The sequence below is a fragment of the Ornithodoros turicata genome, chromosome 1, assembly GCF_037126465.1.
Source record: "Ornithodoros turicata isolate Travis chromosome 1, ASM3712646v1, whole genome shotgun sequence".
Taxonomy (NCBI): Eukaryota; Metazoa; Arthropoda; class Arachnida; order Ixodida; family Argasidae; genus Ornithodoros; species Ornithodoros turicata.
Window position 1 is genome coordinate 164,183,932 of NC_088201.1, and position 69,864 is coordinate 164,253,795.

Below are 69,864 nucleotides of genomic sequence, written 5' to 3' on the forward strand. Positions count from 1 at the left end.
ATCTGTGCCTGATGCGTCGGTCGTCCTCACAGATAGCAAGGTGTCTTTGGCACTCCTGTCAGCATACCACCCGAGCGTCGTGAATGATCTGCGTACCATGGTACTTCAGGAGTACGCCCACCCCTCGTCGATCGGCCACCGTATCTGCCTCCAGTGGGTACCCGGGCGTACAGGCTACACGGAAACACGTGTGCCGACGCGGCTCTGATGCGGCCACGCCGGTGCCCCTACTGCCCCTCCTGGTGTCTGCGTGTCGCCTGCTAATATGACTTTCCTGGGGCGACGGCACGCGCCAGTTTCTTGTAGACGCTATCCGACCTCATGCATTCCTGCAGTTCATCAGTGCAGCTACTCAAACAAGTTTTTTCTGCCAATAAATCCCCCCCCCCCGCCCCCGTCGGTATATAAGCCCCTGACATCTCTTTTACAAATTACTACTCGGATGACAAGTTACAAATGTCTTGGGGTGACTCTGTGCAGGGATTTTAGGTGGAACGACCACATGAAAAAAAAAATCGTTGTAAGAAAGGCTGCGGGAAAGCTATATTATTTAAAGCTCCGCCTTAAAGGTCAGCTATGCCGATATCCCAAATAGTCGAAACGGTTGTGATATTCTGAAAGCCCACATCCAGCTCTCCCAAAATGCACCTTCATTCTCTCAGTTCCTTACAGTACCATGTCAAAAAAATAGATAATTCATTCCGAAACACACATGGGCGCAGCCATTTTTATGACGTAGATGCAACCGAACGGGCATTATGACGTGTACGCGCCTTCGTACTTGTCAGTGGATTTCAGGTACGGCTTCTCGCGGCTTCACGTATCTGTGCTTGAAGATGGCGGACAGCCGGGTTCCACCGTTCTGCGCTAAGTAAACAGTGCAGCAGCTGCGAACTCATTCGCGAACCAACCTCTGTGCGATTTTGTGACTGGAATTCGTCGTTTGTGTTTTGTGAGCACGTACAATTTGTATCAAGTCGCGTCTGCGTTAGCCTCTTTACAGCACTTGCCCATTGCAGTGACTGACGTTTCGACAGCCGTGTTAGCAAAAAAATGCCGACAGCGTTTTATTCCTGCAGGAAAAAAAATGTGCTATGTATTTCAGAAACCGCATACAGCTATGGGACAAGTTTTACGTACGATTTATCAATGTGCAACAGCGTCGACGATGGTATGTAACGACGAGAGACGTAAAACGAAATACAAATCACATTTAAAACTTTTTGTGGGACTCTGTGCATTTTCCAGAAGCTTTCTTTGAATCACACACATGTCACGCTGCGTTGTGTGGCACGCTACAAACTACTGCATTTGATGTCTAACATCTGGATATTGTTTGTAATGAGCACCGTCGCACAAAAACATGCACACGAAAGGTCCAGTAGCCATGTGGTTGCATACTATGCAGACGCAAACGAAGTACCAGAGCACATATTGCCACTTAGAAATGGTGTTTTTAGAAATGTGGTGTCTGAAGAGTTAGGGCATAGCATAGATCCTAGAAATCAGGTGCACCTTATCCTTCTGTAGAGTGTTCTTTCAATTCACAACTCAGCCCATGGGGTGTAAGAGTGTTAGAGGCAATTATGTGACTTGTCGTCGTGGATGACATCACTGGCCAGCCTCGGAATTAATTCCGTCCTCAGGAATTATTGTACAAATCACCTTGTATGTATGACATGATAAGCAATATGTAAGTTGCAACCTTGTCTGCAGCATTCTCGATTGCGTCTTACCTTTAGAGTTAGAGACACGTTACCAAACCATTTGCAAAGGGCACTCTTACAGGGGCCGTGTAACTTGAGTTTTTAATTTATAAAATTTATAAAAATATAAGTATACAATATGTAATATGAGATTTATATCAAATAAAAAATAAATAAAAAGGCTTCATGGAAGCAATCTATTAGCATACCTATTGCACATGAAGCACAATTATATATGCTTGGACATCATCTAATTAATCTTCTGAACCATATGAGTGGCTGCATACGAAATTTTTATGCGCATGCTCTACCTTCCTATTCCTACATGTGCACACGAATAACAGTTAATATATGTGAAGTGGCTCAAAGCAACGCTAGACACTACCATCATTGTGCCCCTTTAACTTTTCCACATTTATGTGTGGTGAACAGGGAATATCTCACTAGAAAAAAAGACATTTGTGCATTGTTTGGCAAGCAAATAAATATATTTATTCACATTTTCCATCAATCAACAATGTTGTGACCTGGTGCAAATATTAATGTCAACTAGGAAAGTACTTACAAATTATTCCTATGTGCTCAAATGCAGATATGACAATTCTCTTTTTGTACCTCAGCACAGTACAGTTTCAAAATTAACAAACTGCACAGCATCAGCAATCTTAAAGTATCTCAAGAGGGGAATCACATAAAGCTCCAATAATAGACTGCGCAAACAGAGCTCCAAAAAACAAGGTACTTCAAGAAAAATCTGAATAATCGGTTGCCGTTGTGATATGTACTACTATGCACAGTTCATGAATGGAACATGTTACCTAATTGCATTGCCTCCATGTGAGCACTAGAACAGGCAGCTTTTTAGGTCGCCCTTTTCGTGTTTTTCTATTGTCTTTTTTTTTTTCTGTTTTTCCAATAGCAAGCATGGCCATAGTGAAACATAAGCAGCCAAGGACAGGATGAGACATCTACAATGCGACTGCTAGCTCTAAACTGATATATTTATTAGTAGACTTTGGAATATACACATATATGCTGCTAAGCAAATGATAATTTAACCAATAGAATAACATACAAGAAAAAGGGTTATATATCTTCCCCTCTCCTCATTCTATTTCATAGGCAGCCCTAGTATCATTGTGAGTGTGTCCGTGCGTTCCCTTTGAGATAACGTATCTCGGACAGAAGCAAATCCAACAGCGGACTGCTTACACATGCAACTGTCTTGGATTTCTCTAACCACTTGTTATTCAACCGCTGCCTTGAGCTGTGTGTTCTGGAAATTTAGGCAGCATCCAGAGTCCCTGCAATGTGTTGCCATGTTTCTCGAGGGCATCAAAAGTTTGTCCTTGGCTGCCTGTGTTTCACTATGGCTCTCAGATACAAACTACCCCATTTATACACAGTAGAAAAGGCAGATTTGTAAATAGCATCTGTTGATTGCACTGTACATACCCTCCATATAAAGGATCATAGTGGATACTACATCTTGTGCGATAATGTCAGGAACACAAAAACGCTAGATTTGAAACCACTCTTACGTAGTAGTAGTATTTGTGTGAAGCTACGCAATTCCTGTCCTGCAAATAATTTAAACCATATGTTTCATCTGCCAGCGTGATGATCCCCTGAAAAGCAATTCACACTTGGCCGGACCTACCGGTTCTGAAACCTATCCCTGACATCCCTTACAAAATTTTCAAGATGCTGGCAATTGACTCTCAATTGATATCGGTCACTAACAACCACTAAGAAGTCAATAGCCAACCAATTGCAATGGGATTGACTTTTGACTGGTTTTCTATTGGAATTTGGCCCGTGGTTTTCTATTGAATGGCTATTGACTTTTATACGTACTTTTAACTTCAGTTATATTGACTTTAGAGTGCTTTCTACTTATTCCTAGCTTCAATTGTATTGACTTCGAAGTGCTTTTTGTATTTACTTTTGGCTTCAATTTTATTGACTTTTGAAGGGAGCGTGTACCTTTCCCCATTATTAGACAAATTGTGGAGCTCGGTACTACACGGCCAAAATCTGTAAATCAAGCAAAAACTGTACACATGAACTAGAGGAACATGACATATTTATTGCCAACAACAACACATATGCTGTTCATACAATTTCTCCAGTTTCGTGAACTTGTCAGTCAGGGAATGCTTGACATGACCTCTTCCTGCATATATTACACGCCAGGTAAACCTCACACACAATAGCTGTATAGTAAGAGAGTGACTTTTTCAGGTTAATCCCGATTCCATCCAATGATTACCCCCTAAATTAACCACCGATGGATTCCGATTAAACCTGATTTCTCCTGGAATTTCATTTATGAAAGCCTCAAGTGACGTTTCCACGGAAGAGGAAGAAAGGTCACCACGTGAAACACGTGTAAGAATGATAAAACGGCGGCAAGCTGGGAAACATTCATACTTGGACATAAACCTTGAGCATGAGGACACGAAATGGACGACACGAACACACAGGCTCGAAACCAGCAACTAAGCATTTATTGGGGTCAACCGTCATCCAGGCGCAAAATGGGTCAAAGTCATCGGGCCACAGGACGGACAAAATCCCGAGGCGCCCTCGGAAGGGCGACAGAAGGTCTGCTGATGCATCTGCCATTATTGCCTATGGCCACAGCTTCGCGAAAGACGCGTTTCACGACACACAATAGACGTCTCAGACCAAAGAGGTTGGCATGAATTGCAGGTTGAAACGTGGTAGAAAACCTCGGAATTCTTACAACCATCCTTCAAATTGCGTTTGTGTTCCCTTAATCTGTCGTTGACACAGCGGGAAGTTTGACCAATGTACCATTCCCTTTTCCTGCAGTGCAGCTTACATTGGTCAAACTTCCCGCTGTATCAACGACAGATTAAGGGAACACAAACGCAATTTGAAGGATGGTTGTAAGAATTCCGAGGTTTTCTACCACGTTTCAACCCGCAATTCATGCCAACCTCTTTGGTCTGAGACGTCTATTGTGTGTCGTGAAACGCGCGAGAAGAAACGCGTCTTCCGCGGAGCTGTGGCCATAGGCAATGGCAGATGCATCAGCAGACCTTCTGTCTCCCTTCCGAGGGCGCTGCAGGATTTTGTCCATCCTGTGGCCCGATGACTTTGACCCATTTTGCGTCTGGATGACGGTTGACCCCAATAAATGCTCAGTTGCTGGTTTTGAGCCTGTGTGTTCGTGTCGTCCATTTCGTGTCCTCATGCTCAAGGTTTATATCCAAGTACGGACGTGTAAGAATGGGTTGCTTACGTTCGCAAAAATACACCCATGTGTGTCAAGAACTGTCTACACCTTCTGGGATTAGCGTGGCAGGTCATCCCCCACACACACAAAGAAAAAAAAAAGTGAATGAAGTAGTGGTCCCCAAGGCACTAAAATTGCCCGATTTCTCCCCGAATTACATATTCAAAAATAGCACCCGATTTTTACCCCCCGAATCTGAGAAAAGCATTTAACCTGAAAATGTTACTCCCCAAGTATAGGCTCATCAGTGTGAATGTCTACACGGTCTTCTACTTCGTTCTTGCTAGCAGCGTGGACGTCTGCAGAATAAGCAATTTACCCCACAGTTCACGGGGTAAGATGGTGCACTGAGTCCTTTGTAGTTTGATGACCCCACAGGCTAGTTTCCAACACGACTCACAAAGTACTGACCTGCAGGGTAAATGTATCAACTTTGAAAAAAGTGCGGAAGAAATATTACTCCACGAATTTCTCAGAACGAAGTTGCTCACTTGTGTTAATCTTCAATTAAGGGGGCTCCAAAAGACTGCATAAGTCCATACATGCAAGAGGAAAGATTTTTGGAAACTTTTTCACGGGTTAGTTATGCGCCAGCCTTGCCATTTTCAAATGCTACGATGTTAACATTATGCTGCATTAAGGGTGAAACAACTGAAATAAAGCGTAACTTGCTTTGTCCATAAAAAAGCTAGCAAATAAACCAGACTTAAACAACACAGTTTAAAGTACAGAATAAAATATTTTATTGCTAACGGGGCTTAGCTCAGAGAATACTTTTTTATCAGCATGTTGCTTAGATTATTTTTGATCGCACTCGGGGCGACGTCATACTTTGTACGTGTGTAGCCTGCAAGAAAAAAACAGCGATCGGTGCGTTCAGCGGTCATAGAGAGAGGTGCATGCAGTCTAAAGAATGCACACACAATGAAAGAATCACCATACCAATTACTGCATTCAGACGCAGTGGGTCGAGGGCTTCCTTGGCATCTTTGCCGGCATGAGCATTGGATTTCCTTCCTGTCAGAGACTTGCCGCGCAGCTCCTCTTCCGAGAAAACTGCGCGCAAAAGGTCCCTGGCAAACCGGCATCCGCTGTCATGTGCACCGAGACGTGCCAGCGTGCTGGTCTCCACTAGCACGCCCCCACCAATGTCGACCTGTAGAATATGAAGCATGTCACCAGTGAACCGCAAACAGATTTGCAAGGTACGAAGACCATAAGTAGGAACCTCATACTTGAGCACTGTCAATATAAATAAGGTACAGGATTTAAAACAGTTTTCACCTTAGATTCTTTTGCTTGTGGAGTCCCGACTTGCGACATAAGCTTCCGCAGACTTTTTGCCATCTGTGCAGCATCTATAGAGCAAATGGAAATAATTTTAACATCGACACAGCAGGACATAGAAGCTTTAACGGTCAGCAATGTCTCCATGCTCTGTGGCAGCTGCTTACGGATGAAAATAGTGTATCTGCAACAGGACAGATCGGGACAAAGAGCTGAATCGTAATCCAATGGAACTACAGTTCGAAGGAAAATGTCCAGTAATCTGGTACGAGCACTAGGACCTATTACCTAATAAAGAACGTGCTTCGGCCAGTTCTTTCTGTAGTTCAGAGGCCGTCTCTTCTTGTCGTTTCAGGTTCTTTCTCAGTTTTTTTCAACTCCTTGTCATGACCGCAGAGTGACGAGGCCTAGGTAGTAATGTACCACATGCATCAACAAAATGTGTGTTAGCTCCAAAAGCGCTGGCAGTTCAATACAAAACACGAGAGAATACACTCGTAATGTCGTTGGATTACGGCGTTGGATACGTCAGGGTCTCACAGCGCATGACCATGCAAACAGCGTGTGAATTCGTTACCACTCCTACCTTGCGATGATCAGAAACGAATTGCCATGCGAATAACGTGCGGAGGACAAAATGTGCAGCCACACGAAGGGCAAGAATACGACACCTACCGATCCAATCGAGCCCTCCTCCATGTGTCTTCGCACGATGCAATTCCTCTTTTTCTCTACCACCTTCTCCGCTCCTAAAATGCGTGCGTAAGCGAATTATTGCAAAAGCACAAAATCGTAACATGTGCTAAACATACCAACAGCAATGATGAACGCCTTGCCCGGTTTTTCCTCAGCGTCCCACTCCACGCGCACTACTTTCCCATGTAATAGATCCACAAATGACGGGTCCACCGACAGTTTTGCTGCAATGCTTTCATCCTTCAGTTTCCGGATGCCGTACACGTCCCATTTGTCTTCCGAGAGCCACTTCACAAGTATATGCGACATTGCTCGATCCACACGGAAACACGTCCACTTACGACAACGCCAGCAGAACAAAGAACAAGAAAGCAAACCAAACCAACCAAACTTAGCACCAAAAGCGCGCTCTCCGTCCAATGTTGCCCGCACACTTTTTATTCCGTCGCGGGCCACGCCTGGTGTTTTTTTTCTTCTTGTATATTGTGCACAGATCCACACAGTATTGAACATTGTCTGTTAACGAAACTTCAACTGGTGCAAGATTCGTCATTGTGCCGTGTGATGACCTGAAGTATTATAATACGTTACAAACAGACACTTTTATTCTGTGGTATTTGCTTCTCGCTGGAACGGAAAGGGGTTTCGGTCCCTGTATCTGTTCTTTCTTTTCTCTTTTTTTTTCTTCTTGTGGATTCAATTTATTTTTTCCTGCTGTCGTTGTGGAACAGTAAGCAGGTACCTTACGTCATGCTAATCCATAGGTGGTCACGGCTACAATTCTACAATGCAAACAGCAGGTTGTGCGGCTGAACTGTCATCGTCATTGACAGCATTTGTTTACATTTTCCTGCCGGCGTTATGGCGATGTACGCGATAACGGCGACAACTCTGACAACTTCATGTTGACTGCGTATTCAGCTTCACGGTTGAAAGGAGAATGCCGCTGACGAAAATTATCGCAGGACTTAGTCCATTGGCCACTTCCAGGCGTGCAGCGCGTTTTTAATTGATTGAAACTGTTTAGCACCGAACGTCAACAATCCCTTGAGGAGACTACGACCGTTTTCGCTGGGATTCAAACTGCACCGTGCCCAGACGAAGTCGCCACAGGGCTCAAAAGAAAGCGAGGATGGACCGGAACAGCTCTTCCGATGAGACATCCGGGGATGACCAGCAAATAGTCGGTCAAGTCTCCCACACCGGAGCGGTAAAATCCGACGACGTCGGTAGTACCGATAGTGAAGCGGACGAAAGATATCTTCACACGCATCGAAATGACGTAGAATCGGAAGCATGCCCGACAACAACTGAAAGTGAAAGCAGCGAAGAAGACAGCGACAGCGTACGTTTTGCAACACCTGCGCCATGTGGATTGCTCGATACTACATGTACAGACCTGGAGGGCTCACCACGGAGAGAGAACCAGTTACATGATGACATGGTAATTCACTTCTCACTGTACCTGTTCTGTTAATGCTAGCATTTTCTTCAAGAAAGGCGAGTGTTAACATACAATGTTGCAAATATGGTAATAAGAAACCATGTGTACTATGAGTTGCCAGCATGACCAGATAACAACATGTCTGTACTCCTTGTCTCAGGTTTTATTCTGCAATACTGGCTTGTCAGCACCATTTTGCTTTTGTCGAAATCAGCTGCCATACGTATTATTTCTGCCACGTATGTGGATGTATTTTCTGTGGTCGGTGTGATAGGCCAGATTGAAATGCCTCTTATAGTTTGACTGGTTGGAGTGAGTTATGCATCAGAAAATTTTGCTGTTTCTGCATGTTTTTCGCTCTGTTGATTTCAGGACGAGAAACTTTATCCGGGATGCAAGATCACACGTTCAGAAAGCCTTCTATTGATAATGGGTCACAGCTTGCGGCACCACGCTACGAAAGAGGCTACTGAAAGCCTCCTTAAGATTATCGAGGCTCACCTGCCCAAGAATACAGACTTCCCTCTTTCCAAATGTCCTTTTTCAAGGAGTTCTCTGGTGGCGGATGTGCCACAAGCTTTAATTTCTACTGCCCATCCTGTGTCGCTTACATTGGAAGCTCTTCCAGTGTCGACGCTGAATGCACCTTTCCAAACTGTGAAACAGAGCACTGCTCACAGGCCCTGATTAAGTGCGGGTGATACTTTGTAATGCTGGATATTGAGCAACAGCTGCGGCACCTACTCCAACAACCGACCTTAACCTTCAAATCTGGGCGACGTAGCATGTCACTTGACGTAAGCGACGTCACAGAGAGCAAAGCTACAACGAACTTCCTTTGGGGGACAATGATATTTCAGTGACGTGGAATACTCATGCGGCTCCAGTATTCAATTCTTCGAAGTTCGCCATCTGGCCACTCCAGTTAATGGTGAACGAGCTGCCACAGAAACAACGCAATGAACACATCGTTCTCGGTGGCCTATGGTTCGGCCCATCGAAACTAGAGATGAACTGCTTTCTTCGACCATTTGTTGACGAAATGAACCGACTTTCATCTGACGGAATGACGTGGGAAGACAGGAATGGTGTGGAGCACCATTCTCGTGTGTTTCCTGCAGCCTGTTGTGTGGATGCAGTTGCACGCTGTTCTCTCATGAACACTGTGCAATTTAATGGCGCATTCGGGTGTGCATGGTGTGAACATGAGGGCTGTGTTGTGGAGAAAGGCAGAGGGTCAGCTCGTGTGTACCCCTATCATGCCCCACCGGCAAAGTTGAGGACAGAGAAATATTTTTCCAAGTATGCTCGAAGGGCACAGCGGGATGGTGCACCGTATCGTGGCGTGAAAGGCTCTAGTGTACTCATGTTGATGTCTTTTTTCTGCTTTCCTGCATTTTTTGTAGTGGACTACATGCATGCTGTGTGTTCTGGTTTCGTAAAGTACACAGCATGCATGTGGTTCAAGCACAAAACATTCCCATACAGCATGGCCGACAGAGCGAATGATGTGGACACTCTCCTAATTGGTCTCCAACCTGTTTGGGAGATGTCAAGGCTGCCACGTTCTATTCACCAGAGAGAATACTGGAAAGCCTCCGAATGGCGAAATTGGCTCTTGTTCTTTTCACCCATCGTTCTCAAAGGGACTTTGGCAGAGAAATACTACAAAAACTGGTTAAAGTTTGTTAGACTGATGCACATGCTGTTGGGAACCTCTGTGCCTATAGATTTGTTGACCACAGTAAAGGAAAAAATGTCCTCATTTCTGATAGAGTATGAGAATTTGTATGGCCGAGAGCACATGACGTACAACGCCCACCTCCTCATCCACATTGTGGACTGTGTAAAAGAACGGGGCCCCCTGTGGAACTATTCTGCCTACCCATTTGAAAATGTCAACGGTCAGCTGTTGCGGTTAGTTAAGGGTACCAGATACGTGCACATGCAGATAGTGTTTAAGTATTTGCTTTTCTCGAGGCTACCTCATCTGTGGCATACGCACTCATCGTCCCTATCACCAGAGAGCCCGACAGCCAAGCATATGCTTACACTGTTGAGGGGGTACAAGCTTAAAGTTCATTCATGTCATCAAGGTTCAGGCATCGTAGTCCATGGTAAAGGAATCAATCGAGACGGCGCTACATTTGATAAGAAGGTAACTATTGCAGGGTTTACGTTCTGTGTGAACACATTGGACAAGTCAAAGCGTTTAAACTCATATGTACAGCTATCGTGTGCAGCATTTGGTCGAATAACGGCAATATTCACAAGGTGCAGCTCCCAATGCAATGTCGCACTTTGCCGCTGTCCTACAGCTTTGTTTCTTGATGTCGTGCTCCATGTGGTGAATTGCTCTGTTTTATGCAGTGTCGACCTGCCACAACTGGAAAACCGTTTTGTACATGTGGAGCCAATGGACAGTATCGTCTGTGTTCCTGCAATCAGTGTACAAAAGTGTTTGGCACTGCTTGTTGGTAACGAATTATACCTGTGCACATTACAGCTTGGCAGTGTGTTTGAGTGCTCATAGTGTTAATTGTCTAGCTGCTTGCCTTTTCTGTCGTTAAAGTGAACATGCTGCACCGTGCCTGCTCATTGATCAAAGCTTCTCTCTACTGGTACCATAGAAAATTTCTTGCACAAAATTATGTTTGAATTTGACTGACAAAATGGTGTAGAAGCATGCGAGCTGGTGGTTTCAAGGCTCCAGTGCACGAACCTTTTGTAAATATTGTTTTACTGTGGAACACGTTTACCAGCTGGATGTGACTTGACCTCATTGTTAAGTGTGTGTTTGATAAATACCGGAAAAGCCCAGCGATGGCTACATTAACGTGCCTTCCCACCAACTTGTGTCAATAAAAAATTTCAATAAAATTTACATACTCTCCCTTTCCTTAGTAAACAGGAGGTCATACACCTGCACCGGTTTCTTTCATCAAGCAAGCAATCTCATTCTTTCTCTGTCTCATAAAATCATTCCTTCCGTCACACTTACCGGCCGTGCCATATGAATGTGAAGAATTGTGTTCTGCATAACCCTCTGCACCCTGCACTAGCCTCTTTCGTCGAGCAAGTTATGTCGTTCTTTTTGTATCTCGTGAAATCCTTCAAATCATTCAAGAGAATGGAGTGCCGCAGGGATGCGTCCTCAGCGTCACTCTGTTTCTAGCGAAAATCAATTCAGTAGCTAGCATAATCCCACCTTCCATGTCGTATTCACTGTACGTTGATGACATTCAGGTTTCCTTCTCTTCCACGAATCTATGTGAACGACAGGTGCAGCTAACTTTAAATAAGCTTACGAAATGGTCCCACGAGAATGGATTCAGGTTCTCACATGAGAAAACCGTTTGTGTTCATTTTTCGAGGGTGAGAGGACTGTTTCCTCCACCTGCTCTTAAGCTGAACGGACAGGACCTCGCTATTAAGGGTGAACACAAATTTCTCGGGGTCATCCTTGAGAGAAAGCTCACCTTCTTACCTCACATCAAGAGCCTTAAAACAAAATGCATGAAATACCTAAACCTATTGAAAGTGCTGCCCCACAAATCTTGGGGAGCAGATCGTGACACTCTGCACAGGGTCTATGCGTCCACAGTGCTGTCCAGAATGGACTATGGATGTGTTGTCTTTGGGTTTGCTCGGAAATCTGTCCTGAAGATTTTAGACCCAGTACATCACCAGGGACTGCATTTGATAACTGGTGCTTTCCGCACATCGCCAGTGGAAAGCCTCTATGTTGAGAGTAACGAATCGTCACTGGAAAGAAGGAGATTTTACTTGTCTGTTTCGTACGCTTTGAGGGTAAGAGGCTATCCCAATAACCCAGTCATTTCCTGCGCTAAAGGGACACGCTTCAAGCAGCTCTTTCTTAATAAACCCAGCGTTACTCCCCCATTTAGCATGCGCGTTCTCCAGGGATGTGAGGATTACAATTTCCCACAAGATGATTTCACCATAGTACAGGCTAGCCCACGGGTCCCGCCGTGGCAATCACCTCCATGTTTCAATAGCTCCCTGACTATGTTTAAGAAACGGAACACACCACCTGTTGTGCTCCAGCAGGAGTTTGAGTCCCTTAAAGAAAGTCTTGGACACCACAGAGATTTTTACACTGACGGTTCCAAAACACGCACCTCAGTCTCATGTGCAATGGTAACCGATGGATTCACTCAGTCATATCGTCTACCTCACATGCTCTCAGTTTTTAATGCCGAAGTATACGGAATAATCCTCGCACTGAACTACATCTTAGAAAGTCACACCAAGTCATCAGTCATTTACACAGATTCTCTAAGCTCATTTCAAGCAATAGGCAACATGGTGATGTCCAAAAACCTCCTTGTGCAGAAGGCACAGTGCCTTGCTGGTAAGGTAATTAAAAAGGGTCTCTCTAACATTCTGCTGGGTACCCAGCCATGTGGGTATACCCGGGAATGAACTCGCTGATGCAGCTGCTACAGCTGCTCTTTCATCTGAGGTGAATCATTTTGATGTACCGTCCCAAGACCTCCGACCTACACTTATGCGGGCCATAAACAACAAATGACAACAGCACTGGGATACACCGCACAGCAACAAACTTCATATAGTTAAGCCCACCATTTCAAAACGGACAGAGTGTTTTAGTAGTCGTCTTCATGAAGTTGTTTCTGCCAGGCTGAGAATTGGGCACAAGCATTTCACCCAAAGCCATCTCCACTGCAATGAAGAGGCTCCGCATTGCATGAGATGTGACGAGACGAAATCAGTCCTTCACATGCTCATTACATGTCCATCATACGACACACAACGGCCTCACCAGTTTCACGAATTGTACACATACCATACACCTCTACATCCCTCCCTTTTGCTGGGGGATCAGGCTCTTTTAGCGTTTGAACGTGTTTTTAACTTCTTTCAAGATATTGGTATTTTACCTGCATTGTAGTTTTAGTTATTTCATTTTATGTCCTTTGATACTCTAACTCTAAAGTTTTGTTTTACTAAATCGCTATACTTTTAGCTTGTACTTTTCTTACCATTGTCTTGGCGCATTATGGCCTTCGTGGCTTATGCGCCATGAAAACCCGAATCATCATCATCATCATTATTTAGACGATTATGTGAGTCGTCAGCATCATCGCATGAATAAAGATTGGTTTGTATTGGGTGGTTCAATAATGCGCCGCGTGCATATATGAACTACACTGATTACCGTTTGGTTTTTCATTGTGATGTTCTACTCCCTCGTTTATGGTAGCTCAACAGTACTACACACGTGCCGCAGTCGGCTGTTTTTTTTCTGTATTACTTTTTATTTTTACAATTCTGTTGGTCGTCTGCATCATCGCAAGAAAGAAGATAGGCTTGTATTGGATGGTTCAATAATGCACCGCGTGTATATACGAGTCACACTGAAGACCGTTTGGTTTTTCATTGAGATGTTCTACTTCCTCGTTTATGGTAACTCAGTGGTAGTGCATACTCGCCGCAGACGGCGCTGTTTGTCGTCTATTAGTTCATTATTTAGACGATTATGTGAGTCGTCAGCATCATCGCATGAATAAAGATTGGTTTGTGGGTGTCGAACCGCAAAATATACGGGTTCGGTTCGGGTTCGGGTTCGCGTTGTTGTGATTTCGTTCCGGTTCAGTTCCGGTTCGGTCACGCCAAAACTCGAACCGGTTCGCAAACCGGTTTACAGCCCCGAACCGGTTCGCGAACCGGTTCAACACTTCCGTTTTATATGTTCCATAAAACTGATTTTATCAGGAAATGCGTGGCTAATAGCTTACAGCTGTTGTCTGCATTGACGTCTCTAGCGGTGATGTAGCCCTTTAGCGAGAGAAATGAGAAATGGATGAACACTTATTGCAAATAGAGTCCACGCTGTTGAAGCGATGTAGTCCTGCTACTTTCTGTTTCCAAAATCTCTTTTTTCACACGCACAGTGCCAGCAAGATACACTTAAAGGAAGCCTAATAAGATGGACAGCGTAACATAGACGACAGGAGAGAAACTGATGTTCTGAGGCTGAAACAACAGCTGGCGACTTTCATCTTTCATAGACGACAGTACTTGCCGGCACACTGCCTTCGCAGCGTGAATCGATCTGAAACCGCACTGAAGCATGTCGAAAATAAGCCTGCCAGCCTTATACCTAAGACACACGGCCGCTCCAAAGGCCTTTTCACAAAAGGAGTGGAAAAACGCTCGTTGCGCCTGTTATCGTCTAGCAAGCGAACCTTCTGATAACGGCAAAATGGAATGCTGTTTTCATGGTTCGCTTATCAAACGATAACTGGAGCCACGTGCGATTTTCAGCACCCCTTTTGCAGAAAGGCCCTTAGAGCGTGCCGTGTGTCTTAGGTATTACTCTGTCCGAGCTCACAGCAGTGTACTAGTTAATCCACAACACAAAGGCAATGTGTCACGACATAACTGCGCTACCAATAAGCTGAACTACACTTACTTTTCAAACCACGACCAATCAAACAGGCACCGTTCTGCGTACGCTCCTTCTCTACTTCTTATGTTTCTGACTTGTTTAATTTGTACTGCTCACATGTAAAGGGAAATCTTGGACGCTTATTTGATCACATATTCGTCCTGTAGAGCTACATAACTGGCCTACTTCATTCCTGTTTCATTCGTAGGCGTGGCACCTCGTCTCTGAAGAGACGCCGCAACGCGTGCGGGGCGCTAGCCGCGGCGCTCACAAGGACAACTGCGCTTCGACATGTTAAAAAGACGCTGAAAGTATACTTGCTATACGTCGTCGTCTGACTGCTAGGTGAAATTTTCGAAAATCCATGATATAGGCGCGTGATGATGATACCAATGTGTCTTCGTTCGGGGATAGAGAGGAACTCTTATGCTGACTTCTTTTATGTCCGAACCGTTTTGTTCCGAACCGGTTACCGCTATTATTTTTTACGGTTCTGCTCCGGTTCGGGTTCAACAGTGTCATGAAAATTTCGGTTCGGGTTTGGGTTCGGTTCCGGCAAAAATAACGGTTCGGGTACGGTTTTCGGTTCGGGTTCGGGTTCGGGTTCGGTTCGACACCCTGGTTTGTATTGGATGGTTCAATAATGCACCGCGTGCATATATGAGTCACACTGAAGACCGTCTGGTTTTTCATTGAGATGTTCTACTTCCTCGTTTATGGTAACTCAATAGTAGTGCATACTCGCCGCAGATGGCGCAGTTTGTCCTGTATTAACTCGTTATTTAGACGAATATGTGAGTCGTCAGCATCATCGCATGAATGAAGATTGGTTGTATTGGATGGTTCAATAATGCACCGCGTGTATATATGAACCACACTCAAGACTGTTTGCTTTTTCATTAAGATGTTCTACTTCCTCGTTTATGGTAACTCAATGGTAGTGCATATTCGCCGCAGACGGCGCAGTTTGTCCTGTATTAACTCGTTATTTAGACGAATATGTGAGTCGTCAGCATCATCGCATGAATGAAGATTGGTTGTATTGGATGGTTCAATAATGCACCGCGTGTATATATGAACCACACTCAAGACTGTTTGCTTTTTCATTAAGATGTTCTACTTCCTCGTTTATGGTAACTCAATGGTAGTGCATATTCGCCGCAGATGGCGCAGTTTGTCCTGTATTAACTCGTTATTTAGACGAATATGTGAGTCGTCAGCATCATCGCATGAATGAAGATTGGTTGTATTGGATGGTTCAATAATGCACCGCGTGTATATATGAACCACACTCAAGACTGTTTGCTTTTTCATTAAGATGTTCTACTTCCTCGTTTATGGTAACTCAATAGTAGTGCATACTCGCCGCAGATGGCGCAGTTTGTCCTGTATTAACTCGTTATTTAGACGAATATGTGAGTCGTCAGCATCATCGCATGAATGAAGATTGGTTGTATTGGATGGTTCAATAATGCACCGCGTGTATATATGAACCACACTCAAGACTGTTTGCTTTTTCATTAAGATGTTCTACTTCCTCGTTTATGGTAACTCAATAGTAGTGCATACTCGCCGCAGATGGCGCAGTTTGTCCTGTATTAACTCGTTATTTAGACGAATATGTGAGTCGTCAGCATCATCGCATGAATGAAGATTGGTTGTATTGGATGGTTCAATAATGCACCGCGTGTATATATGAACCACACTCAAGACTGTTTGCTTTTTCATTAAGATGTTCTACTTCCTCGTTTATGGTAACTCAATAGTAGTGCATACTCGCCGCAGATGGCGCAGTTTGTCCTGTATTAACTCGTTATTTAGACGAATATGTGAGTCGTCAGCATCATCGCATGAATGAAGATTGGTTGTATTGGATGGTTCAATAATGCACCGCGTGTATATATGAACCACACTCAAGACTGTTTGCTTTTTCATTAAGATGTTCTACTTCCTCGTTTATGGTAACTCAATAGTAGTGCATACTCGCCGCAGACGGCGCTGTTTGTCCTGTATTAATTCTTTATTTACACGACTATGTCAGTTGTCAGCATCATCGCATGAATGAAGATTGGTTGTATTGGATGGTTCAATAATGCACCGCGTGTATATATGAACCACACTCAAGACTGTTTGCTTTTTCATTAAGATGTTCTACTTCCTCGTTTATGGTAACTCAATAGTAGTGCATACTCGCCGCAGACGGCGCTGTTTGTCCTGTATTAATTCTTTATTTACACGACTATGTCAGTTGTCAGCATCATCGCATGAATGAAGATTGGTTGTATTGGATGGTTCAATAATGCACCGCGTGTATATATGAACCACACTCAAGACTGTTTGCTTTTTCATTAAGATGTTCTACTTCCTCGTTTATGGTAACTCAATAGTAGTGCATACTCGCCGCAGATGGCGCAGTTTGTCCTGTATTAACTCGTTATTTAGACGAATATGTGAGTCGTCAGCATCATCGCATGAATGAAGATTGGTTGTATTGGATGGTTCAATAATGCACCGCGTGTATATATGAACCACACTCAAGACTGTTTGCTTTTTCATTAAGATGTTCTACTTCCTCGTTTATGGTAACTCAATAGTAGTGCATACTCGCCGCAGACGGCGCTGTTTGTCCTGTATTAATTCTTTATTTACACGACTATGTCAGTTGTCAGCATCATCGCATGAATGAAGATTGGTTGTATTGGATGGTTCAATAATGCACCGCGTGTATATATGAACCACACTCAAGACTGTTTGCTTTTTCATTAAGATGTTCTACTTCCTCGTTTATGGTAACTCAATAGTAGTGCATACTCGCCGCAGATGGCGCAGTTTGTCCTGTATTAACTCGTTATTTAGACGAATATGTGAGTCGTCAGCATCATCGCATGAATGAAGATTGGTTGTATTGGATGGTTCAATAATGCACCGCGTGTATATATGAACCACACTCAAGACTGTTTGCTTTTTCATTAAGATGTTCTACTTCCTCGTTTATGGTAACTCAATAGTAGTGCATACTCGCCGCAGATGGCGCAGTTTGTCCTGTATTAACTCGTTATTTAGACGAATATGTGAGTCGTCAGCATCATCGCATGAATGAAGATTGGTTGTATTGGATGGTTCAATAATGCACCGCGTGTATATATGAACCACACTCAAGACTGTTTGCTTTTTCATTAAGATGTTCTACTTCCTCGTTTATGGTAACTCAATGGTAGTGCATATTCGCCGCAGACGGCGCTGTTTGTCCTGTATTAATTCTTTATTTACACGACTATGTCAGTTGTCAGCATCATCGCATGAAATCCGCGTATTGATATTTCGCCTTTTACTAAAGTTCACCGTGGAGGGGGACAGCAGAATGAGCTTCTAGACAATTTTTGGTAGGCCTAACCCGTTTGGGAAAGGCTATATTATTCAAATCAAAGAGAGAATATGGTGAGAAATCACTCGTCTCTACCCGTCCCCGAGGACAAAAAAAAAAAAAAAAAGACAGCGAGAGGGGGAGGTGTACTTGACGCCACCTCTTTGTTTCTCATATACGGGGTATATAGTGAGCTCGCGCCAAGAGAATGTAGGATATATGCTCTCGTCTCCCTTCAAATCCGCGTATTGATATTTCGCCTTTTACTAAAGTTCACCGTGGAGGGGGACAGCAGAATGAGCTTCTAGACAATTTTTGCTAGGCCTAACCCGTTTGCGAAAGGCTATATTATTCAAATCAAAGAGAGAATATGGTGAGAAATCACTCGTCTCTACCCGTCCCCGAGGACAAAAAAAAAAAAAAAAGACAGCGAGAGGGGGAGGTGTACTTGACGCCACCTCTTTGCTTCTCATATACAGGGTATATAGTGAGCTCGCGGAAAGAGAATGTAGGATATATGCTCTCGTCTCCCTTCAAATCCGCGTATTGATCTTTCGCCTTTTACTAAGGATCACCGTGGAGGGGGACAGCAGAATGAGCTTCTAGACAATTTTTGCTAGGCCTAACCCGTTTGGGTAAGGCTATATTATTCAAATCAAAGAGAGAACATGGTGAGAAACCACTCGTCTCTACCCCCACCCCCGCCCCCGAGGGGAAAAAAAAGACAGCGAGAGGGGGAGGAGTACGTGACACCACCTCTTTGCTTCTCATATACAGGGTATATAGTGAGCTCGCGGAAAGAGAATGTAGGATATATGCTCTCGTCTCCCTTCAAATCCGCGTATTGATCTTTCGCCTTTTACTAAGGATCACCGTGGAGGGGGACAGCAGAATGAGCTTCTAGACAATTTTTGCTAGGCCTAACCCGTTTGGGTAAGGCTATATTATTCAAATCAAAGAGAGAACATGGTGAGAAACCACTCGTCTCTACCCCCACCCCCGCCCCCGAGGGGAAAAAAAAGACAGCGAGAGGGGGAGGAGTACGTGACACCACCTCTTTGCTTCTCATATACAGGGTATATAGTGAGCTCGCGGAAAGAGAATGTAGGATATATGCTCTCGTCTCCCTTCAAATCCGCGTATTGATCTTTCGCCTTTTACTAAGGATCACCGTGGAGGGGGACAGCAGAATGAGCTTCTAGACAATTTTTGCTAGGCCTAACCCGTTTGGGTAAGGCTATATTATTCAAATCAAAGAGAGAACATGGTGAGAAACCACTCGTCTCTACCCCCCACCCCCGCCCCCGAGGGAAAAAAAAAAGACAGCGAGAGGGGGAGGAGTACGTGACACCACCTCTTTGCTTCTCATATACAGGGTATATAGTGAGCTCGCGGAAAGAAAATGTAGGATATATGCTCTCGTCTCCCTTCAAATCCGCGTATTGATCTTTCGCCTTTTACTAAGGATCACCGTGGAGGGGGACAGCAGAATGAGCTTCTAGACAATTTTTGCTAGGCCTAACCCGTTTGGGTAAGGCTATATTATTCAAATCAAAGAGAGAACATGGTGAGAAACCACTCGTCTCTACCCCCCACCCCCGCCCCCGAGGGAAAAAAAAAGACAGCGAGAGGGGGAGGAGTACGTGACACCACCTCTTTGCTTCTCATATACAGGGTATATAGTGAGCTCGCGGAAAGAGAATGTAGGATATATGCTCTCGTCTCCCTTCAAATCCGCGTATTGATCTTTCGCCTTTTACTAAGGATCACCGTGGAGGGGGACAGCAGAATGAGCTTCTAGACAATTTTTGCTAGGCCTAACCCGTTTGGGTAAGGCTATATTATTCAAATCAAAGAGAGAACATGGTGAGAAACCACTCGTCTCTACCCCCCACCCCCGCCCCCGAGGGAAAAAAAAAGACAGCGAGAGGGGGAGGAGTACGTGACACCACCTCTTTGCTTCTCATATACAGGGTATATAGTGAGCTCGCGGAAAGAAAATGTAGGATATATGCTCTCGTCTCCCTTCAAATCCGCGTATTGATCTTTCGCCTTTTACTAAGGATCACCGTGGAGGGGGACAGCAGAATGAGCTTCTAGACAATTTTTGCTAGGCCTAACCCGTTTGGGTAAGGCTATATTATTCAAATCAAAGAGAGAACATGGTGAGAAACCACTCGTCTCTACCCCCCACCCCCGCCCCCGAGGGAAAAAAAAAAGACAGCGAGAGGGGGAGGAGTACGTGACACCACCTCTTTGCTTCTCATATACAGGGTATATAGTGAGCTCGCGGAAAGAAAATGTAGGATATATGCTCTCGTCTCCCTTCAAATCCGCGTATTGATCTTTCGCCTTTTACTAAGGATCACCGTGGAGGGGGACAGCAGAATGAGCTTCTAGACAATTTTTGCTAGGCCTAACCCGTTTGGGTAAGGCTATATTATTCAAATCAAAGAGAGAACATGGTGAGAAACCACTCGTCTCTACCCCCCACCCCCGCCCCCGAGGGAAAAAAAAAGACAGCGAGAGGGGGAGGAGTACGTGACACCACCTCTTTGCTTCTCATATACAGGGTATATAGTGAGCTCGCGGAAAGAGAATGTAGGATATATGCTCTCGTCTCCCTTCAAATCCGCGTATTGATCTTTCGCCTTTTACTAAGGATCACCGTGGAGGGGGACAGCAGAATGAGCTTCTAGACAATTTTTGCTAGGCCTAACCCGTTTGGATAAGGCTATATTATTCAAATCAAAGAGAGAACATGGTGAGAAACCACTCGTCTCTACCCCCCACCCCCGCCCCCGAGGGAAAAAAAAAGACAGCGAGAGGGGGAGGAGTACGTGACACCACCTCTTTGCTTCTCATATACAGGGTATATAGTGAGCTCGCGGAAAGAGAATGTAGGATATATGCTCTCGTCTCCCTTCAAATCCGCGTATTGATCTTTCGCCTTTTACTAAGGATCACCGTGGAGGGGGACAGCAGAATGAGCTTCTAGACAATTTTTGCTAGGCCTAACCCGTTTGGGTAAGGCTATATTATTCAAATCAAAGAGAGAACATGGTGAGAAACCACTCGTCTCTACCCCCCACCCCCGCCCCCGAGGGAAAAAAAAAGACAGCGAGAGGGGGAGGAGTACGTGACACCACCTCTTTGCTTCTCATATACAGGGTATATAGTGAGCTCGCGGAAAGAGAATGTAGGATATATGCTCTCGTCTCCCTTCAAATCCGCGTATTGATCTTTCGCCTTTTACTAAGGATCACCGTGGAGGGGGACAGCAGAATGAGCTTCTAGACAATTTTTGCTAGGCCTAACCCGTTTGGGTAAGGCTATATTATTCAAATCAAAGAGAGAACATGGTGAGAAACCACTCGTCTCTACCCCCCACCCCCGCCCCCGAGGGAAAAAAAAAGACAGCGAGAGGGGGAGGAGTACGTGACACCACCTCTTTGCTTCTCATATACAGGGTATATAGTGAGCTCGCGGAAAGAGAATGTAGGATATATGCTCTCGTCTCCCTTCAAATCCGCGTATTGATCTTTCGCCTTTTACTAAGGATCACCGTGGAGGGGGACAGCAGAATGAGCTTCTAGACAATTTTTGCTAGGCCTAACCCGTTTGGGTAAGGCTATATTATTCAAATCAAAGAGAGAACATGGTGAGAAACCACTCGTCTCTACCCCCCACCCCCGCCCCCGAGGGAAAAAAAAAGACAGCGAGAGGGGGAGGAGTACGTGACACCACCTCTTTGCTTCTCATATACAGGGTATATAGTGAGCTCGCGGAAAGAGAATGTAGGATATATGCTCTCGTCTCCCTTCAAATCCGCGTATTGATCTTTCGCCTTTTACTAAGGATCACCGTGGAGGGGGACAGCAGAATGAGCTTCTAGACAATTTTTGCTAGGCCTAACCCGTTTGGGTAAGGCTATATTATTCAAATCAAAGAGAGAACATGGTGAGAAACCACTCGTCTCTACCCCCCACCCCCGCCCCCGAGGGAAAAAAAAAGACAGCGAGAGGGGGAGGAGTACGTGACACCACCTCTTTGCTTCTCATATACAGGGTATATAGTGAGCTCGCGGAAAGAGAATGTAGGATATATGCTCTCGTCTCCCTTCAAATCCGCGTATTGATCTTTCGCCTTTTACTAAGGATCACCGTGGAGGGGGACAGCAGAATGAGCTTCTAGACAATTTTTGCTAGGCCTAACCCGTTTGGGTAAGGCTATATTATTCAAATCAAAGAGAGAACATGGTGAGAAACCACTCGTCTCTACCCCCCACCCCCGCCCCCGAGGGAAAAAAAAAGACAGCGAGAGGGGGAGGAGTACGTGACACCACCTCTTTGCTTCTCATATACAGGGTATATAGTGAGCTCGCGGAAAGAGAATGTAGGATATATGCTCTCGTCTCCCTTCAAATCCGCGTATTGATCTTTCGCCTTTTACTAAGGATCACCGTGGAGGGGGACAGCAGAATGAGCTTCTAGACAATTTTTGCTAGGCCTAACCCGTTTGGGTAAGGCTATATTATTCAAATCAAAGAGAGAACATGGTGAGAAACCACTCGTCTCTACCCCCCACCCCCGCCCCCGAGGGAAAAAAAAAGACAGCGAGAGGGGGAGGAGTACGTGACACCACCTCTTTGCTTCTCATATACAGGGTATATAGTGAGCTCGCGGAAAGAGAATGTAGGATATATGCTCTCGTCTCCCTTCAAATCCGCGTATTGATCTTTCGCCTTTTACTAAGGATCACCGTGGAGGGGGACAGCAGAATGAGCTTCTAGACAATTTTTGCTAGGCCTAACCCGTTTGGGTAAGGCTATATTATTCAAATCAAAGAGAGAACATGGTGAGAAACCACTCGTCTCTACCCCCCACCCCCGCCCCCGAGGGAAAAAAAAAGACAGCGAGAGGGGGAGGAGTACGTGACACCACCTCTTTGCTTCTCATATACAGGGTATATAGTGAGCTCGCGGAAAGAGAATGTAGGATATATGCTCTCGTCTCCCTTCAAATCCGCGTATTGATCTTTCGCCTTTTACTAAGGATCACCGTGGAGGGGGACAGCAGAATGAGCTTCTAGACAATTTTTGCTAGGCCTAACCCGTTTGGGTAAGGCTATATTATTCAAATCAAAGAGAGAACATGGTGAGAAACCACTCGTCTCTACCCCCCACCCCCGCCCCCGAGGGAAAAAAAAAGACAGCGAGAGGGGGAGGAGTACGTGACACCACCTCTTTGCTTCTCATATACAGGGTATATAGTGAGCTCGCGGAAAGAGAATGTAGGATATATGCTCTCGTCTCCCTTCAAATCCGCGTATTGATCTTTCGCCTTTTACTAAGGATCACCGTGGAGGGGGACAGCAGAATGAGCTTCTAGACAATTTTTGCTAGGCCTAACCCGTTTGGGTAAGGCTATATTATTCAAATCAAAGAGAGAACATGGTGAGAAACCACTCGTCTCTACCCCCCACCCCCGCCCCCGAGGGAAAAAAAAAGACAGCGAGAGGGGGAGGAGTACGTGACACCACCTCTTTGCTTCTCATATACAGGGTATATAGTGAGCTCGCGGAAAGAGAATGTAGGATATATGCTCTCGTCTCCCTTCAATTCCGCGTATTGATCTTTCGCCTTTTACTAAGGATCACCGTGGAGGGGGACAGCAGAATGAGCTTCTAGACAATTTTTGCTAGGCCTAACCCGTTTGGATAAGGCTATATTATTCAAATCAAAGAGAGAACATGGTGAGAAACCACTCGTCTCTACCCCCCACCCCCGCCCCCGAGGGAAAAAAAAAGACAGCGAGAGGGGGAGGAGTACGTGACACCACCTCTTTGCTTCTCATATACAGGGTATATAGTGAGCTCGCGGAAAGAGAATGTAGGATATATGCTCTCGTCTCCCTTCAAATCCGCGTATTGATCTTTCGCCTTTTACTAAGGATCACCGTGGAGGGGGACAGCAGAATGAGCTTCTAGACAATTTTTGCTAGGCCTAACCCGTTTGGGTAAGGCTATATTATTCAAATCAAAGAGAGAACATGGTGAGAAACCACTCGTCTCTACCCCCCACCCCCGCCCCCGAGGGAAAAAAAAAGACAGCGAGAGGGGGAGGAGTACGTGACACCACCTCTTTGCTTCTCATATACAGGGTATATAGTGAGCTCGCGGAAAGAGAATGTAGGATATATGCTCTCGTCTCCCTTCAAATCCGCGTATTGATCTTTCGCCTTTTACTAAGGATCACCGTGGAGGGGGACAGCAGAATGAGCTTCTAGACAATTTTTGCTAGGCCTAACCCGTTTGGGTAAGGCTATATTATTCAAATCAAAGAGAGAACATGGTGAGAAACCACTCGTCTCTACCCCCCACCCCCGCCCCCGAGGAAAAAAAAAAGACAGCGAGAGGGGGAGGAGTACGTGACACCACCTCTTTGCTTCTCATATACAGGGTATATAGTGAGCTCGCGGAAAGAGAATGTAGGATATATGCTCTCGTCTCCCTTCAATTCCGCGTATTGATCTTTCGCCTTTTACTAAGGATCACCGTGGAGGGGGACAGCAGAATGAGCTTCTAGACAATTTTTGCTAGGCCTAACCCGTTTGGGTAAGGCTATATTATTCAAATCAAAGAGAGAACATGGTGAGAAATCACTCGTCTCTACCCCCCACCCCCGCCCCCGAGGGAAAAAAAAAGACAGCGAGAGGGGGAGGAGTACGTGACACCACCTCTTTGCTTCTCATATACAGGGTATATAGTGAGCTCGCGGAAAGAGAATGTAGGATATATGCTCTCGTCTCCCTTCAAATCCGCGTATTGATCTTTCGCCTTTTACTAAGGATCACCGTGGAGGGGGACAGCAGAATGAGCTTCTAGACAATTTTTGCTAGGCCTAACCCGTTTGGGTAAGGCTATATTATTCAAATCAAAGAGAGAACATGGTGAGAAACCACTCGTCTCTACCCCCCACCCCCGCCCCCGAGGGAAAAAAAAAGACAGCGAGAGGGGGAGGAGTACGTGACACCACCTCTTTGCTTCTCATATACAGGGTATATAGTGAGCTCGCGGAAAGAGAATGTAGGATATATGTAGGGTTCGTGGTTTTCGGCATTTTCCGAAAAATGCCGGAAAACACCCCCCGAATGATTTTTTTCAGATTCGGAATATTCCGAAAAAATCCGAATTTCTCGTATCTTGACAGCTGCCATTCCTGGAACCGCAAAGGGAAATCCCCTTGGAATCTCCCGTTGTCGACTATTTCTCGAGCGTGGTATTATCTTCGGGCTGTGCCCTGACCTCAGCTCTGTTGTGCGGTCCCTGACCGCCTTTTGGCAGCACACGTACTTAGTGACACACCACCTTTAGTGAATTTACCATTCAGAACCTTTGTGGTCTGTTGTTGTCCGGTTAAAAAGAGATCACGAGTGTATGGAGCTCCCACACGGTTTCAAAAGCCGATCGCTCATCCCTGCCCTAGCCTTCTAGTTCATTTTTGTGTTCTTTGTACTTACTCTAACTACTCCCTTCCAGTTACGACTTGGAGTGACCCTTGTTTCCGTTCGTGAGGCACTTCAAGGCACTTCGAGGCACTTCACTGTATGAGGACTTATTCTTATTTGTTCTACGAGATGAATCTCGTATGGATGATATAAAGCGCGAGTTTTTCGAATATGCTGTATGCCCTGCCCCTCAGGTGGATATATCTCCTATTCAGTTTTGGACGGCCCGTTCCAGCACATGGCCTTTGTTATCGCAGTGCGCCTTAAGCATACTGGCTATTCCTGTTTCTAGCGCTAATGTTGAGCGCGCGTTCTCTAAACTGCGTGTTATTAATCGCAAGGAGCGAGCCGCTATGACAGATGCGAGCATGATGATGTACGCTTGCATCTATTACAACAAGAGGTACTCTCCTTGCTTGCTGGTTTGGCACAGGCAATAAAAGATATTGTTAATGAAACCATGAATCGATTCACTTCTTTTCGGTTCGTTGTTACTTCGCGCGCAAAATAGGCTTTCCTTCATGCGAAATAAATAGATGCCCGTATTCGGGCATTTATTTTTTGGGCGGAATATAGATGCCGAAAAAATCCGATTTATGGTCCCCCATATAAATGCCGATAAACACCCCCGAATTGGGTCGAACATAAATGCCGAAAACCACAAACCCTAGTCATATATGCTCTCGTCTCCCTTCAAATCCGCGTATTGATCTTTCGCCTTTTACTAAGGATCACCGTGGAGGGGGACAGCAGAATGAGCTTCTAGACACTTCTAACCCGTTTGGGTAAGGCTATATTATTCAAATCAAAGAGAGAACATGGTGAGAAACCACTCGTCTCTACCCCCCACCCCCGCCCCCGAGGGAAAAAAAAGACAGCGAGAGGGGGAGGAGTACGTGACACCACCTCTTTGCTTCTCATATATAGGGTATATAGTGAGCTCGTGGAAAGAGAATGTAGGATATATGCTCTCGTCTCCCTTCAAATCTGCGTATTGATCTTTCGCCTTTTACTAAAGAGGACCTCCTCCCTCGCCTTCCAGTGCCTGGTAGCCACCGCTTTCCAACGATGTTTGCCTTCGCGGATGACCTCACTGTATGCCTGCCTTCGATAGACAACGTCAAGCACGTACTGGATACCCTTGAACTGTATGGACGTGCCTCTGGTGCAGCGGTGAATCGCAGGAAGTGTACTCTGTTGCCGCTTGGTCAGGGATTGCCCTACTCCGAAGTATGTGGCGTACCGGTAACGGAAACAAGCCGTATCTTCGTACATTTCAACAGCAGAGGCCCGTTGGTCAGCAACTGGGTACGGGAACTGCGGCACATTGACGAGGCAATGGAGACCGTCGGTTCTCGGCAGCAAGACTTCCGTCAGCGCAGTGATTTCATCAACCGACGCGTGTGCAGCCGCTTGTGGTATTTTGACACCGCTTTTTAACCTGCTCATGCGACAACGCGTGGAGGTCATCGGCTACTGTACTCCTTCTTTTGGAGCGGACGTCCAGAACGCGTGCAAAGATCAGTGTTGACAAGGCCTCCAGAGCTGAGTGGGTGGAGCCTTCCTAATGTCCAGCTTTTCTGTGGTGCACTCGGCCTGGCCATGCTCTTCAGGATGTTCCAAGGCACGAACCGCATTGCTCACGACCTTGCCTTTTTCTTCGCGGGCACCTCGACGGTGCACTTTGGGGGCTTGGTGGACCACACTCGGCCGCACTGCGAGAGGTTATGGCCCTTGTACCAGATGATGCGGCGGTACGCTATCTCGATCAGAAGGTCCCGGCCGGATGCAGACGTCACGACGTGTACCTCGCGGGAGCTTTACGTGGCCTTCTACGAAATAGCAATCCCAGCCCTTCCAACGTAAGTGGGCACAACCGGAGACGTATCGCTTGGGGCATTGTTGATGGTTCCCGTGTGGATGTCGCCTGGCAACATTCGCACAATGTTCTGCCAGTGAGGACCAGGCTTCGACGTTTTGGCCTTTCGCGTACGATTGTTTGTCCCGTATGTTCATCGGTGGAGAATCACCACCACGTGTTTTACGGGTGCCTCAATGCCGCAGCCATGTGGAGGAGGGTGGCGGACATGTACGAATTTGTGGGTGTGTCCTGTGCGACGGTGCAGTACCTGGATCCCCTACCGGTGCCTTCACGGAAGGAGCCGGCCTTTGTCCTCTTGGTGACGGAGGTGGCGTATCAGCTATGGTGCTCCCGGACGAGGGCCGTGTATGGTAGCAGGGACGAGACCCTACTAAAGATTATGCGGAGGTGCAGGGTCACCATTAAGAGCAGGCTCCAGAACGACCTTCGTGCCCTTGGCCTAGACAGTTTTCGTCGTCGGTGGAAGAACCATCACAACCTCTTTGTCCTTGTCAACGGTGATGTGCTTGTGAAGCTGTAATGCCCACCAGGACGTGTATGTGTCGGGTGTGAAGGCAGTGCTATTTGACATGCTAAGCAATGACGGGTAGTGTGTGATTCTTGGGAGAAGTTGTGGTTTTGGACAGTTTCGGCGCGTTTGTCAGTGGTGGGATATGTTACGTCCCGTTGAGCTGTTCTGTTTATGCACCTCAATAAATATTTACTAAAGATCACCGTGGAGGGGGACAGCAGAATGAGCTTCTAGACAATTTTTGCTAGGCCTAACCCGTTTGAAAAAAAATGACAGCGAGAGGAAGAGGAGTACGTGACACCACCTCTTTGCTTCGGATATACGGAGTATATAGTGAGCTCGCGCCAAGAGAATGTAGGATATATGCTCTGGTCTGCCTTCAAATCCGCGTATTGATCTTTCGCCTTTTAGGGCCAGATCTTTCGCGGTGGAGGGAGGCGAAAGGGAGCCGGTCCTTCATATATGGAGAAGGGCCCCTTGATAACGCGGTCCACCCCTGGGTGGGCCGTGTCTTTGACTGGTACGGCCGATAAAAGGGTCGACGGGGCAGTACTGCTTGCGGTGCTGTTCCGGGAAATAATTTTATACTTTCGCCTTTGGGCTAGGATCTTTCGCGGTGGAGGGAGGCGAAAGTGAGCCGGTCCTTCATATTTGGAGAAGGGCCCCTTGATAACGCGGTCCGCCCCTGGGTGGGCCGTGTCTTTGAACGCGCGGCCGAAAACAAGGTCGTCGGGGCAGTACCGCTTGCGGTGCGGTTCCGGGAAGATCTTTTCTTGATCTTTCGCCTTGGAGGGGACAGCAGAATGAGTTTCTAGGACAAGTTTTTTCGCCGCCGCCGACGACGATCTGAACAGACGTGTTGTTATTGAGCTCCTGTTCGATTTTCGATAATTTTTGAGTTATAGTGGGCTTTTACGACCCAAGCCCCGTGTTTTCGTGTTCCTGAAGGTCTCGGTATCGGGGGGCCGCTTCGTGTCAAGGACGGAAGATGGCCAACCGCCGCCCCATCAATCGGGAATTCAGTTTTGACTTGGAGGTAGATCGAGAGGTACGTATGTCTCAAGTACTACAAGGGCTGCTGAAGGCAGTAGGGAAGGAGGCGAGGGGTGTCAACCCCTTCAGCGGTGGAAAGTTTCTAGTGACTTCAACTACGAAGAATGCGGCTGAGGCCCTCCTGAGGTCAGCAGGACTGGAAGTTGCTGGAAAGATGTATCCGTTGGTTCCACTAGCCAGCATCACGACATTGGTGACGGTGCACTTTTTACCGGTGGAAGTACCCAACGACGACCTCAGAGAGGTAATGGGAAAGTACGGAAAGTGCTTTCAGTCAAGAGGGAGTACTTCCGAGAAGCCCCGAGCGTGGAAAAAGGAAGTCGACGAGTCATCCTCGAGATGAAGACGGAGGTGCCAAACTACATCCAAGTGGATGGTTTCCAAGTAATGTGCATTTATGCCAACATGAAAAAGGCGTGCAGGCGCTGTGGAGAGACCGGTCACTTTTCGTTCAACTGCCGGACGCCGCAGTGCAAGAGGTGCGGTGACTACGGGCACATCGCGGCCGGGTGTACAGCGCTTTGCAAGAAGTGTGGAGAAGGCCACGCGACAACATCGTGCACGGTAAATACCAACGCAAGTGTTACCATGACTGCGACTGGGCAGACGGACGTACCCGGAGACGAACCGCTGGACGAAGTTATTGCCGCTATGGTAGAAGCCGCTGCAGAGAACGAAGAGAAGTCTGAAGAGGCAGTGGTGAGGGACTGGTCAACTGAGGTGGACTCAACTGCAGACGCAAACGCCCCGCTTCTCAACACTGAGGACGAGAAAAACACTGAAAATGCGGAGGAAATGCCGACGAAATAACATCCCGTAGAGGAAGGGGGAAGTGAGACGGAAGCGAATCACAACGTTTCGATGTCGTCTGTAGAAGATACTATGGTCACTGAAAATCGAGGGACACAGAACACCGCGGACTCTGAGGGCGACTCGGACAACGAAATGAATGAAAGGAGCATCACATTGGATTTGTGGAATGAGACCAAAGCAGAGGTCAAGACGATTTTTCAAAAATGGGGGAGGAAAACAGCTGTCGAAAAGAAACACGCCATTTGGTCCATACGATGGGGACTGCGATACCTGAGAAGCGCCGGACTCGAAACAGTCGCTCAACAAGAAGCGTACAGATAACTGCAGAGTGACTTGGGTGCCCTGTTGGTAAAAAGAGACCGGGATAGCGGAGAGAAGAAGGGGCAGACAAGTCGACAGCTGCTCACGAAGAAGTTGCTCAGCAAACTCCAAGGAATGCATACACTACTGGACAGAGAGGGGATCGAAAGGACGTCACAGGAAGAAATTGAGGACATTTGCATTCACTTTTACGAAGAACTTTTCCGGTACAAAGACGTTGATGAGGGCCTCTGGGAGGAGATAGCACAGACGATCCCGAGGTTGGAAAACTGTGCGGAACTGTTGGGAAAGGAAGTCACAACCGCTGAGTTGACAGCAGCTCTCTGACAGCTATCTGCAGGGAAAAGCCCGGGTTCCGACGGGTTGCCGTCGGAATTTTACAAAACCTTTTGGCCACAGTTGGGGAAAGTCTTCACCGAGCTACTGAACGCCAGTCTAGAGAATGGTGTTTTCCCTTCGACAATGAGGCTCGGAATAGTGAAGTTGCTGTGCAAGAACGTGAGTCGAGTAAAGGACTTAAAGGCATGGCGACCGCTCACGATAATGAATACGGACTACAAAGTTGTTGCGAAGGTTCTGCAGATACGACCGGCGCAGGCCATGCAAGCTTTAGAGTCCCCGGTGCAGGCATGTGCGGTTCCAGGGAGGGGAATTCAGACGCACCTGAGCGCCCTGCGAGAGTTGTGTGCTGTAACAAAAGAGAAAGACCTCGCCATGTTATTGATGAACTTTGACCACGTAAAGGCTTTTGACGTCGTAAGCCACCGGTACATGTTCTATATTTTAACAAGAATGGGACTCCCACAAAAGTTTCTTAGATACGTCGAACTGCTGTACAGAGAAGCCATGAGTGCCATCGAAGTGAATGGGAAGACCACGCAAGTTTTACAAGTGAGGTCAGGGGTTCGTCAGGGATGCCCACTATCACCGCTGTTGTACGTGCTGTGCATAGAGCCTTTGTTGCTGAAGCTGGCGTCAAGTCCGAGGATTGCACTGGTACCGCTTCCAGGCATCTTGGGAAGACCGACAATCTTTGCCTACGCTGATGATGTGATCATATGTACAACGGAAAAACGCGCAGTCCAAGAGGCGCTACAGATCATTGAGCTCTACACGAAAGCATCAGGGGCAAGACTGAACAAAGAAAAGTCACCCATCCTACCGGTACATCGTCAGACACTGCATCAAGAGATAGCCGGAGTACCAGTTGTCCAAGGAGCGAAGCTGTTGGGAGTCCAGTTCGACATGCGAGGACCGTCCGACGAATCCTGGAAGAAAGTCCGAAAAGACTTGAACGTAGTCGGGACTATTACAATGGAGAGCCAATGAGCTACGCAGAAAGAGCTGACATCATACAGAAGACAATGACGTCAAAGATCTGGTACCTGGGCACAGGGTTTCCTCCCAATACGAAGACGGCGAAGCAACTGACCCGCACCATCATGTCACTGTTTTGGCAGGGGAAGTCTGAAAAAGTCAAAAGAGGGGTGATCCAGGGTCCGTTGAAATGCGGTGGATTCGAAGTGCAAGACATCAGACTCAAGTCTTTGGCCCTGTCAATTGTACAGATAGGAAAGACCCTAGAAGAAGATGACCACATAGCCAAACCTATCATGCTGTATGCCATGGGGACAGAGGCACGAGTGTTTGGAGAGAGGCTTGACAACACAAGACCGAAGGCGGAGAAACCCACCCCATTCCATGCAGAGGTAGCCAGGTACGCGCGAATTCTGCAGCGTTTTCTGCCAGAAGGGACCCTGCCATACTTGTCGACAAAGCAAGTCTATGAAGAGCTGTATAAAAGGTGCAAAATGCCAGATAATCCAGTGCAAGAAAGACAACACCGAAGACTGGTAGTGGCTAACGTTCTTGACGGAGACCGTGCAGACCTGGCCTGGGAACTATCCCATAATGTCATTTCAGTGAAAACGAAGCTCTTCACATTCCATTTTGTTCGTTCAAATCTGTGCGGGGTCTGCAATGGACTAGAAAACCACAGACACGTTTTCTATGAATGCGTGCTGCAGCGGCGTTGTGGCGGAAAGTCGCCACCGTGTTTCGTGTACCTCGGATAGAATACGACACTGTGCTTTATTCAGACCCTCTGCCAGTGGCTGGTAATCGAATTCCATCTTTCGCACTTCTCATGGGTGAGGTCAAACACGAGATCTGGCGCTCCCGAAACAGGCGAGTGTACGGTGGTGGTAATGTGTGCCTCAGGACCTCACTCTTTAACATCCGGTTACACTTGAAGGAGAAACTGCAGCGAGAACTGGTCTGTATGGAAGTGAGTGGTTTCAAGAAGAGGTGGAAGGGCCATTGGCTATTGTTTGTGAGATCAAACGGCAGAAATAGTGGTCAAGTTTTAAATCTCTCAAGTGTTAGCAATTGGAAATTTACATGAATTGTGAGAATTAGAGTGTGCGCCGTTGAGTAGGAGGTGCTCCTGAGCCGGTCAAGTGTGATGTATACGTAAATATGATGTAAATAAGATGTACATGTGTTGTAAAGAGGATGTAAGTTTGGTGCACTTTTCCCAATAAAGTTTCGCCTTTTACTAAAGATCACCGTGGAGGGGGACAGCAGAATTAGCTTCTAGACAATTTTGGTAGGCCTAACCCGTTTGGGTAAGGCGATATTATTAAATACAAAGAGAGAACATGGTGAGAAATCACTCGTCTCTAACCCCCCCCCCCCCCGCCGCCTTCGAGGAAGGAAAAAAAAAGACAGCGAGAGAGGGAGGAGTACGTGACGCCACCTCTTTGCTTCTCATATGCGCGGTATATAGTGAGCTCGCGCCAAGAGAATGTAGGATATATGCTCTCGTCTCCCTTCAAATCCGCGTATTGATTCGCGTCACCGTCAAGTGAAGAAGACGTGTGTTATTCGAAGCTCCGCTGCGATTCTTGGATTTTCGCTGATTTAGCTGAAGTTGTGGATAATCTGTAAGTTTTCACGACCTTCTGACCGCCCGGGTTCTGGCTGTGTGCCGGGGCCCTGGTATTTTCTTCACCATCTAGATTTGGAAGCTTCGAGCTCCCACTTCGTTTCTAAGATGGCTGTGCGAAAGGTCATCAGAGACTTCAGCTTCGAGCTGGAGACAGAAAGGGACGTTAGGATGTCCCAGGTCCTTCAAGGTCTAATGAAAGAAGTGGGTACATCGGCGCGAGCCGTGAACCCTTTCGGAAATGGGCGTTTTGTCGTCACGAAGAAAACGCCACATGCGACCGAGACCCTTTTGAACAAGGGGACACTTGAGGTTGCTGGACGGGAATATCCGTTAATACCTTTGGGTTGCACTACGGTGCTCGTGACATTGCACTTCTTGCCGGTCGAAGTGCCAAACGACGGCATTAGGGAAGTCTTTGCAAAATATGGCAAAGTGTTATCTGTCAAGCGAGACTTCTTCAGGGAAGCTTCGTCAGTGGAGAAAGGTTCTAGAAGGGTTGTCATCCAGCCACGAATGAAAATCCCCAACTACGTGGAGATCGACGGCTTCCAAGCCATGTGTATCTACACTGGCATGAAGAAGTCGTGTCGGCGCTGTGGCATGAAGGGGCACATGTCCTTCCACTGCAAGACGGAGCAGTGCAAAAGATGTGGAGATTTTGGGCACTCGGAGGCTGGGTGCAAAGTTCCATGCAAGAGGTGTGGACAGGATCACGCCACTACGACGTGTGGGGTGAGCACCTATGCAAGTGTGATATCTCCAGCTAAAGACATCGAACACCAGTCTGACCAAGCAATGGAGGAGATCCTACAGGAAGATGACTCGGCAGCAGAGATAAGCACCCAAGCTAACACCAGTGAAGCAGAAGGAGGGTTCCGACCAAGTGTTGGAGTCTATCAGTGAAACCACCTCGGAGGAAATCTCAGCGAAACCCGTGGATGAGTCTGAACGTACATCACAAGATCCAGGCCTGAGCACGGCGGCATCCACTAAAAGCGAAAAAAGCAAGACAGATGTCCAGATTCCGGGTGCACTTCCGGAGGGAGCTGACCTGAGTACTGCAGACGAGAAAGAACCTTCTGCGGGCTCATCCTCGACATTCAATTTCCTCGACATGTCCAGTCTGACCAAGCAATGGAGGAGATCCTACAGGAAGATGACTCGGCAGCAGAGATAAGCACCTAAGCTAACACCAGTGAAGCAGAAGAGGGGTACGACCAAGTGTTGGAGGCTATCAGTGAAACCACCTCGGAGGAAATCTCAGCGAAACCCGTCGATGAGTCTGAACCTACATCACAAGATCCAGGCCTGAGCACGGCGGCATCCACTCCAGCGAAGAAAGCACTCCAGATGCCCGGTGCACTTCCGGAGGGAGCTGACCTGAGTACTGCAGACGAGAAAGAACCTTCTGCGGGCTCATCCTCGACATTTCCATTGTCATTGTTATCCTCGGCAGAGGGCAACGACAAAGGAGGATTTGAAACTCTTGCTTGTTCAGTCCTCCTGGATGGACAGTAATCAGGGCCGTGAAACGATACGCCAAGCTAACTCTAAGCGCTATCGGCGAAAGCATCACATCATTGATCAACTGGTTGATAAAGAAAGAAATCTTTGCGATTCACAGCATGACATCGAAAATATATGCGTTGATTTTTATAAAGACCTCTTTCACGAAAAAGAAATAGATGAGGCAGCATGGACCAGCTCCCATGACGTTATTCCAAATATTGAAGAACGTGTTCTGGGCTTTACAGGGAAAATCACTGCGCGAGATTTAAAAGAAGCGCTTGATGCCCTCAGCACAGGAAAAGCACCAGGTTCAGATGGTTACCTGTCGAGTTTTACAGGGCCTTCTAGAAATACTTGGCGAGTCCTTTGACGTGTTTGGTTAACATGTGCGCCGAGGAGGGTATACTTCCTTTCTCTGTGCGAACGGGAGTAATAAAGCTAGTGTGCAAAAACGAAAGTCGTCGGACAGATCTAAAGGCTTGGCGACCGATCACATTGCTGAATACCGAATACAAAATATTGGCAAAAGCGTTGGAACAAAAACTCGTACAGGTATTGCCTTTGCTAATATGTCCCGCTCAGGTGTGTGCTGTGCCTGAACGCCACATACACAGCCACTTAATGCGTTGAGAGATATTTCGGAGTACGTACGGACAAAGTGCAGGCCGTGCCTCATGGTCAGTTTTGACCAGGAGAAGGCATTTGACCGGATAAATCAAGTTTTTGTTCTTTCTGCTGGGTAAAATGGGTCTCCCTACGTCTTTTTTACGCTTCGTTCAACTCCTGTACACGGATGCGAAGAGTTCTATTGATGTCAATGGAACTCTCACCGATGTCTTCGACGTTCGCTCCGGAGTACGGCAGGGCTGTGCGCTTTCTCCTCTGCTCTACGTGCTTGCTTTTGATCCTTTCGTCAGAAATCTCGCCGCCGTTGTCGAGAGACCTCGGGTACCTGGGAGTCAATCTCAGCCGATTTGTTTCGCGTACGCAGATGATCTGACTCTCTGTACAACTCAGCCCGCGGGTGTGGAAAGAGCCCTTATGTTGATGTCCGAGTACTGGCGGGCGTCGGGCGCAAAACTTAATAAGGCAAAGTCGTCCGTGTTGGTACTTTGGGGTTCTCTCACTCCGAGAGATGAGGCGGGTATTCCTGTGGTGGAATCGGCTAAAATATTGGGGGTTGATTTCACTGCACAGGGAGCGTCGATCCAGACTTGGGAAAAGAATTGGCTCTGATTTGGAAGAAATAAAACGAAATTATGAGGACACGGAACTATCATACCTCGACAAAAAAGGATATTATTGTTACCGAAATGGCTTCAAAAGTATGGTATTGTGGAACTTGCGTTCCCCCTCCCAAGAAAAGGGTGAAGACACTGACGCGATCAATGATGTCCGTCCTGTGGGAAGGAAAGCCTGAAAGGGTTAAACGGGATGTCGTCCAGGCTCCGGTTGAATGTGGAGGACTGGAGATTCCAAACGTTATCATGAAGTGTATGGCGCTGGGAATTGCTCACATATTTCGCGTCTTAGATGAGGAGGTCCACATAGCGAGGTCTTTGGCTCTATACTGGCTGGGCACACAGGCCACACAGTTTTGGAGTTAGGTTGGACCACACAACAACAAGGTCAGAGCTCGTGGCCTCATATTATAAGAACGTGCTAAGGTATATGCGTATGCTCCCTGAGACAGAACAAAGGAAATTCCTGTCGGCTAAAGAACTGTATAGAACTTTGTTCCACCGGTGCAAAAGAGATGAAATTCACACCCACGTGTCAGAACTCCGAGGGTTAGTCACGTCAAGACTTCTCCGAGGTGACAGGGCAGACATGGGATGGGAGCTCTCCCATTGTATCCTTCATGTTACCACCAAACGTTTTCGGTTTTTCGGGTGCACTAAACAGTGTTCTGCTTGTGGAGAAATTGAGAACCACAAGCACGCCTTCTATGACTCTGCCATCCCCGCTGCCATGTGGCGGAAGGTTGTTGAAGTCTTCGGTATTGGCCGCATCGAATACACCACTGTCTTGTACAGTGACCCACTCCCTGTCCAGAGGAATAAGATGCCTTTTTTCACCCTGGTAATGGGAGAAGTAAGGTATCAGCTGTGGAAATCCAGAAACAGGAGAACGTACGGTCAGCAGATCGAGTCTTTACGGAAGGTGTTGTGTTACGTAAGGCTCGACCTCCAATCCCAGTTACAGGGCGAACTTGACACACTTGGACCTGATGTTTTTAAGCGCAGGTGGAAATCCCATTGGCAATTATTCTTGAGAGTATATGGCAAAATAGTCGTACGACTTTAACCACGGAGATGTGAGATGTGGGTGAACCCAGTCGGTTGCACTGTATCCCGAGATGTATATACCTGTACAGTGCATTATATTGGTCATGTTGGCGGTACATTGGTTATATATGTACCCTGTACTAAAGTGGTTATACTACTTGTATATTGATTTTAATGCTATATTTCCCGTCTCCTATCACTATGTAGATATATGAATTCACACTTGTATATACCACCCTCTGTTATGTACATCTGTGAATAGATATCGATATGACTTCGGTCATGTATGTGTACATATTGCATAGACATCGTGTACAGTGTATAGTGTTGTAGAATGTGGCTGTGTGGTTATTGGTTGTCGTTGTTGGAGACATTATCATTAGAAAGTTTCGCCTTTTACTAAAGATCACCGTGGAGGGGGACAGCAGAATGAGCTTCTAGACAATTTTTGGTAGGCCTAACCCGTTTGGGTAAGGCTATATTATTCAGTGAAAGAGAGAACATGGTGAGAAACCACCCACAAGTGTCGTCTTTCCCTCCACCTCCCCTCCCAAGAAAAAAGACAGCCAGAGAGGGAGGAGTACGTGACGCCACCTCTTTGCTCCTCATATGCGCGGTATAGAGTGAGCTCGCGCCAGGAGAATGTAGGATATATGCTCTGGTCTCCCTTCAAACCCAGGCGGATCACTGTTGTTCATCGATAACGTCGACCGAGAATCTCAGATAACGATATCTTGTTTTCCTCTTGCTTGCTTGGTGTTTGTGCTCATCCGGGCTAACGTTGCGTTGCTTGTCTACATTGCTGGGAGGGCCGCGTTAACCGCGGTGCTTCCTAGTTGCCATCATGGACAATTCTCCACCACTTCGTGAGTGGTGCTATGCGTTCGAATTCCGGACGTCGCCACGGCGGACGACTTAGTCGACGCTGTGTTTGATTTGGTAGGCCCCGGAAAATTTACGGGATCTCGCACCGTGGCGGAAGCCTCTACGAAATTGGACTAGCAACGTGGTCTGCGCTGGACCGTGTCCTGGAGTGCGGCCTAACAGTCGCGGAGCAGTCTTGTTTCATCGACTTTCATGGACCTCGCACAGTCAATGTCGTCTTGAAGATGGTACCCTTGTATCTCCGTAACGAAAACTTGGTCCGTGCCTTAAGCAAGTATGGCAAAGTTCTGAAACTTCTTTCCAACCTTCAGCCGCCTGTTTACCGCAGCAACGTTGCCTGTAACACAATTGATGGATCGCATATCATAAAAGCACTACGTGTTGTTGTCAAGCAATGTCCACATTCCATTTGGTGTCACTCTCACATTTAAATTGCTAATCATACTAATAATAGCTTAACTTGTAACCATTAATAAGTTGCTCACCTGTGCTGATGAGGGTCAGAATGTGATCTGTGACTTGCTTTGTGACACCCAGCAGTAGACAGTGCATGTAGTCAACAGTTTGACCCCGCACCAAGTCGAAGGCTGTCAGATTTATCAATGGAGATGGCCCCTTCACTCAGTTGATGGTGCACTGCATGTCCAGGGCCATTTTCATGTCCTTCAAAACCATTTCATTGTTGCGCTCGCTGTGTGGCTCTTCCGCTGGGAACCTCATGCTCCCTAAATAAAGAAAAAGTGCATAAGTAAATACTGCAATTTCAACATGAAGAAATAAAGAAACACATAAAAAACATCTGACCATCAATATATGTTCCAGGCATATAGTACCATGTGCAGGGAAGATACCCATTGAAAGAAACATGTTTCTGCACCATGGCACGTGCAGGGGTGTCCACACAGCAACAGATTGGTAGCACCCTCGATGTGCTCACTTCCTCCTTGTGCCTCCACACAATTGTCTTGTTCTTATTGATCTCCTCCACGAACTTTTCCAAAAAAACATTGCCATGTTGGGATGCTTCTTCCCGAACCACAGGCAGATCCGCATACAGTTTTTGAACCTAACTTGTGGTAGAAGTTCATTGAGGATATACTGAAGTACTGAAGAGGATATACTCCTCTTGAGGGTGTTGCAAGCATTCATTGTGCTTGCTGCATTGTGCAAGCATTGTGCTTGCTTCAAATGGTGCTATTACATCATCATAATACAGCTTTGCCTTCTTTTGCAGCCACAATTAAACACCTGCCAACTTCAGCTGCATCTTGCGTACCATCTCGCGTGGAGAATGAGGCCGTGGTATGTTATACAATAATTCCTTCTAAGCTTCCCTTTCCAGTTGAAGGCAACAACAGCTTCATCGTTGGGCCAGATTGCTGAGCAACCTGCTCCACTACGACGAAGCAGCTCATCACTACAGGTAATTGCGGCCATGTTTTGGCTTGTTTCAGCTCTCACATTTATTGTCAAACAGAAAATGAGGAAAATATGTTCTATTGTTAATTTGGATGGATTTTGCAGAGGTGGACATGTAAGGCAAGCTATGCAACTACCTTTAAGGACCCCTTTATATCTCTGTTACTTCGCATTAACGAGACATCTTGCTGCTCCCACAGAAGGACTGCAATGTGCTCGCAAGCGGCCCAGACAGATAACATGGCTCCTCATCAACCAGTCACGCTTCTCCTGATTATTCCAGCAGTTCTGCGAATGAGGTAGCTACCTTAGTGAGTACCACCTTACTTATTTCTGCATCTTCTGGAAGACTAAAAAACTTACCTAATAGGGAGTTTTCACCTACGTCACATTGTGACGTGGCATGCTCGTAAGCTCCTCCCATTGACGGTCACTTTTCGTGCTAGCGGCATTGAAAGATGACAAACTGCGTTACTTTTCAATGCGACAACCATAGCTTTCATGAAAGAACACCTGAGAACGACAATGGCGAAATGTCTTCGGGATAAGGGTACGGACGCGAACGGATTTCAAAACACCATTCAAGCGTTGTTTTCGAGCAAATGCTAGGCAATCTCAACGGCAACGCCAGAAATGTGACTACCATCATGGGGGGCAAACGCATCCATTTGACGTCATGTGAAAACACCCTATATGTTGCTTTTCCCATTATTGTTGAGGAACATGGGCTGGGTGCGTGTTCGACGTTGGCAGTTGGGAACAGCAGCACGTCACTGACTGAAGAATCTTTCACAGAATTAAGCCAGCCGAATGAAGAACACTTCACATAATTAAGCCAGTCTCGTGTCCACAGTCAGGTAGGTGGATTTCATGTAGATTTCTTACACGTTGTTTCCATGATATATTAAAGCAGTACTTATAACTACAGGTTTTCCCGCCCATTTTAGCCCGAGTGCCATCTGAAATAATCGAGGCGCCATTCAGTTTAATCTGGGTGCCATCTAAAATCATCCAGGTGTCACTGAGTTTAATGCGGGTGTCATCTTAATTAATTCATGGTGTTATACACTGTAACCGTGTATTCTTTCGAGGGACATCCCCCGCAGAATATTCTCGAGGAAGGAAAAGTAAAAAAAAAAATCTGCTCATGGGGCTTAAGTTCTGCCGCGTCTTATGTTGATCACTCACACGACGCCGACGCATTGGGAGTTATACAGGTGAATGGCATCGACACCGTTGGTTCTGTCGTCTGCTACAGAACATCTTCTGACTTAGCTGTGGGATATTGCGCGCGGGCAGGTGAGTACGAAGCGGCATGACTCATATAGCAGACGGCAATTGGTCCTGTCGTCTGTCGCGGAATATCTTGTGACTGAGCTGCAGGATATTCCCTGCGGGCAGAAGAGCGCGAAAGGGCATGGCACACATAATAGACGACACCGTTGACCCTGTTGTGTGCGAAAGAATATCTTGTGACTGATGTGCAGGACATTGCCCAGGGTTAGAAGAGCATGAAATATGACGCATATAGCAGACGACACCATTGGTCCTTTCGTCTGCTACGGAATATCTTGTGACTCAGATGCAGGATGTGCGTCATGTCTTTCATGGAGTCTGGTATGTGCCTCATGCCTTTTCGTTATCTTCTAACCGCGGGTAATATCCTGCAGATCAGTCACAATATATTCCTTCACAGGCGACAGGGCCAATGGCGTCATCTGCTATGTGCATCATGCCTTTTTGCGCTCTAACCGCGGGAAATATCCTGCAGATCAGTCACAAGCTATTACGTGGCAGACGACATGGCCAATGGTGTTGTCTGCACTACTTCTGCTCGCCAACTCCCAATATCTCGGTGTCGTGCAAATGCTCAACATAAGACGCAGCAGAACTTCAGTCCCGTCGGCAGCTTTTTACCTTCCTGCGACTACATGCCTGCGGAATATTCCAGGGGGACGTCCCTCGTGTGAATGTACGGTTATAGTGCTTAAAAACACCATGGATTAGAGAGAACTGATGTTCTGAGGCTGGAACAACATAGAAAGTTTAGAACATCCTTTTCAGTGACTTCCATCTTTCATCCACCATGGATTAATTCAGATGGCACCCGGATTAAACTGATTAGTACCAGGATGATTTCAGATGGCACCCAGATTAAACTGAATGGCACCTGGATTATTCCATGAAGCACATGGACTAATTCAGATGGCACTTGGACTAAAATGGACAGGAAAACCTGTAGATCCCGGATGCCTAGGCAGGAAAATAGTCAGTTTTAGGGACTTAAGAAAGGCACTCAAAACACTTCAATTGCATATATACAGGGTGTCCCAGAAAATGTGTCATTGAAATATAATAAAAAAACTACACCACCTAGAGTCATGCAGTCAACGGCATTTGCTCTTACTGGGTTTACGGACACATATACGGGCACATATACGGCCTTTAAAGTTTCGGCATTAAGAAATGACCGTAAGTGAGATACGGTCTTAAGCTCTGGGAAACTGCCAGACGGTATCCGCGATGCCATTTTGTCGATGATGTCCACATCGATAAACAAGTCTGTGAACGCTGAATGTAATGTAGTGAAGTCACGTTTTTTTCTTACTGAGAATACACAAAAACAACGTTTTCTTGATATTTTGAAAATACGACAGCAAACTACATCTGCTTTGAAGTGCTCTTGATACTTTTTGAGTGGCGTCCGACTTTTTGGATGCAGACAACGCGGTGCGATACCGCGTGCAGTGGTTCGAGGGTGTCACTACGAGCTTAACACCTGCACTGACGAGATAAAAAGCGAAGCAAAGTGCAAAAATGCCACAAAAATACGAAAAAAGAAAAGTTGACAACAGTACGCCGGGTAAAAACATTTTATTCCGAATTGAATTAAATGCGCGAAATCCTGCTTTTGTGGTGCTTGGTGACGAGGCTTGGGCAGTTTCGATGGAATGCCGTAAACTGTCTTGCGGGAACGCCATTGCCCTTCTATCTCAGTTTTGTCGCAAATGTCTTATTGCTCCCCGTCTGGCAAGGAGTTAATGCCAGTATGCACTTACGGCCGTGGCCGCTAAGGCGGTAAGTGCGCCCGTCTGACAGGGGTCACACGGGACAGACCGATCAGTTAATATTGGACCAACGTGACTAAGAATGCATTCATCGCTTGATTCGCTTTCATTTGTTCACGTAAAGCGCAAAGACAAGGCTGTGCAACGTGAAATGTTTAATACTTGCCTGGTGCCTAGCCTAGGTGTACAGTGAGAAACGCTGTAGTGACAATAATACACAAGCATCATTTCCAAGTTTGAAGGATTGCGGTTGTGCTTCGTCTCAGCTTGTAGACCGAGAATGATCGCTCAGCGGCCACTGACTGCACTCTTTAAAAAAGGCACTAACGTCGAATTAGACATTTATAGGCAGATTTTAGGCCTATCTTAAGATGTCTGTTAGCCTATGATTCATGCTCATGTATAAGATAGGCACGACAGGGCTTGATAGGAAGAATAGCCGTCTTGCCTGAAGATCCAGCACTTTACTTATGACGTATCTGTCATGGAGTGCTACTTGCCGCATCTGAGATGTAATATATGGCTGAACATTTTCTCTTAATTAGCAGACTAGGCGTGCTACCGGCCGCAACAACACTGTGCGACCATTCTTGGGGCGGTCCTGTGCGCAGCGCACTCCAACAAGACCCAACTTGAGCATGGTTGGTGGTGAAGTTGGTATTACACATCCTTCTCTGCTATGACACCTATCCTTTTTTAGGAATTGTAGTTTTAAAACTTTGCTTGCTACAGAGGTTTTTGCGGTACTGCTGTTGAAAATCCCCAGTGTGGTATGTTACTAATTGGTTAAAGAAAAGGTGTATTATCAGAAACGTTTGCTCTAGCAGCAGTGGCAATCTGGTGGCACGTTTTTGAGGCTTTTCTGCTCAGTGTGACTGAATTGTAGTGGATGTTTGCATGTAGATTCTATTCTTTTTTGTAATGAGTATTAAGTTCACTTGCCTATATTTATTCAGAGACCGCCTCAAACAGCACTGTTGAACGCAATGCTAATCTGTGATGATGATGCTGCCACATAATGAAAGCAGCAGTGGGAAATCAATTCTACTACTACTCCGCTTTCATTGTGAGACAAAGAGAAATGAATATGTTATCTCACTTTGACCTCTCTTGATCATATGATACTTAATTTGCCGTGTATGTGTTCTGCAGGTGGCCCTGGAAGATAGCGTCACGATCCCCACCGAAAAGTTCGAGTGGATTCTCGGTGCCACGAAGGGCTCTCCCGTGTGCCAGGACCTAGCGAGAGCACTCTAGAGTGTGGAGGACCTCTCTGAGCGCAGTGCGACAGGAGAGGCTTGTAGACGATTCGCAAAGGACGGTGCTGAAGGGTAAAAGCGTCTGACACCAAATAAGATGAATGCTTTAGGGAGTAAGTATAATTCTGTCTTCATTCTCCGGAAGCGAATGTACACAAACATGACCGCGGAATCTCTCAAAGGTAATCCAGCCCAGTAGTCTGAAAACTTATGCTATTCAGGAAATTTCGCTGGGTTAATATCTTTGGGGCACCTGCCAAAACCTCAGCAATGAAAGCCTCATGTGCATACCTTCGAAGGTTAGACAAAAATCTTGTAATGTAAATGTAAATTTCGAGTCAGTCACAACATCTGTGATTGGAATCGTAACCATTCAACAGACCGGCACGGGTGATGAACTAAGGCAGTCCGCAAAAAACAGTGTCTGTTACGAGGGTTGAACACGCATCTCCCTATATCCAGTCAACGGTATGCTACCATTATAGCACCCTGACATGCTGTCTTCACCACCTTACCAAAGCCTCGTTGAGGAACACAGGAAGAGGCATATTTTTGCTCATTGAATCATGCGGACAAGGAAAATATCAGGCGGACACCACTTCTGATAGTATCGTAGAGGGAAGAGGCAATGAAACATTAAAGACGTCACAAACACCAGCCTCATCAAGTCCCAAGCAATTCAGGTAATAAACTAGGGCAGTTGGTGGAGAAATGGTGCTGGTGATGACAGGAGATCAGGAAGGGTGCGGGATCGACCCCTTTCACTGACATCATTTCTTTGCCAGCTGCCTTAGTTTATTACCTGAAGTGCCTCGGCACTGACGAGGCTTACGTTTGAGCCGTGTTTGTTCATTGCCCCTTCCTTTTACAATACTATCAAAAGCGGCGTTTGCCTCGGAATGTCTTCCTCCGCATTATTGCATGAGTGAATGAACAAAAATGTAAAAGATAATGTGATGAGTGGATGGCTGTCTCTGTTCTCAGACACCATGCCGGTGTGGTGTAATGGTACCATACCTTGACCTTGATCAGGGATGTGCGGGTTCGACCACTGTCACCAGTACCGCTTCTTTCCCAACTGCATTAGTCTATCACCTGAATTGCTTGAGCGTTGATGAGGCTTCTGTCTGCGCAGTCTTTAATGTTTCATTACCTCTTCCTTCTATGGTCTGGCTGGTTGAACAAAGTATTAGTAGCATGTTTTTTTTTCCTGATGTTTGGCACCACGACCACGAGCATGAAATAAACTACTTAGGTGTATCTAAAATAGCCTATAGCAGGTAAACTGGTGGCGTACATCCATGAGAGCCTGAGCTTCGGCAGTACGAGGAGAGACGAAACACGAGGAGAGACCAAACCAACAATGATTTATTAATAGAAGAACACTCACTTAAATACCCACGTACACCTTCAACCCGTAAGCCATCCCTAAAAAGCTGTAGGCCAGGCTTGGTGAAAATGAAGTAAACTCAGCCCCAGCAGACGGTACAAAGCTGGATGAACAGACACCAATGGCTGGATAATGCATCTATAGCTTCTCTCGAGTTCATAGCTGTGTTTGTGACTGCCTGGTCTGTTCGTGCCATTTTGCTACATATTTATTTACATTACATTACATTTCATATATATTTGCAACGTATACAGGTTACACTGTGTATTTCATATGGATTCTGGGAGTATCTGAAGAGGACCCCCATACCTGACCTCTCGAAAGAAGACAGGTTCGAACAAATGGCTACCCATTTAAGGAATTTGCTGTCAGATGTTAACAGGAAAAAATAAAAGATGGGTAAGTATCAGAGTGTCCTTTGTTGTCATATTGTGCATGTCTCAAAGGGTAAAGGACGGGTACATTGGTATGTAGGGTACACTAATATCGTAGGTACAACAAGTATTACACACGGGTATGGAAGGTATTCTGGTATGGCAGGTATGTCGTTATGGCAGGCGTCCCGTTATGGCAGCATGCCCGTGTGCAGGTGTGCATCGTACCAGGACGAGTTTAGATATGAACATACCAGCATGGTCATACCACCATTTTCCAGTAGGGATCTCTACAAAATTGTTCCTTGTGCCGCTCTGTTACTTATAGATACGCAACAAGTGCAAGTCCGCCCTTTTTAAGCTGCACTCTATCAACCCAGGCAACAGCAGCACCAGATGAATGTACACAACTTCCGAGTGAATCAAGACGCACGAGTGCAATTCTGAATTTCGTAAGTCTGAAAAAAGGAAGAAAACAGTGAAAAAGAAGTAACAGGTGTTCCAGCCACAGATCATCAGTTCCCATCATCTTCGACTAATTTGGGTGGCGTGTTCGAGATATCTAATTGTATCACCTGTTCTATGTCAACCCAGAAGTCCGTAAATATGTAACAAATATCGTTGTTTCGACAGTTATCAGTAATCTTTATAGTTGTGCTTAATTAGTCCTATAATTTTGAACTTGTGTTTTTACGGAGAATTCCCATGCTGTATTCTTAACAGAGGACAACAAAATAAAACACATGAGGGCATTGCTTATTATTACTGATTTCATAATAATAATTGGGTGTTTACGTCGCGAGACAACTGAGATCATGAGCGACGCCACAGCGGTCGGTCTGTGGATTGCTTTTGCCCACCTGAGGGTTCTTTAACGTGCGATGAAAGCTCATCGCACGGCACCCCGTATTTAACGTCCCTCGCGGAAGACGGCGTGTCTAAGCAACTTGTACCCTGCCACCAAGTTGCTGGCGTCCTCGGCCGGGTTCGAACCCGCGATCTCGGGATCAGAATTACTGATTTCAGATCTTCATGCATGAAGAGAAGAAATGCAAAAGGCAGCCAAGAGCCATTTTACAAAAAGCACAGGACACATATTGAAAGGTGGGTGTTTAAAGTGTTATGACATTTGTAACTGATCAGGTGCTCTTACAGAGAAGAACATCAAAGGAGAAAGATCCATAAAATCATAATGTGGGGCAACCTGCATTGATGATTCGTCTGCAAAACGTTCCAGACTGGCAAGGTTGTAGGACATCACAGGACGTATGCTCCAGGGCCTCCCACCATCTCGCTCATGATCAGAGCCCACAATTAAGGAATAACGTTTTCAAATTTCCAAAGCTTCCCTAAAAAGTGGCATGCAGTTCAGAATTTGTATAAGTACAACACAACCGCGTGTACAAGCTGAAACAAAAGTTCACACCACTAGTGCTTTGTTTGACCGGAGCAGTCCCCTGCCAACTACAAGCAAGAGATCGAAGAAGAAACGGGTGACTATCTATCTCTCAATATATGTGTTCGCTCTCTTTTGATGATATAGTGTCACTCCGGTGTAGAAATGTGACATCATGATGTTCTGCAAACTTTTGTCCCAAGCTGTACACTGTACAACCCCAACAGCTAACAAACACTGCTCGGTAAGGTCAGAGTTCCCATTTGAAATTTTGTGGCCTATTTCTTCCAAAAAGGCTGCTCTTCCAAAAGGGCTTCAAGAAAGTCATTTGGGGGACGTGCGGGATACAAAGACAAGTGCAGGGTATGAAAGAACGTATATGTAGTTCAACTTTGAAGGCTGTAGTCAACACAAGTAAGTTTTACTTCTGAGTGATGATTGCCCATGAAGGCAATACCAGACTCATAGGTTCACCATATGATCTAAACTTGCTTTACCTGTTACAGCTTTTTTCTGTGTACATCATCATCTTCAATGTGCATATCCTGTGCCATGTAAACAGATGAGTTGTTTCATGAACTATCATTCACCAAGCACTTGTGTGGAGATTGTTAAAAGAATCACTGAGACAGCAGTGAGACAGGTGTGTTTCTGATGTTTTTTTTTCTTTTTGTTTGGCGATTTTTATTGTTATTCCATGACAGTGTACACTGATTACTTTTAAGAGGACTGAGAAGGCAAGCCCTGTTGAACAGTCCAAGACACAGTCATTGCAAATGTCTACAGTGTTTGAGGAGAACAGAAATACCAAGAACACATGTCAAGCATAAGAAAGAAATACCAAACGTATTGCACAGCAGAGATATACAAATAATCAAAAAGTAGTTGCATGTCACCTTATCTGGAGAAAAGTCATGTTTGTTTGCGTTTTTGAAGGATACAAGATTATTGTTGGAACGAACGCGTAGAGCAGTGTTCCTCAAACTGCGGGTCATGACCATCAAGTGAACCTTCACTGATCATGAGACTTTTTCTGGGGTCACGGAGGGTCCAAGCAGACATGCGATATGCCTTGCTTGCATAGCTTGATATGCCTTGAGTCACACAGACCAATGTATTGATTTGCTGGTATGAAGAAAGCAAATGCATCATTCTCACTAAGATTCATGATTAAATAAATCATTGTTAAAAAACATCAATAAGCATTTTAGGTAGCTCTCTCTGTGGTTGACGTCTTTTAAATACATTACAATATAAACGTATCTTCATTATTGAAAAAAAAAGTAAATTTTTGGAAGGCGGGGTGAAGTTAAAGGTGGGGGGTCATGGTAGGTTAAGTGCTACTCAAAGGGGTCACATACTGGAAAAGTTTGAGAAACGCTGGCATAGAGGGATGTCGTTCCAAATTTGACTACCCAAGGAAGAAAGGGAAGAATAGACCGAAATTGGCGTGGTAAGTAGGCAACTGGAATTAATTGTGCTCATGCCTGAGAGAAGGGTGTGGTATAATTGTGCATGGCTAACTGAAGTTGATTAGAAGGTACATAATCTGATACATAACCTGGTATCATACCTGAACATAACCTGAACTGGTGTACACTGAGGATGCAGAAAAGGGGAAAAGCAAATGAGACAGACTCATCAGGATATAAAAAGAGAATAATCTGCAGTGCCCGCTTCTGCGTCAGGAGAAAGGGTTGAAGGCATATGTAAGGCCCTACGAGTGTGTGTAGCACACAGAACGTTAAGAGCATCTGAGATTAGCAAGTCTGCAGACACCGGACGTAGTTCTCCTTTTAACAAAGTGATTACGATGTTGCCATCCCATGTTTTCATGCAGCACAATGGCCAGACATCACACAGATGGTGCCAGAGTGAGTTCATGTTGCCGGAGCCTAAGAACATTGTTAGCGACGTTAAGGGTTTTTTGTATATGGGGAAAAAAGCGTCATTGTTAAGACAGATTCATGGATACAAGCCTGGGAACACTCTCCTATCAGTTGGAGATGGCACAAGGCATGAGCCATGTTGATAAACTGTTTCTAATGTTTTGCAATTTGGAAAACGGTATGCTCGCTGGAAGATGCATTGTTTCACGCCTAACCAGAGGCAGAATTTATGTCCAAAGCATTAATGGACACTCATTTGGTGTCACATGACTAGGCCCCGAATGTTCACGCTCTAAAAATTACGAGTTTAGGCTCCTAGACAGGCCCGGAACATCTCAGTTCAGGAATCAAAGGGTAACAATAGGCATAATAAATTTAGGCACGCTTTTCGAGCCTCGGCATTCCTGAGACGGCGGAGACACAACAATACGACATGCGAGAATACTCCTCGCACAAAACGAATTTCTCTCCTCCGCCGACGACCATGGGTTACAAAGAATAGAAACATAACAAACAATAAAGAAACAAGTGGAGAAAATAAGAATAGAAATGAAGTCTGCCTGACGTGAGGTTATGGTAGCAATATGACACAAGCACCATTTCTAAGTTTTGTGGGAGTGAAACTTCGTCACCAGTTGCTAAGTACGAGATTGTACGCCGAGAAGCTGCATTCAATGTCGACCGAAGTAACTGGCGCAAACTTGAACTTTAGAACGTCCGAGGGGCATATTTCCTCCTGCGTCATCAGTTCAGTTCCGGCAAACACACCGGCCACTGATTCAAAGATTTTAAACCCTGGATTTTTCTCCAGAACATAATTCAGCTTTTTCGCTACTTTGTCGGGGACTGGCCCCTTGGACACTTTCTCGATATTCTCCCGTACAGCAGCAATTTTAGGAACAGCATCGCAGAGTGTCAGCTCCAGTCGCCTAATGGTGTCAGCGATGAAGACGTAGTTCGCTGAGATGTACGCCAGTTCTCCAGGAAGCTTCGTCAGCTCAAAGATGTCCTGTGCACGCCTTACGCTCCCTGCTTCGTCTCACAAGAACTCGAGAATCATAGAGCGCAGGCCTTCAAAGTGGCTGTGGAAATGATCCACTGCATTCAGCTACGTACCCTATCAGGAAGCTTGTCCTTAAATACTTGAGCTCTAGCGGTGGCTTTCAGGAACACCTTTTTCACTAAGGAGATGAGTTGATTGACTTCTGTGAAATTGGTTCTCACTTCTTCTGCAACTCGGTGGAGTGCGTGCGCGAGACACATGGCGTGCGTCATTCTTGGGAAGAAGACCTCTAGCAGCGTGGCAGCGCGGTGCATGTGCAGCATGCAGCATCAGTGCAGCATCACCTTCTCGTCGTAAGCCCCAGAGGGATAGATAATCTTAAGAGGCACCCTACTGGAAAAAACCATAGGCTTTTGCCCGTACAATAAATGTACAGAATTATTGGACATACGGACTCCGCGGGCGTATGGACTCCGCAGGGTGTATGGACTCCGCAGGGCGAGTCCGCAGGGTGTACGGAATACAGACCATAGGTGTCCATACATGCTGTGCGGACACCCTAGCCTGTACAGAGACCGCACGATGTACGGAACAGGCCATACGATACCATACAGGCTGTACAGAAATCAGGGACATGTGGAGGTCATTTGGGTCGCATAAAGCAAGCAGAGATCACATGAAGTAGCAAAATAACTTACAAATTCTTCATTTATTGTACTATAATTTTACATCTTACATCTTTGGAAACTCGAGAGACGGTTCTTGCAGCCCATGTGCTGGTGTATGTCACGAAACGTAAGGTAAGCACCTGAAGGACAAAAATACATGTCACATTACTACAAGGTAGGTGCATTTGTCGTGCAACACTGTCTAGTTCCTGAACTTGTGGTAATCAGTCGACCACAGCTTTTCAAGTCTCACTGTGCGCAGTGATTGCCTGCAAGTTGATGCCCTTAGCGAAAGCCATATAGTGGGTTTACGTGGGTGCCAGTCATATCATGGGATGCTTCAGGAGCCTTCTAGTATATATTACAGAGTGTTAAATAAAAATCCTAGCAGGCCCAGCAGAGGTCATCCTACATAGACCATGTAGCCTCTTGATGATTTGCTACTTAGAGTTCACTAATTAACTCTTCAATGACAAGAGTTACGATAAAAAGTGAGCGTTCAGTGTGATATAATCCTTGATGAAGGTCATTCCACTTTATAAAAACCCTGAAGTGATTGTGCTCATTAAATATCCATTTCTGGACATTGCCATACAAAAGTGGCGATGACATACTATTCGCCTGACAAGTGCATGTCCTTGGTCTTCTACAGCTTTACATGTACAGCAAAGGAGTTGATCTTACCAACATATCAGCACCTGCTGGAATATCTTCATCTCTCTAAATCATGTGGCTCTCAGATATGGATGCAACCCTATTTCCCCCACGCATCAGGTTCCCGCGTGTGACCTAATTCACACAGCAATATTCAGGAATGGTCTTCAGGAATTCAAAGGTCTTTATAAGGTGGAACTACTGTCATTGAGGATTGTCTATCACTCTGAAGGCTCAAGTCAAGTCCCCTAATTAGAGAGTTAGCTAAATAACTATTAATCTCATATTAATAAAGTACCCTGTACAGTTTTTAGGGTCTGGGGTTTTCGGGTTTAGCAGTTTCTTTCCCAAGTGTACCCCCGAATCACACATGTAACCATTCGGGTAAAACCTGATTTCTAACCCGAGCTGCAGGTCCCTTTTGTCACGCAACGCACGACTGCAGTAATGGAAGACCGGGAGGGATATCCGATGGAAGGAGGTGACCTCAAAGCTGTGAGGGTGAAACGCATGAGACGCACTTTCCCCAACGTCAGAATGTGGCATGTATGCTGTGGCCGTGTACGCGTTGCGAAGAAACGCCCAGGGACGACCACCTGAAACGCAACACACACAAGACACACGCTGCGCAAGTGACAGACACCAGTTTTGCCACGTTCGCGTGCAAGCACCAGTAGTCCAGAGATTCCGGCGTAATGTCCCTGCGCATGCATCTGAGGCACAAGTCAGGAAGTCTTTGGAAAAACGCTGCGAATGCTAACTGCAGGTTTGAGTTACTGTAGACCTTTTAACACAGTCCTCATTTTGTCACAAACAGCGTCAGTTTAAAAGCGGGTTCCTTTTTACATTTATATGTGTATAACAAGCATGATAAAGCAAATTTTTAACTGTATCTTATAATACATCCCACACCCAAATTGGATGCGAATGTTTCCCACCTGATTTCTACCCCTGAATTTGACAAGATATGCTTCACAAAGGACCTCAGACCATAGATATAAGTATATATGTAGAAACCATATGATTTACTTACTACAAGTTCTTGAGATAGTCTGCTAGCAGCCTATTCCTTTTAGCTAAGCGCTGACTGGCTGTGAGTCCTTTTGGGCAGATAGTCTTGCCGACGTACACCTCAAAGGCGTCTACAGAGAACGAGAAAGCACACCTCATCAACCAAACTTTCTGAAAACTAGCAACACCAAAGCAACATGAATGGCCATAGGCCGTTCTAGGTTTGGGATAAAGCAACCACTGATGCTCATGTCGGTCGCAGTGAAAGGTACAAGCCACCAATAGATGGACACAAAAAAAAGGGCAACTCTCACAATTCAGGCCAGTGCAATCAGGAATGCATGTGTAGGGCAAATTGCTTGCTTACTTGTGAGAGCTGTGAGCTTCCGTGGTGTGAGGGCTCGTCTGCCATCAGTCCCCTCCTTGAGACGCCTTTGACAGGGCTTCCCTGTGATACTCCGATTATGCAGCTCGTCAGGGCTCCATATTGTCCTGGTCAGCTCCCTAAGGAACCTGGAGTCGGAACTGGACTTCAACATCCACTCCATCTTGCCCGACGGAACAAGGACTCCACAACCCAGATGAAGCTGAAATTGAGCAGTGTCCGTATTGCATTATGCATGTTACATAAAATCACATGCATGTTGCTCTTCTGCACCACCACGCTCCAGAAATTTACGAGGGTTAAGGAAACATCCAACACCTCACCAATTGAAAGCAAGGGTTCAGCAAAACTAGTACGGTTACGTGTTACGTTATGTTAACCCCAGGTTATGTGAAAGATTAGAATGGGCAATGACACTTCTCATTCATCATCTAGCAACACAGTTCTTGTCTGTGTATGGTCGTCAAAGGTTGGAAGGTTGGAACGATAACCTTTATAGAACAGAATGTCTTTGTGGAAAAGGTGATGCACCTGCGAAACTGTTAAGCCTAGCATGGTAAATATTTTTCACCTGATTTCCAACGGCTGCCATCACTGGCAGCAATGAAGGGTCATTAGTTTGACTGTCAACTGTCATGCCAGGTGAGCCTCCTTCCTGGTAAGGCATGGTCAAGGGATACCATCAGTACTTCAGGTCTACCATAGCAAATGGGATCCTCACCTGTACTGTGCAAGGAGAACATGCTGAAGGTGCTTGGTCTTGACCAGTGGTGGGAATAGTGGATGGTGCAGCAGGCGATGGAGGTCCGCTATCCTGAAAATTAGATATGTGTTAATGGCAATGAGACATATCGCAAGACACATATGCACTTCTGCATGAATTTGCTAAAGAGAACAGAAGATCCCTAGAAGCTACATAGTAAACAGGGATTTCACCTGTGCACTGCAAACTGAATTAGCCGAAGGTGCAAGTGGAGTGGTGCTGGGAGAGGCGTATGGTGGTGGCGTAGCAAACCCCCTGTCCTGAAAGTTAAACTGAACATATGATAATATGAATGGCTAGATGCCAAGTATAGCAGTGAAATACAGGCTGTGTCGCCAAGGGTGGTGAAAAATTCTAACTGGTTGTGCACTCGCCGGAGGATTGTCGAACTTTCGGCAATTACCTTATGGAAAGATTCGCCGCCATTGAGGAAGAAAATTTTTAATTGCGGGAAACTAATGTTTTCAATTGAAATTTGAAAATTGCGAAGCGAACGTCACTTTTTTAAACAGAAATATGAAGTCCTCCGCGGATAACCACAGACCCAACCACAGCTATGCGCAGTATCGCGACGAAAATAGTCTTAAAAAATTAGTAAAAATTACGCTTTAGCTCCGCCTGCTTGATTTTCGCAGAAAAGCGCACGTAAAATCTCTCTTTTTTTCCTGAAATGAAAATGATCCACTGCATCTACATGAGAGAGTGTCCCCGCCTTCATTTGTCTTTTCTTCTTTTTGATAAGACTTGTTTTGTTTTCTTTGGGATAAGTCGGTTGACGCCGGTATCATGGTCAAACCGGGGAAAAGAAAGGTAAAACAAGAGGCGGGAACAGTCCGAAATGCTCCAGCGAGTACATAGCCCATTAGAACTGTTTATCACCTTAGGTGGAACACACAGTATATTCGGGGACACACATGTAGCCGTGCGTCAATTTGCTTGAGAAGAAAAAGCCATGAAGCCATATCCAACGAACCTCACTGCGAGCCAGAGTCACTGACTGGGGCGACTGGGCAACACTTTTTTCAGGCATACTGCAAACTATCGGACGCATACTAACCCTACTATCCCCTCTCCTTCCTGCTGCACCTCTCCATCTGTTCACGTCTCTACGCTGCTCATAGCCACATATGCTTCACGGCGCTAACTCGGAATTTTGAGAAATACTATATGTATCTAACATCCTTCACCTGTTGTGCAGTTGACTCTGTGGTGGGCGCTGGACTGTGCTCATTGTGCGGCATTATCAGACATTGTTGGTACTCTGTAAAGGACACAAAAAGCATTGCTACATGACATAGAAAAGCTTTAAGTCCACCGGTACTTAAAGTCAAGTTAGAACTGTGCACATGGCAAGTATTAAACAATGAACACAGAAGGAGCAACAACAACACATTAATGCCAAATGAAAGCACAAAAAAAAACAAATAAATGCAATACGGTCTTAAAGGGGCAGTAAAATCCTAAAACAACTCGCTTTCAAATGAAAGTCCGCATTTCAGTCAGTATAATACAAGCAAAATTAGTTCACACAGCGCTACCGTTTAGGAAGAGAGAAAAAAAAACGCAGTAAAAACGAAGCCGTCTTTAGTGGCAATAAATGGGATCCACAGGACGTGACGGTTAGCGGCTTCCAATGAGACAGCAGGAGAAGGTCGCGCATACCTATCGTGGCCGTATGGATGTGGAACAGGTCAGATCGAAGTGTTCCGCATAAGTGCAGCACGGTGCGCACAGCTTCATTTTCCAATACCGATTAACTGAATAGTAGCCTACACCAGTTCTTGCAAATGTTTCACTGACAACATTTATTTTCACGTCCTTCGGACAGCGACGCCAATCAGCATCCCAATGCGCACTATGTTTTTTGCCGGGGCTTCTCCATGGCATGGCACGTGCAACATGGAGTAAAAACACTGATGCACAAGCTGAAACGACATTCACTGCTTAGCGCCGAAGCATGACAGAGTCTCTCATATTTTTTATTCTAGCTTCGTAACGGAATCGAAGTTTTGAATTGTGATAACAAGAACAAAATTAACATGGCGTCGAACGTGATTTGAAGTGAACTTGTTTTTACATTTTAGTGCCACTTTAAATTTTCTTTGGAGCGTACCTTACTAGTACATACATGCCATTGCAACACAAATACTCAAAAGGGGATAAGTTGACTTATCCCCTTATTGCATGCAGGGGTTCAATTGTCCCCTGGGGAAGAAGTGTCTTCACCGTCTTCAACTATTTTCAGCGCAGCCCTCAGGTTTCTAAAAGCTGATGTAGGCTGAACATCAACAGATGGGGATGCTGCAGGCACAATATCTGAAATACATGTCCCTCTGATAAATTTTGATGCAGTTAGAAACAACTTAAATGTCCTACTCAGTTTAAAGGGCTTTACCAAATATGCCAGAATTATGTGTCGACAAACTGATGTGGGCACCTACCAAACTTCTTCAACAGGACCTCTTGGAGCTGGTGGCATAGCTCACGTTCCTTTTGGAGCATCGCTCTAACCTGAGTTAGTTCTCTCTTTAGGCTTTCGATTTCTTTTCTGAGTGAGATTTCTGGCTCGTTGGTGCAGTGGTCGTTATTTTCTTTGTGTATCTCTAGAATCCGCTTAAGGCCTCTGTTTTTTGCTGTTCTGGTGTTTGCGGTCCTCTGCTTTTTCGTAGGGGTCTCTGACAAGTGTGACTGTTTGATAAAAAAGAAAGTGAATACCTGTACATGCCAAACACGATAAGACAGATCGACAGTTATAGAAGTCAATTCCTCACCACATATTGGGGCTCTCCTTCATCCTCAAATATTTCTGGTATTTGCTTGTGCATTCCTGTCAGTGTTTTGCACATTTCCTGCAGGGATTCTGCAATAAAACTCAAATGTTATGAAGGCCACGCCATGGGTTTTTGGAGACTGGATAAAAAGAGACTGGATAAAGAAGGCTAAAAAAGAAAAAAGTTGCTAACAGTCTCTGATACAAGCATCATCTAGGAACCAAGAAATCTTTAGAACGCTTGTCAATTTATCAATTTATTTGATTTTTCTTCTTCATTCGTTGTAGCAGATCAATTCAACGTAAGGCAAACTGAAATCCGCCTTCACACGCGCGTACGAAAAAGTTGTTCGCAAGCTAACCTAACCTTATTCCTCATGTACGTGTTGTTGGACAGAAATCCCGCTTAGACAGCCAACAAGGAAAGGAACTAAGGACTCAAACACTCGATATGTTGTATAGTTTCGGATTATTACAGAGAGTCTTTTTTCGCTACGGTTCAGTGCTATCGTTTGCTCATGTTCGGAACCCACATGGGGCTAATACAGTACAGTACGGATGAATTAGACTTTAAAAACTTCGCTGCAATAATCTAGCTCTACCTAACTGAACCGTTACGAAAGCATTACTTCTGCGCGGCACGTCCTTTGTTCAATACGTGCATAGTCCTCGAGACACCGTTACTATAGTACAATTAACTTACAAAGAAACCAATCAGTCCCATCGGATCGATGCATTACGTTTTAAATTAATCCAGGGGTAATTATAAGCGATCATGAAATGCAATGTTCGACAGAAGTAGCTCACCTGGCGCAGTTTCGTATTAAATACAAACAAAAAAAAATTTGTGAACTACATACGTCATGCCCAAGATATGCACTGGCTTCTATTATAAAGAACGAAAACATACCTTTCAGCATGATGATTTTTGCCGGATAGTAGTCCTCAAAGGCGCCATCCGGGCTTCTCCAGTAGGCATAAACCACGTGGGAAGGGTTAAAGTCATTCAGAGAGTCGGGACGGAAGCTCTTAATTCGTGAGACTGCTAGAATCGCTTCTATCGTGTCCTCATACTTCACGTAGGCGTACATTGCGCACACTCAGAAGTATGCACAAAATTTCACAGTAAATGCAAATTTCCAACAAGTGCAACGCGCCAATTCAACCCGGCCAGCCAAACAAAGAGCGAGCAGCGTCCACCTGGCGAGAAGCCCTCTCTATGAATAAAAAGAAAAAGAAGTGCTCTCTTCTGAATCTCACGTTTCTTTTATTGCAATTGTTTTTCATTACTTTTCTTTTGTGGAGCATTTCAAAGCACCAGGGGAACTGTTTACTGAATACCGTGCTAGCTAATGCGAGTTTCGGTTTCAGTTTCACGATTGAGCAGTACGTGCATGCTGCGCTTGTTAATTGCAACATTCCGGCCCTTCCATGTCATAAACTATCGCCAGTTTTGCAATGGCCAGCATGATTCCCAGTCAGTGCCGTGTTCCCAGTAGTCCAGCTAAAGCCCTGTCATGCCCATCGCTATCACAATCAGCTTCCCACGCCGGATTCCGACGTTGTCCCCCTGTGTTTGCGAAAGCCGTATATCGCCAGACAATGCGCTGCATACTGTGAAAAACAAAAAAAAACAGCTTCAAGGTCGAGTTTGAACTCTAATGCCTGAACAATGGACGATCACAGTCAGGTTGGTTCAAGTGAAGAGCATAACTTGTGCAGCCCCGAAACACAACCGCGAAATGTGAAACGGAGAAAGCAGTACTTAAACAAAGGTGAGCCGTTCACAGTCCCGCGTTCAACACGGTATTACAGACTGGTTAAGCCATTACGGAATGCTGAACAGGGTTGCAGCACTGACTGCACCACATCTGATGCAGCGGTGCCCTACGCAAATACGAGTACGGCGAGTGCAGCAGTGAACAACGTAGAGACTGAAAGCGAGCCGGCCGACTTTGTTACGCACCTCCTGGACAGCGGCATACGCCTAGGCACGGAAGTTAACGAAGCACATGAGGGACGGATGACGACACCGTACCGCTACTGGGACAAGCGGTAGATCCAAACAGGGACGCTAGCGGAGCGCATAGAGAGACAAACGAAGATGACTCTGTGCTGTTACTGGGGCAAGCGGTAGACCCAGACGGGGAAGCTAATGGAGCACGCGATGGGACAGAGGAAGAGAACACTGTTCCGTTACTGGAGCAAGCGGAACTTCTCGCTAATTGTATCAGTGAATTTGGTGAAGAGACGATCCCGCACTCGACGATAAAGAAAGCTGAAGCAGTAGCACTTGTAACTGCCTTTGCAGCCGGTCATTCATTGACATGGGCAGCAGTCGAGGATTTGTTAAAGTTGATCAATACACTATTTGGGTGTGAAGTTGTCCCGCGCAGCCTTTATATGCTGAGGAAGCTTTGGGCTCCGAAGACAGGAGCTGATGTCAGATATCATTACTATTGCGAAGATTGCAGCATGCTTCTTCAAGGAAATGATGATGCGAAGCTAACATGTGATGTATGCCACAGAGCATACGAACAGAAAGAACTCAGAAATGCTGGTAGCTTCTTTAGCATTTTGAACTTCTCGCAACAAATGAAGCATGTTGTGAAGAAAAACTGTGACACGCTTTATGACAACCTGAAGGCCATAGCCGCTTCTCCAGATAAAGATGTCGTGACCGACATCACTAATGCCGCTCTTTGTACGAAACTGCGGGATGATGGGGCTCTCTCTGCTATGGACCTCACTATTACCTTTAATACAGACGGGAGTCCTGTGTGGTCCTCATCGAAGGTGTCTGTGTGGCCGATTCAGTATATCCTCAATGAACTTCCACCACAAGTTAGGTTCAAAAACTGTATGCTGATCGGCCTGTGGTTCGGGAAGAAGCATCCCAACATGGCAATGTTTTTGGAGAAGTTCGTGGAGGAGATCAACAAGAACAAGACAATTGTGTGGAGGCACAAGGAGGAAGTGATCACATCTAAGGTGCTACCAATCTGTTGCTGTGTGGACACCCCTGCACGTGCCATGGTGTAGAACCATGTTTCTTTCAATGGGTATCTCCCCTGCACATGGTGCTATGTTCCTGGAACATATATTGATGGTGAGAGGTGCTTTTTTCTATGTGTTTCTTTATTTCTTCATGATGAGATTGCAGTATTTACTTATGTACTTTTTTTTATTTAGGGAGCATGAGGTTCCCAGCGGAAGAGCCACCCAGCGAGCGCACCACTGAAATGGTTGTGAGGGACATGAAAATGGCCCTGGACATGCAGTGCACCATCAACGGAGTGAAGGGGCCATCTCCATTGATAAATCTGGCAACCTTCGACTTGGTGTGGAGTCAAACTGTTGACTACATGCACTGTGTACTGCTGGGTGTCACAAAGCAAGTCACAGAGCACATTCTGACCCTCATCAGCACAGGTGAGCAACCTATTAATGGTTTACGAGTTAAGCTATTATTAGTATGATTAGCAACTTAGATGTGGGAGTGACACCAAATGTAATGTGGACATTGCTTGACAATAACACGTGTGTTTATGACATGCGATCCATGAATTGTGTTACAGGCAACGTTGCTGCGATAAACAGGCGGCTCGTGACCATTCGACCACCACACTGCTTCACACGGCTTCCTCGCTCACTGGCTGAGCGGGCCTACTGGAAAGCCAGCGAGTGGCGGCATTGGTTACTGTTCTACTGCTTGCCTTGCACTGCGGGAATTATTTCTTCATTATACTGGAAGCACCTGAGCCTCCTTGTCGAAGCCACGCACCACCTACTCCTGACAGAAATAAGGCCAGGCTTGCTCCGTCATGCTGGTAAGTTGCTGACTTATCTATTTAGACACAACGCAAATGAACCTCTTTGAATAGGTAATAACAGGGACCCAGCTAAGTGCGAACAGGATCCTTGACTTTTCTGGGGAAAACTGATGTCGCTGCATCGAGACTTGTATTAAACATGTGCTGCATTGTACTCACTGGGATGTTCACCAATTTGCAGTCATGAAAGTGGACAAAGAAGTGCTTCTGTCATTTTATTTCAATTCTTTCGGTTGCCTTAATTGCTTAGTAGAAATATGGTGGGCATGAGATAAGCTGGTGGTATGCCTTCTGTCACTACAGAGGAAAGAAAGGCAGCACTGCAAGCCTGCCAAATTTTAGTGTCGAACCAAAGATTTAAATAGGCCACAAATGAAAATTTGTCAATGTCACCCTAAACGTTCAGAGCCATTCTACCAGAACAAGCTGGCCCCATGACATGCACGCACATGTTTTTGTCATCTGTTTTTTGTATGATATGTAAAGCACACTGTATGTTCAAATGTTCATGAGCCAACATTTTAGTGTTGTGCTGGACTCTTCAGTACCAAAACAGAATTTTATTCTCATCACAGAGAACTGCGTCGCCCTCACGTCTTTGTGTATTTCATCTCGAGAGGCTCTCTCACTACCACTTAGAACGCGTGCCCACGTTATTAATAGTCCCGAAAGCAGTCCTGGTTTTGGAGCATTGGTTTGCTATTCGCTTGCGGGAACTTGTTATGCTGCAACTCTAGCAAATGAAACACTGAGCTGCATTCTCTTCGTTGTTTGTTCCAAGTTTGCACCGTTGTTTCTTGGGACCAAGTACTTGTGATGTCTGCGGTTCGCTCAGTATCAACCAAAGAGATTGGAATTATGGAAAAGTGCCGTTTGGCATCCAGGGGAGGTAACAGAATGTGTGAAATGTATATAGCATATGACATCATGTTCAAATTCAGTGCCTCAGACTCAATGTGCGTATGTGTATGATTATGTTGTCTTTTATGAATGTTGTCTTTCTCTCATGAATAAATGCATCCCCATGAAGTCTTACCAGTGCTCTCATGGACTTTTATATTCTTTTTGTTTGGTTGTCTTGAAAAATGCCTTTCTCTTTGTCTACATCAGCCAGTCAGCAAATGTTGACATATATTTGCTACGAACTCCTAAGAACACACATTCCGGACGATACCTACATGTTGGTGTCATAATAAAACTGCATACAAGATCCTGCTGTGTCAAGTTCTTGTCTTGTCTTCTTTTCTCTCTCTCTCTCTTCTCTCTCGTTTTTTTTTGTTTGTTTTTTTTTGTCTCTCGTTTTCTCGTTCTCGAATGTCAAGTTGGCCGTGGAAAGGTGAACCTTAACATGCCCATTTGTTAACAAATATATATACCCCCTCATTTGAATAAGGGCATTATGTTGGGCGTATTTCTAACTAAAAACTACGGTCATTTTGTACACGACCTGTCTTTTTGTTTGGCGTGAAGCATAGGCACTGCAGAAATGCGAAAGCATCCGTCTGTTTTATTAACAATTAAAACCCGACATACGAAATGCCCATATTGCTCGGAACGCAATCATCCTGGGGAATCGTATTCTGGCGTTTGCCATGCAGTTACTGGCAGGGAAGCGTTTTCACAGGCTGCTTATATCATGCAGGGAACAGCTCATCACCAACCGGCCGCCGGTATGACGCCAGTGACGTAGTTGTATATGCGCGTTACCTACCCGGTATTGGCATTTTTCTTCCTGGGAGAGAATTTGAAACGGTAATAAGGATCGTTTATTATTAACCGGAAAATGAAAGGAATAAGTGAAGTTTATACAGAATTAACCTCGCCCCCGGAGGTTCATATCTGTACGGACTTTGTGCGGTCGCGGTCCGTAGAAAGGCGCCTGTCCGTAGGGGTCTGTAGGCAGCAGCTACGGACCTCGCGTGTATCTGTAGCTGTCTGTATACACCGGCTATGGACTTCGCACGTATCCGTTGGCGTCTGTAGGCGCCGTCTACGGACTACGCTCGTGTCCGTAGCGGTCTGTAGGCGCCGTGTATGGAATTCCAGCGTCACCACACAATGCCAAACATGCTTGCCATAAATGGCCACATAATTCCATAGCTTTCTGCTCAAGCCCATAGCCTTCTATATTTTTCTGTACGTGGTTATCTACGGAATTCTATGGTTTTTTCCAATCGGGATGTTGACGAAGTACGCCACTGTATCGCCGTTCGTTTTCTCGAGTGGCTTACTAGCAATCAGGAATGGCCGAGTCGGTTTCTCTGATTCTAACTTCGAATTACCATATTCGGAATGTATCGACCACAGGCATCCGTCGTCTCGTCCACTGAAATTCAAATGCTGGAGTCGCCTACCTCAAACCGAATGCTGTAAAGCACTTTCTCGTATATCTCAAATAGTTTTTTTTTTTTTTTTCAGTGTGGACTCCCACGGAATTTTTGTGTTGCAGTATTTTCCCAAGAAACTCCTGAAAGCAGGATTCTCAAGCTTGGTCCACCTTGGTCTTCACCATAATCACATATCCATCCTCAAGCAAACCGTTGTCTGCTAGCGCATGCGCACGCACAGCAAAGAGACGACAAGGCGGCGGCAAACAGCGACGCGTGACGTCTCTGCTGGCGCATGCGCAGCGCAACTGATTTTCTTCTCTCGAAGGCCAAATCACTGCAGCTCCCTCACGAAGTCGAATTTGCTTTTGTTGATGCCGATGACGGTAGGTTGTGCTTTGGGGCTGTTTTTGACCTGTGTTTGTTCGCGCCGCTGACGCCACCGCTACCGGTGTTGAAATCAGCATGACGCCTCCTCCGGTTAAAGTTCCATCGGCGCACACGCCTACTTGGAGGACACCGGGGGCCCGTTTCCGGCGCCATCCAATCAGTCGCTACTCGTCGGACGGGCGATGACCAATTAATCATGTCGAAAGAGGGCAATGCCCCTGTTTCTGTTTCTGGACTTGGCGTTTTTTTTTTCTCTACATTACCCACCTACTGAAGACACCGCTTTCGCTGTCGTCGGAACGTTGTGCAAAATTGCAGCTGGAAAGGGTTAATGACGTTAGTTATCTCTACGACAAAAGCGACCCGAACTACAAAGATACAGGCTTGAAGGAGTCGACTTGGGGATTAACAGGGAAATAGTTAATTAAGAATTATCTAACAGGGAAAGACTGACGCCGTGTTCTGCTCTGATAGTGTTTTCCGAATTATTAAAGGGACGGTCTCGTACAGATCGAGCGATTCCGAAATTTAGCTGAAATTATATTCAAGAGTGCTAGAGAAACACAGTCGCGAAGTTTCAACCAGAACAACGACGTGGTTTTCGAGAAATTTGAAGAAATATGCCGTGACAGCAGACGACGGAAGTTGCAGCTGGATTCAACTCCCTCTCATGCAACGTCACATGTGACGTGGTTATGGTATTTATGGTGGCAGGTCGCCCATTGGGCGACCGAAGCACAATGCTCAATCACAGTCGGAGGTGTATGCGCTTTGCGCTTGGAAGTTGTCACGCGCGACGTCGTAATGTCTGACAGCAAATTTAGCGATAGTGACGGGTCCCTGTCACTAAGCGGTGAAGATGAGCCCATCGGCGCCGACCGATTGACTAACGGGGACGTTGATGAACCTTTAGCTGCTGACCCTTTGCCACAACAACGTGGTTATAGCCAGTGGAGTAGTGGATGATCCGGAATCGATTGACGGGTAAAACTCATCCAGAAAAGCGCACTTTTTTGCGTATACATGTTCCGCCTGATCGTGACACCATTCTAAATTGTACAAACATTGCAGGTGTGTGTGTAGCCACTGCTCGCCAATACCAGGATGTGTTGTGCGCACAATACGCCCCCCCCCCCCCCCCCCGACAGTGTCTCGCATGTTTCTCACAACTGATCACCTCATCTTCGGGGTCTTCCGGCGTTTCTCATTCCCGCGGAGTGGTGCGAAAACTCGTGTTGCTTTAAAACTAACTAAAGAGCGAATGATAAAATGTTTAATGCCGATGACGCAAGTGCTGCCATATCCTTGTTCTGGACGGGAGTAGGGCTAGAACGATTCTTGATAATTTCACGATTGCAATAGTTCAGAAAATAACCGTAAGGGAGACAGATGTGGGGCTTTTAGAGGAGAACAAAAGATTACGATTCGGTCCGCTGCCTGTCTCTTGGATGGAACGGATGTGATAACTCTGTTCCCGCTTCGTTTACGAGTAGCAATGACGCTGACAACCAGCAGGGCGCTGGTTGTTATTGTTCCTGTCCGCCATTTTCTGTCTTCGACGAAACCTGCCTTGGCCTCGAGAACAAGACTATCACTAGCATGATTCTTAATAATTTAACCGTGTAATTAATAAATGTAATTAATTCAAAAGTACTCAGTAGGGGGGAGATTTGTGACTCTATAGAGTAGAAAGAAACATTTATGATTTAGTTCTCTGCCTGGCTGTCGGATGTAACGTATGTCTTCTTTTGTACTCGTGACTGTTGCTGTGGTGGAATTATTTGTGTGCTTAGCCCTTTTTGTTGTTAGCTATTGATGGTGTTCTTGTTAGCATATTTTACTGTTGCTTACACGGCAGTGTTTTTCTCCTGGTTAAAGACCGATGGTTACAGCGATGGTCAACAGCCATTCCGGACCGCTTTCTTCAAGATGGCGTTGTTGATCTTCAAATCCACCGCTTAAGTAACAAACGTCTATACTATTCCGGAAAGCTTGCTCTTCACAGGGCACGTGGTACTGGCAGACTTTGAAGGAACTGCTAGCATACACAGGAATCCCATTAAGGAAGCCAAACAGGCATTTTACTCTGTAACCTTGCCTCATTTACTAATACACAACAATAACAAAAAATAATTTTGTAACGCTGTGAACAAAAAGAATGGTCCGTCAATAACTCTCACTAATGATAATAGCAACGTTCTGCACCACTTTTCAGCTGCCGATGTCCTTAATGACTTATTTGCAACTGTATTCTCATCTGTAGATAACAGCTTCCTCAATACACCACGAGCGATTTTACACCCATGGACTCCATCGTTCCAGAACCGCTTGGCGTATCCAAGGTGATACACACTAAAAGTATCATCCCGGCTGGCGTAGACAACTTTTTGAAACCACGAAAATGTATACCTCACTGACTATTCCTCACTAACCAAAATATTTTAGCAATCTTTGGAGGCGGGCGAGTTACCTGACGCATGAAAAATTTAAAAGATCATCCCGTTTCACAAGTTAGGAAGTAAAAATATTACGATAAACTCCAGGCTGATATCACTTACCAGTATTCTGTGCAAAATGGTCCAGCATATCATTTACTGCAGCCTTCATTTGTCTTGGCCTCTTTGTGTGTTGAGATGGTTTCGTTTTCTTTGTGATAAGTCGGTTGTCACCAGCATCAAGGTCAACGCGGCGCAAAGAAAGGTAAAACAAGAGGCGGGAGCACTTCCCCCTCTCCCTGCCAATACCGTGCGCTTTTCTTTGCGACAATCAAGCAGGCGGGGCTAAAGCCGAAATTTTACAGATTTTTTTAGACTATTTCTGTTGCGATACTGTGCATAGTTTCGATTGGGTGTGTGGTTATCCTTGGAGGACTTCCTATTTCCGTAAAAAAGTGGGGTTCGACAGTCACGATTTTTTATCACCTTAGGCTTGGGCTTTTACCTGACAGCATTGCCTATTCCACTCTACGCTGATGATTCTATAATTGATCGAGCTATAACCAGTCCTCCTGACATTCCTTTCCTTCAGCCAGACCATAAGTCATTACAACCATGGTACTCGATCTGGTCAGTGGAACATTTGAAGATTATCTCGTTCATGTAACCCCATCCGTTCATGCGTCGCCCCATCCGATATAGACTATTAAAAATGATGCTCTCGAGTCTGTTACATCTTTCAAGTACCTTGGTGTTAATACGAGGGTGGTTCCATAAGTGTCCGACCCGAGGTAGAAAATGCGCGCGAATTTGCAAATGCGATTAAGGACGCGTGGCGCTATCTGTTGGGGGGCGGGAGCACCACCCTCAACCCTCTCCATGCTTTTATCGGTTGGAGTGCGGCATTTCAAACCGGCAGGGTGCACTCTTCAGTGCAATGAAAAAAAAATGAGTACCACGCTGGGATAAAATTCTTGACAAAAGAGAGACTTTCGCCTAAAGAAATTAAAGGCCGACTGGACAACGTGTACAGGGAAGCCTCTCCGTCGTACACAACGGTAAAAGACTGGACTAAGCAGTTTAGACTGGGGCGAGACTCCATTGAAGATGATCCACGCGATGGTCGTCGAGTGGAAGTGGTGAGACAAGAAAATTTGTCTCTTGTCGAGGAGGAAGTGCTGAGCGACAGGCGTCTGAAGGTGGAGGAAATCTCAGAAAGACTGGGGCTTTCTAAAGCAACCGTTTTTCGCATCATCGGCGAGGGCCTTCACATGAAAAAGGTCAGTGCGAGATGGGTGCCACGACTTCTCTCGTCAGTTCAAAAGCAACAGCGTGTCGTCTGTGCCAAAGATTTTTTTGAGCTCTGTCAAGAGAACGAAGAAGAAATATTGAAGTCAATTGTCACAGGGAATGAGACTTTGCTCTACTATGATCCCCTTTCGAAAAAGGAGTCGATGGAATGCGCAGACCAGGAGAAGCACCCCCAAGAAAAGCCAAGGTCACACAATCCACAAAGAAGATCATGGCAACAATATTTTGGGATTGTCACGGGATCCTCCTCATCGACTTCAAAGAGAGGAACAGCACAGTGAATGCGACTTATTATGCTTCAATCCTGCACCGACTGCGAGACACCATCAAGGAAAAGGGGCGCGGCAGGTTGAGTCGAGGTGTGCGGTTGCTCCAGGACAATGCCCCCGTCCACACGGCTTCTGTTGCCAAGGCTGCACTGAAGGAGTGCGGCTTCGAAGAAATCCACCACCCACCCTACAGTCCAGACTTGGCACCGAGTGACTACTTCCTGTTCTTAAACTTGAAGAAGGATCTCAGAGGACGGAGATTTCAAAGCTATAGTGAGTTGCAAGAGGCAGTTTTCCAGCATTTTGCGGACAAAACTTCGGACTATTTTTTCAAGGTATAAGAATGCTGGTTGGAAGGTGTCAAAAGTGCATCGAAGTTAAGAGTGACTATGTCGAAAAGTGATACACTTGTTTCGTCTCTATGACTATTAAAAGTTGGTCAGGCCGGAAACTTATGGAACCACCCTCGTATACCATCCAACCTGTCATGGAAAACCCACATCACTCAGATATATAATGCCGCTACGCTTTATCGATGGCTATATTCCCTTTAATCCTTTCATTCCTCCTCCATCTCGCCTTTAGCAGACGCTGCTTCTATCGGGCACTATCAAGTGTTACGTTACATCTATACAGGAGACCTATTCCCTCCAAACTGGAATATGCCGTCTGTCGAGAACCGCGCGGCACGTTTTACGACTGTGGAACAGCAAGTGTCATATCAGTGAAAGGATACTTGGGGTTACCGCCGCTCACTTCTCGTTGCCACAAGCTATTCCACAAGCTGTATCACCAACGGCCCAATGGTGCACACCACCTTTCATCACCAGATTACACCTCCTACCGTGTCGACCACTCATTTACTAACACCGTCATTTTCCGATTCTTTCTCTATTCATACAGCATGGGAGTGGAACTCTCTTCCCCGTAACATCGTCACCATCCCGGACATCTCTACATTTCGACTTTACGTGCGCCATATGTTTCTTGTTTTGTTTAACATTTGTTACACATTACTGTATTACTTATATGTGTTCCAAATAGTACGACGAACTTGCCACACATGTAATACACACAGCCACACAGATAATTTTATGGTTTTTTGCTTATGTACGGTGCCTTCTTGGCCCTGATGGCATAAAATAAATACATAAATAAAATAACAGAATTCCCGCCGTAACTGAACCCACGTCCTAGAAGCCAACATTTGTTAACAGTGCGAGGAAAAAAGTCGAGGAAAGCCGAGAATTCGTCATTTGAAAAGATATTGAATGCCAAAATCGCTCTACCGTCAGACCTGCCATATTCTTCCGGATTTTTCTTTTCTCGGGACCTACGGCAACTCGAGAAAGAATACTTTCTCTTCTATGCTCAAACTGAGTCAGGCTACAACATAGTTTTTTTTTCTCCATAAAAATCACTGATGGTGTCCAGAGCACCTTGCCTGAGTTGAGATGGAACACATAGACACTTTAGTGCGGCCTGATTTCACCACACACACACACAACCTACATGTCTACAGGGCGTTTCACGAAAATCCGCCGGCTGAATAATTAGTGAACAGATGGCGCTAGCGAAGAAATTTCTTTTAGGTAAATACCATTGGGACATCGGCTATGAACTGAGTAGTGAGCGGCTCATTTCCGTAGAACTTTACTTCGCGCGCTTACAGAGCCTCTGTTTTATGCATCGGGACCTTCAGTGAAAAATATTTTCGAGTAATTAATTCGGCAATTAATCCGTTTACATATCTCTTGCGCGGAGCAGCGCACCAATACGCTCTTTGGATCAGCTATCAGGCTGTGGATTTCCTGTTCACCCGCCTGGTTGACACACGGTGTGACAGAAGATAAGAAAAGGCCGCAAGAGAGGCTCCGGTATTCCTTCTCAAAGCGACTGGTAAACAGCACTGGCGGTTCTGTCCTTCCGTGTGAGAGATAACGAGCTCTTATCATGTATGATGACGAATGCCCATCGAGCGCTGTGAAATAGTGGGATACACTCGTAAAAATTAACTGCACCACATAGCATGCCTCTGGCCAACTATCGTCCCGAATGACAATGTCGCCCGATTTGTTAAAGAGAGCAGGCGGAGCATTTTATTTGTTTATATTCGCCTTTCATCATTTGTACAACAAAAAAGAAAGAAAACAATACACGCCTCCCTCCTATATTCATCAAACCAAGGGAGAGAACGTTGTCATTCGGGATGATGGTTGGCTAGGATTGTGCATGTGGTGAAGTTCATTTTCAAGAGCATAGAAAAGGAGAAGGAATACCAAAGCATCGCCTGCTCACTTGCGGCTGTTCCTTATCTTTCGTCACCCCCGTCTGTCAGACAGGCGGATGAACATGAAATTGACAGCCGGATAGAGCACATTTGTGCGCTGCTCCACGCACGAAACCGATAGATGTAGAAAGAACTATATATGTAAACCGAAACCAATTAATTACTCGAAGAAATCAATAAGTGTCGACGCATTTTTTTTTCTTGCAATATTTTTCACTGAAGGTCCCGATACGTAAAACAGGTTCCGTAAGCGTGCCAAGTAAAGTTTTAAAGTTAGTGAGTTAGTTTAGTTAAGTTAGTAAAGTTAATAAGCGTATGCAATTGACCCGCTGACTACTCAGTTCATAGCCGATGCACCAAGGATCTTCGGAATTTCCGAAGCCGATGTCCCAAGGAATTTCTTCGATGGTGCCACGAATTATCCAGCTTTGGAGTTTCGTGAAGCACCTTGTATAGAGTAAATAAGCTCACTGTATTGGCCAGGAGAAAATCCCTTCGTCTTAAAGGCCAGAAAGGAGGAACCTCTGTTCGCGAAAGTGTCGACCGATTGATCGGAAACGAACACTATAAAATGTAGTCACTCCCCCACGCCGCTTTGGGCATGGCATGCTTGACATCCATTCTCCTTTTATGCGACATTGTTTATAATTTGGCCCGTTCGCAATGTCGCATATATGCGGATATTCGCCTTCTTTTCAATACCGAAGCTAATCACATCCAATACGAGATTCTATATTCGATTTAATTTCGGATGTTTTAATCCGAACTGGATATAAAGTGAAACCTACCATGGTCGATTCATTCCCTGGCTCATTCATTTCCATAGCAAAATTAGGATTCACGACTTTTAGGATAGAACGGCCTTTGCTCTACGGTATTGCAATATACGTACTGTCTCCGAGAGGATATCCACCTGGCCGTACTCAAAACGCAAATGCAAATGCGACACTTCTCATAGCTTTATATTAGAGTCCATACTAATGGACTTCGGCTTTCCAGCTTTCGCTTAAGACTTTGGCTCAGCCATCACGCAAGGCAGCAT

The 69,864-nt window shown here is 45.8% G+C and overlaps 23 non-coding genes and 2 pseudogenes across 23 annotated transcripts; all 25 read left to right on the forward strand.

Moving 5' to 3' along the window:
• The first annotated feature begins 18,109 nt into the window (after positions 1 to 18,109).
• Positions 18,110 to 18,240, forward strand: LOC135379632 (U5 spliceosomal RNA; annotated as a pseudogene).
• A 177-nt stretch (positions 18,241 to 18,417) lies between these two features.
• On the forward strand, positions 18,418 to 18,539 carry LOC135379602 (U5 spliceosomal RNA). The gene has a single exon (XR_010419084.1). It is a non-coding gene; the product is annotated as a U5 spliceosomal RNA (small nuclear RNA).
• Positions 18,540 to 18,715: 176 nt separating this feature from the next.
• On the forward strand, positions 18,716 to 18,837 carry LOC135379535 (U5 spliceosomal RNA). The gene has a single exon (XR_010419021.1). It is a non-coding gene; the product is annotated as a U5 spliceosomal RNA (small nuclear RNA).
• Positions 18,838 to 19,013: 176 nt separating this feature from the next.
• On the forward strand, positions 19,014 to 19,135 carry LOC135379536 (U5 spliceosomal RNA). The gene has a single exon (XR_010419022.1). It is a non-coding gene; the product is annotated as a U5 spliceosomal RNA (small nuclear RNA).
• Positions 19,136 to 19,311: 176 nt separating this feature from the next.
• LOC135379537 (U5 spliceosomal RNA) lies at positions 19,312 to 19,433 on the forward strand. Its single transcript, XR_010419023.1, has one exon. It is a non-coding gene; the product is annotated as a U5 spliceosomal RNA (small nuclear RNA).
• Positions 19,434 to 19,611: 178 nt separating this feature from the next.
• On the forward strand, positions 19,612 to 19,733 carry LOC135379539 (U5 spliceosomal RNA). Its single transcript, XR_010419024.1, has one exon. It is a non-coding gene; the product is annotated as a U5 spliceosomal RNA (small nuclear RNA).
• Positions 19,734 to 19,910: 177 nt separating this feature from the next.
• LOC135379540 (U5 spliceosomal RNA) lies at positions 19,911 to 20,032 on the forward strand. Its single transcript, XR_010419025.1, has one exon. It is a non-coding gene; the product is annotated as a U5 spliceosomal RNA (small nuclear RNA).
• Positions 20,033 to 20,209: 177 nt separating this feature from the next.
• Positions 20,210 to 20,331, forward strand: LOC135379547 (U5 spliceosomal RNA). The gene has a single exon (XR_010419032.1). It is a non-coding gene; the product is annotated as a U5 spliceosomal RNA (small nuclear RNA).
• A 178-nt stretch (positions 20,332 to 20,509) lies between these two features.
• Positions 20,510 to 20,631, forward strand: LOC135379548 (U5 spliceosomal RNA). The gene has a single exon (XR_010419033.1). It is a non-coding gene; the product is annotated as a U5 spliceosomal RNA (small nuclear RNA).
• Positions 20,632 to 20,808: 177 nt separating this feature from the next.
• LOC135379575 (U5 spliceosomal RNA) lies at positions 20,809 to 20,929 on the forward strand. Its single transcript, XR_010419060.1, has one exon. It is a non-coding gene; the product is annotated as a U5 spliceosomal RNA (small nuclear RNA).
• Positions 20,930 to 21,107: 178 nt separating this feature from the next.
• On the forward strand, positions 21,108 to 21,229 carry LOC135379549 (U5 spliceosomal RNA). The gene has a single exon (XR_010419034.1). It is a non-coding gene; the product is annotated as a U5 spliceosomal RNA (small nuclear RNA).
• A 177-nt stretch (positions 21,230 to 21,406) lies between these two features.
• On the forward strand, positions 21,407 to 21,528 carry LOC135379550 (U5 spliceosomal RNA). The gene has a single exon (XR_010419035.1). It is a non-coding gene; the product is annotated as a U5 spliceosomal RNA (small nuclear RNA).
• A 177-nt stretch (positions 21,529 to 21,705) lies between these two features.
• On the forward strand, positions 21,706 to 21,827 carry LOC135379551 (U5 spliceosomal RNA). The gene has a single exon (XR_010419036.1). It is a non-coding gene; the product is annotated as a U5 spliceosomal RNA (small nuclear RNA).
• Positions 21,828 to 22,004: 177 nt separating this feature from the next.
• On the forward strand, positions 22,005 to 22,126 carry LOC135379552 (U5 spliceosomal RNA). Its single transcript, XR_010419037.1, has one exon. It is a non-coding gene; the product is annotated as a U5 spliceosomal RNA (small nuclear RNA).
• A 177-nt stretch (positions 22,127 to 22,303) lies between these two features.
• Positions 22,304 to 22,425, forward strand: LOC135379553 (U5 spliceosomal RNA). The gene has a single exon (XR_010419038.1). It is a non-coding gene; the product is annotated as a U5 spliceosomal RNA (small nuclear RNA).
• Positions 22,426 to 22,602: 177 nt separating this feature from the next.
• LOC135379554 (U5 spliceosomal RNA) lies at positions 22,603 to 22,724 on the forward strand. Its single transcript, XR_010419039.1, has one exon. It is a non-coding gene; the product is annotated as a U5 spliceosomal RNA (small nuclear RNA).
• A 177-nt stretch (positions 22,725 to 22,901) lies between these two features.
• LOC135379556 (U5 spliceosomal RNA) lies at positions 22,902 to 23,023 on the forward strand. Its single transcript, XR_010419041.1, has one exon. It is a non-coding gene; the product is annotated as a U5 spliceosomal RNA (small nuclear RNA).
• Positions 23,024 to 23,200: 177 nt separating this feature from the next.
• On the forward strand, positions 23,201 to 23,322 carry LOC135379541 (U5 spliceosomal RNA). Its single transcript, XR_010419026.1, has one exon. It is a non-coding gene; the product is annotated as a U5 spliceosomal RNA (small nuclear RNA).
• Positions 23,323 to 23,499: 177 nt separating this feature from the next.
• On the forward strand, positions 23,500 to 23,621 carry LOC135379542 (U5 spliceosomal RNA). Its single transcript, XR_010419027.1, has one exon. It is a non-coding gene; the product is annotated as a U5 spliceosomal RNA (small nuclear RNA).
• Positions 23,622 to 23,798: 177 nt separating this feature from the next.
• Positions 23,799 to 23,919, forward strand: LOC135379579 (U5 spliceosomal RNA). The gene has a single exon (XR_010419064.1). It is a non-coding gene; the product is annotated as a U5 spliceosomal RNA (small nuclear RNA).
• A 178-nt stretch (positions 23,920 to 24,097) lies between these two features.
• On the forward strand, positions 24,098 to 24,219 carry LOC135379543 (U5 spliceosomal RNA). The gene has a single exon (XR_010419028.1). It is a non-coding gene; the product is annotated as a U5 spliceosomal RNA (small nuclear RNA).
• A 177-nt stretch (positions 24,220 to 24,396) lies between these two features.
• Positions 24,397 to 24,518, forward strand: LOC135379545 (U5 spliceosomal RNA). The gene has a single exon (XR_010419030.1). It is a non-coding gene; the product is annotated as a U5 spliceosomal RNA (small nuclear RNA).
• Positions 24,519 to 24,695: 177 nt separating this feature from the next.
• Positions 24,696 to 24,817, forward strand: LOC135379557 (U5 spliceosomal RNA). Its single transcript, XR_010419042.1, has one exon. It is a non-coding gene; the product is annotated as a U5 spliceosomal RNA (small nuclear RNA).
• A 177-nt stretch (positions 24,818 to 24,994) lies between these two features.
• On the forward strand, positions 24,995 to 25,116 carry LOC135379546 (U5 spliceosomal RNA). Its single transcript, XR_010419031.1, has one exon. It is a non-coding gene; the product is annotated as a U5 spliceosomal RNA (small nuclear RNA).
• A 1,267-nt stretch (positions 25,117 to 26,383) lies between these two features.
• On the forward strand, positions 26,384 to 26,496 carry LOC135379611 (U5 spliceosomal RNA; annotated as a pseudogene).
• The last annotated feature ends 43,368 nt before the right edge of the window (positions 26,497 to 69,864 follow it).